At 41.0% G+C, this 60,948-nt stretch overlaps 2 protein-coding genes across 5 annotated transcripts; one reads left to right on the top strand and one right to left on the bottom strand.

The window, feature by feature from the left end:
• Positions 1-996: 996 nt before the first annotated feature.
• On the bottom strand, positions 997-31,766 carry LIPJ (lipase family member J). Of its 4 annotated transcripts, none has more exons than XM_039223338.1 (10): positions 31,706-31,766; positions 18,574-18,685; positions 17,887-18,004; positions 14,360-14,558; positions 13,343-13,452; positions 11,542-11,678; positions 11,029-11,175; positions 6,821-6,892; positions 2,700-2,771; positions 997-1,288 (listed from the first exon to the last, which is right to left on the bottom strand). In XM_039223338.1, exons 1-10 carry the CDS (start codon positions 31,729-31,731, stop codon positions 1,055-1,057), a joined length of 1,227 nt encoding a protein of 408 aa, XP_039079269.1. In that variant the 5' UTR covers positions 31,732-31,766; the 3' UTR covers positions 997-1,054. The 4 variants fall into 4 exon arrangements, with proteins under 4 accessions (XP_039079269.1, XP_039079270.1, XP_039079271.1 ...); XM_039223339.1 differs by lacking the exon at positions 31,706-31,766 and adding an exon at positions 25,954-26,017; XM_039223340.1 differs by lacking the exon at positions 6,821-6,892.
• A 4,146-nt stretch (positions 31,767-35,912) lies between these two features.
• LOC120225112 (renalase-like) lies at positions 35,913-40,922 on the top strand. Its single transcript, XM_039223344.1, has 4 exons — positions 35,913-36,038; positions 36,914-37,019; positions 37,714-37,856; positions 40,686-40,922. The coding sequence occupies exons 1-4, from the start codon at positions 35,921-35,923 to the stop codon at positions 40,910-40,912; spliced, it is 594 nt and encodes a 197-aa protein (XP_039079275.1). The 5' UTR covers positions 35,913-35,920; the 3' UTR covers positions 40,913-40,922.
• The last annotated feature ends 20,026 nt before the right edge of the window (positions 40,923-60,948 follow it).

The raw sequence follows: 60,948 nt of genomic DNA, 5'->3' as shown, positions 1-60,948 counted from the left end.
AGAGAACAGGACTTGACTTGGTATTCAGGCCTCCATTTTGCTTGAGGCAGGAAACTTAATTTTCCAATTCAGGCAATTATAGATTGGGTTCCCCCCCGCCCAGTCTTTATGTGGTAAATTTACTTTCAATTCTAGAACTCCTCCTTTACATCTTGCTCTCTCCAAAGACTAAGGAAAGCCTGTGAAGTTATGCATTATCTGGGAGTTGGAAGGATGAGAGAGTCCAGCCTCCCCTGGGGCATAAGTCCCCATAAGTGATGTGTCCTTCATTGGCTACTGATGTCCATGACTTGCCATTGTCTGTGGCTCCTGTAATATAAGTGACATTTACCGACAGCATCTGTCCATCCCGAACTGTAGGCTCCTTCCCAGCTCTGTTCAACAGATCTACATTTTTCTGGTATGTAGGAAACTCTTGGATCTTTCATGCACAAAGCTGCAGTATGTATTTTGTGAGGCCACCATCCATTTGGCTTACCTAGAAATACACCTCAACCATTGTTATTCTCCACATACACTAGCTGGAAAGTCAGGCTATCCACCCTGGGAAGTGAGGTTACAACCCTCCCCCCGCCCCATGGCTTTTGTGATCTGTCTACTTCTGCAGCTTGGCCAGAAGTGGGGCAGAAGCAACATAGCTCGAAAGTGTTTTTTCTACTCTTCATTCAGCATAGAGAAAACTCAGCTGTTATACCAGCAAACATTCTTAGAAACTTTTTTTATATCATACATGTTCATATTTCTTTGAAGAAAAGCAAGCACCTCTCTCAAAAAGTCATCCATTGCAATTGAAAATGTTTAAGATGATGCTTTTAGTTATTTGCGTTGCATGTAGAAAGTCACCAGACTGCCCTGGGCAGAGTTTGAATCTGCCATTTCCCCTCATATAATAAATGCCACTGATTGAATGAATGGAAGGCCTTGGGCAGTGAAAAAAAATTGGGAAAAATTCCATACTTTATTTAAATAACTGGAAAAACATACACAGGAGGAGAAAATGATTGGATTTTAATAGAAAATATATAGATCCTTCACCACAGAGGACCGTGGCTCTCTATAGAGTGCCTTGGATAATGTCAATGATTTCACGATAAACTTGATGATACACATCTAATCCGAACAAGAAGTCTATATGATTGTAGGAAGAAATGGTTTTATGGTAAATATGGTTTGTGATTTCAGAAAGTAGATTTTTAACATCTTGAGGATCAGCCAACAAATCGTGGGCCCCATTCCATGTTGCAGTTGACACGTTCATGTGCGTCACGTCGTAAAATGGAGAAGTTGTCTAAATATCAATGGGTAGAAGTAAGAGTCATCACAATAATGATATGTAGAAGGTGTTCTTTAATGATTCTTTAAGTGATGAATTAGTACACTGTTGTAACATAAGCTGAATCTAAAATAATGATTGCTATGGAAGCAATGAATACAAAAGAATCGTTACTACAATTTTACTTAGAAGTAGGTCAGATACCAATCAAAACTGGACAGTTAGCTCTAATTCAGAGTATTCAAACATTCCACAGAGGTGTTTGAAGTTTCATTTTATAAATGTGAAAGTATTTTACTTTTTTTAACTGTTTGTTTATTTTCGAGAGATAGAGCGTGAGCAGGGGAGGGGCGGAGAGAGAGGCAGACAGAATCCAAAGCAGGCACCAGGCTCTGAGCTGTTAGCACAGAGCCCCACGCGGGGCTCGAACACACGGGCAACGAGATCATGACCTGAGCCAAAGTTGGACGCTTAACCGATTGAGCCACCCAGGGGCCCCAAACATGAAAGTATTTGAATCAAAACTTTTGGTGGCTTCATAGCTGCCAATATGTAAATGGTAAAAATTGACGGTTGAAGTCAAATCTGATTTTATCAATTCTGACCTTTTTGTTTTACTTCGGAGTTTTACACAACCAAACTGCATCAGACATGGAGTTTAAGCTAAGGTGGAAAAGTATGGTGGAAAAGGGTAAGTTCAAAGGAGACAGACAAGACTTCTGTCTTGCTACTCATACAATTTTTATCACCTTCTCATTAGCTTTCACCTTTTCCTAATTATTATGAGATTGTCTTATCTCCCCAAATACAATAAATAGTTTTAGGGTCAAGAACCTTATTATGCCTTTTATTTCTTATTTAACTAAGCACAAAGCTATGCCTATTATTAACACAATTATACATATAATTGTGTTATATAATTATATATATATATATAAAACATATCGTTCTATAATACAATGAATCATTCTATAGCCTGTCAATTTCTCCAGGCTTATCCAAGATATTTGTTGGAATACATAGAAGACACGGAAGTGCCCCTCTGGCTGAATGTGACAATATGGAGCCAAATCACAGTGGTCTTCACCTGCTCGTCCTTCTCACTCTCTTATTACAGCCTCGGGGTTTACATGAGCCTTCATCTGTAGCAACATTGCCTGAACTGAGCTAAGAGATTTTTTTTTAATGTTTTATTTATTTCTGAGAAAAAGAGAGAGAGACAGCGTGAGCAGGAGAGGGTCAGAGAGAGAGGGAGATACAGAATCTGAAACAGGCTCCAGGCTCTGAACTGTCAGTACAGAGCCCAATGCGGGGCTCGAACCCACGTGCCGTGAGATCATGACCTGAGCCGAAGTCAGACGCTTAACCGACTGAGCCACCCAGGCACCCCAAAGAGATAGTTTTTAGCTTACACATAATTATGTACCTGATTAAAATGCATCCAGTTCAGAACAGGACTTCCCCAATCAAAAGCTCTCAAGCGACTAGAATTAAAAAGCTGAAAGAAAATTTTTAGAAGTAAGATTATGCTCCTTTGTTTATCAGAGTGGCAGCTGATAGCAGGAGGTGTGCACTGGAAGGATTGTCTGTTGGCATTGGCGCTGGTAGACTTTTTGTGTGTCTCCCTTCCTTTGTAAAGGGTAAGAAATGGAAGAAGTAGGAGGTGACTGGCAGTGGATCTACAGAATACGGTCCTATCATTTTCATATAAATGCACATTTCCGCAAGGTCTTTTACCTTATTAATGGCAGCCTGTGTGCTTGGGGCAATGTCAGGCTTCCCAAGAAACCCTGTTTCATCCACAGAGGTCAAAAGTGAGTGTCTAGGACTAAGTGCACTAGGACTAAAACGATACTTTCCTAAGCACCCTTGCTTCAAACAACGGTGCTTGAGAGAATGTGCCAGAAGCCATCCCTTGCTTCACTCCCAGTACTTGTAGCCTCACTACTGCTACCTGCTTTGAACTTATCAGGTCTAATCTGATCATGCCTATTTTTTTCCCCTGATAATGTTTTCAGTGCAAGAAGGTTCAGACGCTCGGGTTACCTATCTTTTCTGACATTCTAAACCTGACAGGTATCCAAACACCACCCCCCCCCATTTTATCTCCTTCTAATTCTCCCCAACTCTAAAACCCAGTGGAATTCGTCATCAGCCTGTATCTTAAAGCCCATTGCTGATGGGCTCCCTTACGTCCTTGGTCTCTGGACAATCTGATTTTTCCTGAGAACACTCCTTCCCCTGTAGCTCTTCCTTCCACAAAAATGGCCAGGGTTATTTATGATCTTAACATTTGTAAAACTTTGGTCAATTCTGAGGAAATTCCTCATGTCATCTATGAGCAGCACTTGACAGTTGTTCATTTCTATCATTCAGAACTTTTTTTTCACTTAGCATCCAGAATACCATCATTTCTCGATCTTCATTTTTCTCTGACAGCTCCTTTTTCATTTCTTTGGCGTATTCATCCAGCCTCTGCTTCCTGACCTCTGAACCTTTCCATGTCTCAGCTCTCCGTCTTGCTTCCCTTCTCTCCATCTGTACCCATTCTGTGTTCTCATCCAGGCTCTTGGCTTTCGATGGCATCCATATTCAAAATGTTTATCGTCTTCGGCAAGTCTTTTCTAAATCCTAGACTCCCATATACAACTGCTTACTCAATCATTTGGATGTCTGACACTTAACATCTCCAAAATAGAACAGCGTATCTTTTCTCCAAACCCGCTCTACCCCCAAATCTCCCTATCTTCTTTAGTGGCAATCGCATCTGTTCGTTGCTTAGGCAAGAACCTCTGGAGTTACCCAAGACTCTCCTCTCCCTCCTCATGTAGAATCTATCATTAAATGTCCTTGGCTGCCATGTTTACAAAACACATGTATATTCAGAATCCAACCCTCTTTACCATCCTTTCTGGGAACACATCAGTGCAGGCCATCATCAATTCTTATTTGGATTGTGGTAGTAATCTACTTACTTTCTCACAGCTTCCACTCTTGCCTGACTTCAGTCTACCAGACATAGCACCCAAAGTATTCCTTTTTTTTTTTTTTTCAAATAAACTCTACCCCCAACGTGGAGCTTGAATTCACGGCCCTGAGATCAAGAGTCGCACATTCTGCCAACTGACCCAGCCAGGCACCCCCCAAAGTATTCCTTTAAAAATGCAAACCATATCATAACCCTTCCCTGCTCAAAACCCTGCAGGGGCTACTCGCTTCAGCTAGAAAGCCAGAGTCCTCACAAGGGCGTTCTTGTTTCTTTCTGGCTCTGTTCCATTTCTGCCCCCTTTTCCTGCTTCTCCCTCCCTAATCACTGACATCAGCCACACTGGCCTTGGAGCTGTGCCTCTCAGAAATGCTCCTGATGGATGGCCTGTGCACTGGCTCTGTCTGGAATGTTCTTCCCTGAGTTGTTCACACTGCTAACTTTCTCAGCTCCTTTAAATATTTTCTCAAATGTCACCATCTCACTGAGGCTGGCCTACATCTTTATTCAAGAACACATTCCACTCCCCTGTATGCCTAATCGCTTTACCTGCTTTTCCCCTTTATTTTTCCATAGCTTCTATCCCCTTCTAAAGTTTTAATGATTTACTTATTTGCTTTCTTATTGGTTACTGTCTGTATATCTACCTCTAGAATGTAAGCTTAAGGAGGACAGGGATACTTAGTTTGTTCACTGGTAATTACCACCAGTGTAGAACAATATAGGTACATAATAGGTGCTTGATATACATGCAAAGGTTGTTTAGATTTCCTGTACTTGTTATCACCAGCAATGAGCTAAATCTAATGGTAAACTGAAGATTTTTAATAATTTACCTCAAAAATCACTTAGATTTAAACATTCAAAAATTTTTAGTGTTTATTTGTTTTTGAGAGACAGAGACAGAGTGCAGGAGAGGGGCAGAGAAAGAGAGAGACACAGAATCTAAAGCAGGCTCCAGGCTCTGAGCTGTCAGCACAGAGCTGGATGTGGGCCTCGAACTCACAAACTGTGAGATCATGACCTGAGCCAAAGTTGGGTGTTCAACTGACTGAGCCATCCAGGTGCCCCTAGATTTAAACATTTTAAAATACCTTAACCAGTATTTCAATGATACTTTCTTTTTTATGTTCATTTATTTTGAGAGAGAGAGTGAGTGAACAAGCTGGGAGTGGCACAGAGAGGAGAGAGAGAGAGAGAGAATCCCAAGCAGTTTCCATGCTACTAGCATGGGGCTCGAACCCACAAACTGAGAGATCATGACCTCAGCCAAAATCAAGAATCAGACACTTAACTGACTAATCCACCTGAGAGCCCCCCACTTTTATATTTATTATTGTTTTCTGAGAGAGAGAGAGAGAAAGCATGTGAACAGGGAAGGGGTGGGGGGCTGGGGGGGATCTGAAGTGGGCTTTGTGCTGATACCAGAGAGCCTGATGTGGGGCTCGAACTCACAAACCCTGAGATCACGACCTGGGCCAAAGCTGGATGCTTAACTGACTGAGCCACCCGGTGCCCCTATCTCAATGATACTTTAAATTCATCGGTGTTTATTCAGTTTAAATAACACTCATAATCATAACCCTGTTTTAACTCTTTTAATATTTTTGTTAGGTCAGAGCATTATTAATAACTCCATTTTTTAAAATAAGGAAATTGAATTCATAGAGATTAAATGAGCTTTCTCAGCATCTCACTGCCAGTAAAATTCAGAGAAAGGATTCAGCGTCTGGTGTTTTGATCTCAAGTACAGTGTTCTTTCTAGGACCTTAACCTGGCTCTCAACATTGACATGATATTCACACTGGACTTTTTTTTTTGTCAATATTCATTAAACAGTCTTAAGTGTGTACTATTTGCCCAGAACTCTCAGCCTCGCAAATACAGAAGTGTATAAAACTGACTCATAGTCCTCACAGAATTCACAGTTTACCAGAGGAGAAAGTGTAGTCGAGTTACCAACTAAGAAGTGGGACACCTGTATGCTCGTCTTAGGTTTTTTTAAGGGACTAGCCTTGGATTTTTGGGCAAGTCAAATGATGGGCATGACCTAGATGATTCCTCATCTACTACTCTGAATTAACATTTTCTCATTTATAAAACAGAGAATAATTCTGTTGCTCTGATCATTGCTTAGTGTTTGAGGACCTAATAGATTATGATTTTAACATATTATAACAGATGAAGAATTATAAAAATAGGTAATAGTTTCATTTTATGCTTCTAAATTTATCATCCTGTGGCAATCGCATGATTCTTAGAATGATGGGGATAAACCATGAATAGTAAAGATGAAAATTGTACTAAAACGCACTTTAAGGGGCACCTGGGTGGCTCAGTCGGTTAAGTGTCCAACTTCAGCTCTGGTCATGATCTCACGGTTTGTGGGTTTGAGCCCTGCGACGGGCTCTGTGCTGACAGCTAGGTCAGAGCCTGGAACCTGTTTCAGATTCTGTGTCTCCTTCTCTCTCTGACCCTCCCCTGCTCATGCTCTCTCTCTCAGAAATAAATAAAAATATTAACAAAATAAAATAAAATAAAATGCACTTTAAACGGTGTACCTGACTCCAGTGTAGCATGTTTTGAACTGATGTCCCTGCTGGGTTATGTGACATGTACACATCCATACGGCTCTGAGGGGTTAAAACATTATTTTTATACTTAGTCCAATCAGAGAGAGCATAGTCTATGATATTTGTTAAAGTAAATAATTGCAAGAAAATGTAAAGTTATTTTTAAATAAATAATATCAGCAGAAAGAGGCAAAATTATATTCCATTAAATACATAAATGTACTTACTAAATGTGTAGTTTTTACATTAATGTAGAAGCTATTATTAGGTTTCTATGTTACATAGTCCGTCATCCCATATGGAAAACATTTAGAACTCTTGGAACTCACACACATGCATCCTTTTTGAAGGCAGAAGAACTGAAAAGATAGAAAGGGGTTGCCATGGGGCACCTGAGTGGCTCGGTCAGTTAAGCAACTGACTCTTGGTTTCAGCTCAGCTTGTGATATCGTGGTTTGTGGATTGAAGCCCCGCATCGGGCTCTGCACTGGGACTGTGGAGCCTGTTTGGGATTCTCTCTCTTGGACTCTCTCTCTGCCCCTTCCCCAGTCACGTGTACTCTCTCCCTCTCTCAAAGTAAATAATTCTAAAAATAAATTAATTAAATTGAATTAAATTAAAATTTCCAGGAAAAATAGAAAAGAAAAAACAAAGACCCCTCAAAAAAGCCAGTTTTTCCTTCAAGTTCTTTGCCAACCCTAGAGGATCCGAAGTTTCATTCTGAGAACTTAGCTATTTGAAGAAAATGAAAATCAGCCCAGGCTCTGCCAAGGGCAGTTGGGAGATTTAATATGAAACTCTTTCTGGGACAAACTGAGGTCCTGAAGTTTCACACCACTCAAAGTGAAACAACCACAAATAGAGCAGCCTTCATGTCAACCTAGGTTTGTGTTGCCTACGGAGTCCCCAGAAACCTTAATCAGTGACCAAGACATATGAAGTCACTGTTATCCTATCAAAGTCTCAACACATTATTTTAAGGATACCAACAGCCTTCAGACAGACTGCTTCTAACGTTCAGATGGAGAAGCAGAATACCCAGAATAGCCAACACAATACTGTGAGGGAAGAACAAGGTTAGAGGACTGACACTAAGTGACTCCAAGACTTCCTACAAAGCTCCTGGGACCAAGACAGTGTGGTATTGGTGAAAGAATGGACAAATCGATCCATAGATGGAACAGAGAGTCCCCAAATAGACCCCTATAAATAGAGTCAGCTAATCTTTGACAAAGGAGAAAAAGCAACCCAGTAGAGAAACGATAATCTCTTCAATAAATAGTGCAGGAACACCTAGATATCCACATGCAAAAAAAAAAAAAAAAAAAAAAAAGACACAGATCTCACACCCTTCACACAGGTTAACTCAAAATGGAACACAGTCCTCAATGTCAAAGGGAACACTCTAAAACTCCTAGGAGATACCANTATAAATAGAGTCAGCTAATCTTTGACAAAGGAGAAAAAGCAACCCAGTAAAGAAACGATAATCTAATAAAAAAATAAAAAAAAAAAAAAAAAAAAAAAAAAAAAAAAAAAAAAAAAAAAAAGAATCTAGACACAGATCTCACACCCTTCACACAGGTTAACTCAAAATGGAACACAGTCCTCAATGTCAAAGGGAACACTCTAAAACTCCTAGGAGATACCATAGCAGAGAAAGTCTAGTTGACTTTTTAGAGGCAGCACCAGAGGCACAATCTATGAAAGAAATAACTGAAAAGCTGGCCTTCATTAAAAGAAAAATTTCCACTTTGCTAAAGACAACATCAAGAGAATTAGAAGACAGGCCAGAGACTAGAAGAAAATATTGGCGAAAGACACATCTATAAAGGATTGTTACTCAAAATATACAAAGAACTCTTCACACTCAGCAACAAGAAAACAAACAACCTGATTTAAAAATAGGCCAAAGACTTTAACAGGTACCGCACCAAACAGATATACAGATAGCAAGTGACCACATAAAGATGCTCTACATCATAGGTCATCAGGGAAACACAATTAAAAAGGACAGTAAGAGACCACTATACACCTACGAAAATGACAAAAGTCCAATACATTGACAGCACCAAATGGTGAGGATGTGGAGAAGCAGGAATTCTCATTGATTGCTGATAGTAATGCAAAATGGCACCACCACTTTGGAAACCACATTGGTGGCTTCTTAAAAAACAAAATGAGTCTTTACTATACAATCTAGCAATCACACTCCTTGGTATTTACCCAGAGGGGTTGAAAACTTACATTCACACGAAGTCTGCACATTGATGTTTATAGCATCCTTATTCATAATTGTCAAAACTTGAACCAAAATGTCCTTAAGGAGGTGAATAGATAAATTATGGTACATCCAGACAATGGAATATTTTTCAGTACTAAAAAAAAATGTGCTACTAATCCATGAAAAGACATGGGAGAACCTTAAATGTATATTAGTAAGTGGAAGAAGATAATCTCAAAGGGTTACAGACTGTGGGATTCCAAGTACATGGCATTCTGGAAAAGACAAAACTATGGGCACTGTAAAAAGATCAGTGATGGCCAGGACCTGAGTAGGCAGGGATGAATAGGTGAAACACAGAGGATTTTTAGGGCAGTGAAACTATTCTATACAATATCATAATGGTAGATACATGTCACTTTACATTTGTTAAAACCCATAGAATGTAGAACGCCAAGAGTGAGCCCTACTGTAAACTATAAATTTGGGGTACTTACGATGTGTCAATGTAGGTTCATCAGTTGCAACAAATGTACCACCTTGGGGGTCATTTTCACACCCAAGTTCATCTAGGTTTTTTCCTATGTTATCTTCTAGGAGTTTTATAGTTTTGAAACTCACACTTAGCTCTATGATCCAAATCTGAGTTAATTTTGTGAAGAGTGTAAAGTTTGTGTCTAGTATTTTTTTGTTGTTGTTGTTGCATACAGACATCCACTTGTTCCAATTCCAACACCGTTTGTTGAAGAGATTGTCATTTCTTTATTGCACAGCCTTTTCTCCTTTGTGAAAGCTCTGTCGGCGACAGTTATGGGACTCCATCTCCGGACACTCTATTCTGTTTCACTGATCTACTTGGTTCTTCTTTCTCTCATTCCACACTGTCTAGGTTACTGTAGCTTGAGGTTGAGTAGTATCAGTCCTCCAACTGTTCTTTCCCTTCACTACCGTGTTGGTAATTCTCAGTTTGGCTTCTCTCTATAAACTTTAGAATATCCTTAAAATAACCTTCTGGGATTTTGATTGCCATTGCACTGAATCTATAGACTAAGTTGGTAAGAATGGACATCTTGACAACTTCTCTTTCCTTGAATGAATAGATTGGTTCTCACTGAGAAATTATTAAATGGGACAAGTGCAGGAACCAACCACTAGTCTAAAGGCTGCAATTGCTTCTGCCAAATCTGGATTTTTAATTTAATGTGCTGAAAAAGTCTTAGAACGAATGCCTACATCTGTAATAGAATGTATAAACAATCAACCCATGGGGCCTTGATGATACGAGCTTGGGCACTGAAGCAGTTTTCCACTGGAGGAATTTTGACAAATGCCAGAAGCATGTAAGGTAAAGCAGGCACTAATGCTAATTACAAAAAGATCAACAATAAGGGAAGGAGTATGAGGAACCAAGATATAAGAGTAGAAGCTGTGGGGCCATCTGGGTGGCTCAGTCAGTTAAATGTCTGGCTCCTGATTTTGGCTGAGGTCATGATCTCATGGTTCGTGGGACTGAGTCTCACGTTGGGCTGTCAGCATGGAGCCTGCTTGGGATTCTCTCTCTCTCCTCTCTCTCTGCCCCTCCCCCTATTCATGCTCTCTCGCTCTCAAAATAAATAAATAAACTTTAAAAAAAAGCATAGGAGTTGTGAAAAACTAGTGATAGAAGACAAATACAAGAAACTTCAGGAAACTAACACCCGGTCAAAGAGCAGTAAAGATACCTATCACAGCAACGGTCCTCTGTTCTTTACAGAGAGCAAGACAAATGTTTAAGTAAAAAAATTACCTCAACACATTAATGCTGATTAGTTTCAGAATGTTGGTACAATCACAAAATCAGAAAGGCTAAGACTCTAACAGTTAGTATATATGGACAAATCATAAAATAACACACAAAGCATAAAGTTAAGTACTGTGAAGAGCTGCTTTCTAAAAATTGACAAAGTACATTTCAAATTCAACTTGTTCTTACCATATTTAAGTTCTCCAGGTCACATCCATACATCAAAAACAAGACCTCACGGCAAATCTTGCCAAAAGTCTTCAGTGGACACAGCTTTGAACCAACAAATCTTTTAAACGAAGTATTAGGTAAGAAGTCTTTGTTGCCAAAAAAAGGCTGTAAAATAAATTTACTTTATTCCAATTTGGAAGACCAAAATAATTAATCAAGAAATGGTGTGATAAGTTCATTATATTCATAATTAAATGCATTACATCACATTAGTTTAAAATGTTTACATTAAGGGCAAAACTTGGAAACACAAGGTACAGATAAGTTGACCACTGGATTTTCCTTCAAAATAACATGTCCAAGGGTATTATAAAAGTGAAACCCTATTCCTTTGTAGAAACAAAAGGTAAGAATCCAATGTAAATAAAACCACAAAATTAAATTCATACATAGCCAATAGTTTTTGTTTTGAAAGGAGAGAATTTTTGTCATTTTGGATTATCAACTACATAGAGGAAAGGCATAACATACCTTTATCATTGACTTCCACTTGTATGCCATTTTAATTAAAGGGCTATCCGAGTATTTAATAGAAAAAACTGGAGCCAAGGCAAAAAATATTTTGACTTTTTCAGCTATCTTTGGTATTGTGGAAAATGTTATGAAGGCTGAAAGAAAATAAGGCAGAAATTATGCAGTCACTAGTATGTAAGAAATGACATTATGGCAAACAAGAGTAAATTCAGGAGCTTCTGGGTGGCTCAGTCAGCTAAGCATCTGACTTTGGCTCAGGTCATGATCTTGTGGTTCATGAGATCCAGCCTCACACCGGGCTTTGTGCTGATGGCTCAGAGCCTGGAGCCTGCTTCGGATTCTGTGTCTCCCTCTCTTTCTCTCTCTGCCCCTCCTCCACTCAATGTCTGTCTCTCTCTCTTTCTCAAAAATAAACATTAAAAAAGATTTTTTAAAAAAGAGTAAATTCAATAAGCTCTGAATAATTAATTGACTCATTCATTTCTTAATTCCCTTATCAAACATTCATCTATCACCCAGTATGAAACACGCATATCGATCACAACGTAATGTAGATTATTAGTATTAAAAATAATATCTAGATAATAAAGGAAAAACCAGTAATAAAACAGTCTTGTTAACATCACAGTTTAAAAATCAGTAACAATACTGAGCATTTGTATAAGTAGCAATGGTGAAAATGTGGCAAGTTGATTTTTCTGGTATTTGAATCTTATGCTTTAGGTGAGAGATTCAATGAATGTCAAATAATTTTAATATTTACTTTTAATATATTTTAAAACCTCCTTGCCTTCTCCTATAGAGGATACCAAGCACTAGTTTATATTTTATTGTTAGATTAGAGTCATGGATATGACAAATATTTGACATCTTATCAAGCTACATGTTTGCATATCTTCAATATTTTTAAAGCTTTTCTGACTTCTAAGAAGGCAACTAACCAAAGAATTCTATATCATAGTATGAGTCAATAAGCTCTAACACATATCCCACTTGCTTCTTATTTAATAATTATCCAGGATTCCTGGTTCCAAATAACTGATGAGTCAAACAAGTGGTTAATAAATGTCAGAGAACAGATCTATAGAAAATGGGATTAGACTTGTTCAACACATTTTTTAAAAGCGGAAAATGGATTATTCTTGTAGGAATATGATAGTTTTCAGCCTAGAAAAGACTCAGTTAATATTGGCTTCTATCATAACATGGCCTTTGTAACTTCCAAAGTGGAGAGAGTGAAGGTAGAAAGGTTCGCCATACCACATACGAGAATTACGTTAGATCTTAGGGAATTTGTTTGTTATCCTGAAAGTGAACTTGTTAGGTATGAGCTAGAAGCATGATTGCTGTGGGCTGTCGAAAGCTCTTTTCTAGTAGTCTTGAAACATATGAAGACTTTCCTCACCTTTGTGCACGTCTTACTTAATTTTCATCCACCCTAAATGCATAAACAGAAGTGGCCCTTTCAAGTCTCTCCCTCCCAAAGTCCTTTGCTACATTTAAACAATAAAGGTAGGTATGAAATTTCTATTTGTGGAACAAGAGGTAGTTATGATCTCAAGATGGATATTCAACTTCTGTTCCCTTGGAAACAAAGAAAACCAAAAACGACCTGTTGTTAACGATTGATTCTTTGTGACTAGAGAAGATAAGGTGGAGGTTGCCAGGGACACTGCTGTGGGATGCTTGCCTTGGGCTCTGCTTTATTTCCCTTGTTGCTTTGGAAGCTTGCCCACATCCTGGAGAAGACTCTAGAAGAGTCATTAAGGAACATTAACGACAATCTCTCTTGCCATACCTATAGTGGTGCCCTGGGAATGGCCAACGTAAAATATTTCCTCTTGTCCAGTGTGCTTCACAATGAAGTCAATGGAGGCGGGGAGGTCGTATTTAGCCATCTCATCAAAACTACAAAAAAGGAAGAAAGAAGGAAAGAAAGAAAGAAGTAAGGAAGAAAGAAAGAAAATCGAAATTCCTTGACACTAACATGATGTTAACACTTAAAGACTTCCATGAGAACACAAAGTCAAGGAAATAAAATAGCCTCAAGATAGTCTTTTTTAAAAAATGTTTTTTTAGGGGCGCCTGGGTGGCTTAGTCGGTTAAGCGTCCGACTTTCGCTTAGGTCATGATCTCTTGTTTCGTGGGTTCGTGCCCCTCGTCGGGCTCTGTGCTGACTGCCAGCTCAGAGCCTGGAGCCTGTTTCAGTCTGTGACTCCCTCTCTCTCTGACCCTCCCCTGCTCACGCTGTCTCTCTCTCTCTCTCTCCTAGAAATAAATTAAAAAAAAAAAACATTAAAAAAATGTTTTTTTAATGTTTATTTATTTTTGAGAGAGACAGAGAGACACAGAGAGAGAGAGGAAGACACAGAATTGAAGAAGGGTCCAGGCTCTGAGCTGTCAGTACAGAGCCCGACATGGGGCTTGAACCCACGAACCGTGAGATCATGACCTGAGCCGAAGTTCGATGCCCAACTGACCGATCCACCCAATAATCCCTCCCCCAAATAGTCTTATAAACAGGAGTTTTGTATATTCTATATACAGGGAGATAGACTAAGTGTAATGGAGCAAAAGAATGGTTATAGGCTGAGTGGGGTAGTCAATGAAGGTCACCACTGAAAAATGATAAATGTGCTTAAAACCAAACCAGCACTCTTTAATTTTCAAGCCAAAATTTACATTAATGTTGATGGTCTGTTAAAAGACCTGACTGAGCAAAGAGACACATTCTATTTTATTTCATCTAAAAACCAAACCAAACGTTCAACACGCTTATCAAATAAAACAAAACATGACTTGATTTTCTTTGTACCTGAAGGCCCAGAATTCTCTGGAGTTTGTTTTTAGGGACAGGTGTCTCCTGGCCCAGGTGTTCCCCCTGCTGTTCCCCAGCCACACGTCATAACCAGCGTCGGCCAAGATGAAGCCCAGGCTGCTGTTGGGCAGGTTGGAAATCCAGCTGCTGGCAGATGTCAACAAACCGTGCTGCAAGTATACCACAAGCTTCTGAGCTAGGACCAAATGCAGAGAGTTTCTTCTTAAATTTTATAATATCTACATAACCATCTAATGGGAAATTTAATTTTTTAATACATGACAGTTTGGAGGTTTAAAAAAATTTTAAATTTCATATGTTATAAATGGGGTAAATTATTAATGTTTACTTCCATTCTGTGTCAGAGATGTTTAAAACATTAGTTTAAACACATTAGTTTAGTAATGAATATTTTTCAAATGACCAAGTGCAAAATTAGGGCATGTCTCACTTAAATATGTAAACTTTTTAAAAGTTTATTTATTTGAGAGAGAGAGAGTCTGCACACAAATGGGGGAGAGAGGTAGAGAGGGAGGGAGAGACAGAAGCCCCAGTAGGTCCCACGCTGTCAGTGCAGAGGCTGACACGGGGCTCGAACTCATGAACAGTGAGATCATGACCTGAGCAGAAATCAGGAGTCAGACACTTAACCAACTGAGCCACCCAGACGCCCCTAAATATATAAACTTTTAAGGACTGGGATATTCAAATATCTAATCGTAATGTGGGCACTCATATACATTTTAAATAGTATATTACCTAAGATATTATATTGTATGTGATTTTCCCACTCTTCCATTTCATAAGACGATTTTATCATCACGTTTTCACAGACATATTCAATATACGTGTCATTTTAGAACCACTGTGCTATTACCTAACAGAGTTTCCAGAATCCTGATTATACTTACAAGGTTTTTGAGAAATAACACCTGTCGCATAATGTGAGTGTGCTCGCGAGTAACCTTGTTTTAAGCCTTCGTTGTGATTTACGCATAGCCCACATCATTATTGTCTACTGCCCTGATCCCGTGGGCACCTGGCACAGACCCACTGACTAGGCTGATGCTTGTACCTTCTAGCTATTTTGTTACCAAGCTGTACCCAACTGCCCCTTCTTGGGAGAGGATGAGAGTATCAGTATTGGCTAAATGGGAGCTCCCACACCAGAGGAAGAAGCAACCTTCCTGACCAACTGACACAAAGGTATGGAGAGCTGACTCCCTGACATCAGGGTTGGACCGACTCTGATGTGCTTCATGTCTGCCTCTCCCCAAGGGACCAGGGGGAGGCTACCTGGGCACTTTGGGCTCCTCATGCTGGAAGACTTGGGGGACAGAGAAAGGAATTACTCTATAGGCAGGAATAATTGATCCTGATCATCAGGAGGAGGTAAGGCTTCTGATACAGAACGAGGATGGAAAAATATATTTGGTATTCACACGATTCACTGGGACATCTTTTGTTGTTACTCCCAAACCTTGTTTTACCTGTAAATGTGTAAATACAGCAACTATGACCTGTTACGGACACAGTAGCCCTTAGGGATGAAGGCCTGGGTGGCCATGACAGGGAAGACAGCTCAGAGGGAGGGGAATCTACCATGGGTAATAGAGTTGGGACTTTATGAGTACAGTCACGGTCGTGGGGTCTCCTACAAGAGCAGATGTCATCATTTCTTCCACTCACCTTCCTCTTGTAAGTTGTCCTAGAAATTTGGACCTACCAAAATCCTGGAAAACCTGTACCTGGATGAAATGAACTTAACGTGACAAACAAATGGATGTAGTAACACAAGAGGTGCATTCTGTTATTCTGATGCCCCATCTAGATTTCCTTTACCAAGCAGGTGGACTACTCTTCTAGCTGTTGTGGGGTTTAGTTTCTCAGTGTTCATTATTGCCCCTTTTGCTGTAGGATTGACCTGGGCAGGTGGCAATTGCCTCACCCAGGAGGTTATACCTGTTTCTATGAGTAGTCTTTAGGCAATGATGTGGCAACATCAGGAGTTAGGCTAACTTCCTAACGTCAAGGCGGGACCACTTTGTAGCGCAGTTCATGGATCTATGAGCTCCTCTGAGATCACATCGCATCTGGACTTAGCTGTGTCCCATCCTTCCTTAGCTACTTCCCTTGCCCTACCCCGATTTTCGCAGTACCTTCCCCTGACAGTAGACCAGCAATAAATCACATGCTCCTGAATTCCTGTCTCTGGCCCTGCTTTTACACAACTCTAAAGCACTCGCTGTATTTTTAGATTACCTTTAAATATTTTATTCCAGTATTCGTGAAATTAGATCAGACCCTGAAAAATGATCACTATGATTATGTTAAATCTATGTGAACATTTTGTGTCTAGTAGCTGTGACCTTTATAAGGATCCGAAATTACATTGATCGAGGTGGTTTCAAATTAATATCTTCTCTGAAATGTACTTTAATGTTCAAAATGAGAACTTGAGGGGGTATCCTATATATGAGAAACATTCTTTTCAGTGAGAACATCTAAAGAGGAAAGAAAAAAAAGGCTGGTTGTTTTTTAAAACATGTTTTAAATGTTTATTTTATTTTTTGAGAGAGATAGCACAAGAGGGTAAGGAGCAGAGAGAGAGAGAGACACAGATTCTTAAGCAGGCTCCAGGCTCTGAGCTGTTAGCACAGAGCCCCACGTAGGCCAAACCCACCAAGTGTGAGATCATGACTGGAGCTGAAATCAAGAGTCTGATGCTTAACCCACTAAGCCACCCAGGCACCCCCCAATATGTTGTTTTTTATTTGAGCAATTCAATGAATAAGCAAAAGTAATCTGTTACATATTCTGCTCGTAAGTGGCTGATAGAGAATTACAATCCTAGTGACAAAATCTAGGGCTTTGTTTTTTTTTTTACCTCACTCGCTGATGATAGTGATGTACCTTATTGTTGGAGTGAAGAACCATGAGGTGGCCACCAACCTGATCTCTTTGCTATTCATAGAGGAGGGAGCCTTTTTTCAAACCTACAGAATAATATTACCATGTTACATTTCTAACTCCTCATGAAACCAAGAACTTGTAGGGAATGAACATAAATGAGGAAAGGGAACCACAAAGAAAACTTGGAACAATTTGTGTTCTACCACATTTTAAAACTACTCTGGGAGCACCTGGGTGGCTCAGTCGGTTAAGCATTGGATTTTGGATCAGGTTATGATCTCACATTTCACGAGTTGGAGCACTGTGTTGGGCTCTGTGCTGACAGCTCAGAGCCTGGAGCCTGCTTCTGATTCTGTGTCTCTGTCTCTCTCTGCCCATCCTCTGCTCTCTCTCAACAATAAATAAACATTAAAAAAACAAAAAAAGAATCTCTGAACAGGAAGCCAATGGAGAATCACATTCTCTTTTTGAGGCATGTAGAGACTTGTATGCGAAGTTACTGGTGCACTTAATCTTTAAATAATTTTCTTGTCCTAATCTTGCTAAAAAGAAGTGGAAAGTGAAGAAACCTCAGGTCCCAGAAAGCCAACTTGTTCTCAGTTGAGTATTACCTGAATCGTCATTGTTTGTCTTCCCATAAGGAATTCTGTAAAGGCCAAGGATATAACCATCTTCAGTCACAATGTCATACACTTCACCCGGGTAGCCCCAATAGGAAATAATTTGGCTCTAGATAAAGAAAAAGGAAACCTTTTAGTGTGTTGGTCTGTTAATGTAAGCTGATAACAATCTAACCTGTTAATGTAATAATGGACCTTCATGCTGTCTCAACATTAGGACTATTTTTTTTCCACTAGCTCAATGATTCATTCAGTAATAGATATTTATAGAACACCTACCGAGCATCAGTCTTTATTCTAACTACAAATCATTCATACTTCTACCTATTCAACCATATGCAATTTAAAAATATATGTTTATTCACAGAGGTTTGTATGTCTATGCTAATAGCTAAGCTTAGATCTGAAATTTGTAAGTCTATGCGTGTACACAAAAGAATTTGTAAGTCCTCCATAAAGCTATTTAAATATATTTGTATATATATTTTTTCATCCAGGGACAAAATAAGGCTGAAGCTACAGAACAGTAAATGGAGACTATTGCTTGACTCGTATCAAAATATATGAATGCAAGGATATAAATTGACTACAGATCTATTAAAATAAGAGGACCTCAAAATTAAAGAGTAGCATTTCCTGTTATTTTGGTGGCTTAGCATTTATTTCCTAGCAGCTTACAATATTCATATTTGCTTCAGGGTTCACAGATCTTCGATATCGAATGGCACCATGAGTAGTCCCGAGAATTAAAATGAAAGACATCACTTTGAAAAAGTACCACATTTGGGATCTACATACGAAAGGAGACATTAATACTATTAAAATTGCAGGAATTCATATCGTTTGACTGTTTAAATAATTCTGTGATTTAAGGAATATTACCATTTTCAGATAAGAAAGCTGAAGCTCTGAAAAATTAAGTAACTTGTCTAAAGATACACAGTGTACAATTTACAGTCAAGATTCAGATTTCTTCCTGCTTCATCCCCAAACCCATGCTTTTCTAATCACCCTATTTTGTAGTGCAAACCCCCTCTTTGAAATCTCCACCATAGAACTGTTTAGCCCAGTTCCAAAAGCTTTATCATATACTATAAGTTAACTGATAGCTGAATTAAGGATGTAACAATATTCTTACCAGGCTAAAGCTTATTTAAAGTATGTTTAAGGTTGTTGGGTTTTGGGGAGGGAAGGAGGATGGGTGAGGAGATTAGGAAGCTTGGATAACTCAACTTCCATCTAGCCTCTCAGCATCTAGATTTTATTGCATATAGAAATGCTTGTCTTGAGTATCCTAAATTCTGGGAAGCCATGACTCTTATGTTCTTTCTAGAATAAGAATCCAGGGAGCCACTGAGCTCACTGCCCACATTCTTTCCTAAAAGCATGACTTATGGATCTCACGAACCTTCTATAATAAGCCAGGCACTGTTCCTGGAAGGACATTGTGCAGAGTTTATAGGTCTGGCTTTGCCACTCACAAGCTATGTGACTTAAAGGAGGTTACTTAACCTCTCTGAGCAACAGTTTCTCTACCTATAAAATGTGAATAATACCTACTTCTCAGGATTATTATATAACTTAAATTAATAAATGGGATATTATGCTTTGTTAGTATAATACCAGTCACATAGCTAACATTTAATGTGTGTTAGACTTCCTCACTTAAGAGAACAAACTATTACCAGCAATTTAGGAAAATAATTTATGTGCAAATAATTGTTATGTCTTTCTTATATGTTTGTTAAGCTGGTTCCAGTGCAATAATTTAACAACTTGCTACAAATTATCTAGATTTGAAAGTTTTAAACTACATTTTTAAAGATGTATTTTCTTTTTTTGTTAGCATTACAATGTTTTTTAAAAATAATTTGTCAAGTTAGCTACCATACTACGTTTCATCCATATTGTAGCATGTGCCAGAACGTCCTTTATTTTTAAGGCAGAGTATTATTTCAGTATATGTGAATACCAAATTTTGTTTATCTGATTCTCTGTCAATGGACATATGGGTTACCTCCATCTTTAGGGGCAATTGAGCATAATGCTGCTATGAACTTAGATGTATAAATACCTGTTTGAGTCCCTGCTTTCACTTCTTTTATATATATGCCTGGAAGCGGAATTGCTGGATCATATGGTAATTCCATTTTTAACATTTTGAGGCAGCACTTGGAGCACTTACCGGTTTCCGTAGTGGCTGCACCGTAGGGCATTCCCACCAACAGTGCTCGGGGGTTTTTTCCACATCCTTGCCAACGCTTGTTATTTTGTTCTGTTGTTGTTTTATTGTGATAAGATACACATAACATCAAATTTATTGTTTTGACCATTTTTAAGTGTACAGTACTGTGGCATTAAGCACATTCCCATTGGTGTATACCCCTCCCTACCATCAATCTCAAGACCTTTTTCATTTTCTCTGAATGAAACTGTATCCATTAGATGTTAACTCTCCACCCTCCCCTCTCTCAGGCCTCTGGTCACCATCATTTTATTTTCTGTTTCTGTAAACTTGACTACTCTAGGAACCTCACATAAATGAAATCATTTATACTTTCCCTTTTGTGATTGGCTTATTTCAATCAGGATAGTGTTTTCAGGATTCATCCATGTTGTACCATAAGTAAGATTTCCATCCTTTTTAAGACTGGAATAGTCTATTGTATGTATATACATACATACAAAATGTTTATTGTTGATCTATTCTTATGTTGATGAACAGTTGGGTTGCTTCCATCTTTTGACTATTGTGAATAATGCTGCTATGATAATGGGTGTGGACATATCTGTTTGAATCTCTGTTTTCACGTCTTTTGAGTATATACCCAGAAGTGGGATTGGATCATACATTAGTCACCTTGAGCTGCCATAACAAAGTACCATAGACTGGGTGGTTTAAACATTGAACATTTCCTTCCTTCCTCCCTCCCTCTATCCCTCCGTCCCTCCATCCCTTCTGTCTTTCCTTCCTTCCTCCTTTCCTTCTTCCTTCCTTCCTTCTTTCCTTCCTCCCTCCCTTCCTTCTTTCTTTCTTCTTTCTTTCTTTCTTTCTTTCTTTCTTTCTTTCTTTCTTTCTCTTTCTTTCTTTCTTTCTTTCTTTCTTTCTTTCTTTCTTTCTTTCTTTCTCTCTCTCTCTTTCCTTCCTTCCTTCCTTCCTTCCTTCCTTCCTTCCTTCCTTCCTTCCTATTTTCTTTCTTTATTTCTTTTCTTCACATAAGAATTTACTAAAACTTTAAAGCTCAGTTAATCCTAATAGTATTTAAACTATTCCAGAGCATGGTTTAAAAAATAAATCTTCCAAATACTACACAGTAAATTGATCTCAAAATCAAAATTGGCACCAAAAAACTCCCACTACCAGGCAGTCTCATTATGACCACCAAATTAAAGTATTTTAAATAAAATAATGGGAACTTACTAGTCCAGTAATAAAAATATTATAACCAAATGAAGTTGTCTTCCTGCAATGTAAAGGCTCAAGGTTAGAAAAAATCAGCTAATATAATCTACCATGTCAATAAGAATTGGGAGAAATATATGATCATCTCCATAGTTGTAGAAAAATAATTTTAAAAATTATTTGAGTATAGTTGACACACAATGTTACATTAGTTTCTGGTATATAATACAGTGATTCAACATCTCTGTATGTTATGTTAGTTTCACCACAAGTGTAGCTACCATTATCCCCAGACGACCCTATTACAACAGCATTGACTATATTCCTAATGGTGTGCATTTTACCCCTGGGATTTATTCATCCAGCAAGTGGAAGCTGGTGTCTCCCACACCTTTTCACCCATTTTGCCCTTCCCTGCTCCTCTTCCCTCTGGCAACCAATCAGTTTGTTGTCTGTATTTATAGGTCTGATTCTGCTTTTTGTTTCTTTGTTTTTCATTTGTTTTGCTTTTTAGATTCTACATATGAGCGAAATAATATTGTTTTAATCTTTCTTAGTCTGACTTATCTCACTTAGCATAATACCTTCTAGGTCCATCCATGTTGTTGCAAATGGCAAGATCTCATCCTTCTTTATGTATGTATGTATATATGTATATATCAATCACATCTTCATCCATTCATTTATCAGTGAACTCTTAGGCTGCTGCCTTATCTTGGCTACTTTAAATAATGCTGCCGTAAACATAAGGGTGCATATATCTTTTCGAATTAGTGTTTCCATTTTCTTTGGGTAAATACCCAGTAGTGGAATTACTGGATCAGACAGCATTTCTATTTTTAATTTTTTGAGGAACCTCCGTATTGTTTTCCATGGTGACTGCATCAATTCAGCTTCCCACCAATGGTGCATGAGGGTTACTTTTTCTCCATATCTTTACCAACACTCGTTACTTCATGTGGTTTTTACTTTAGCCATCCCAACAGGTATAAGGTGATATGTTGTGTTTTTGATTTGTCTTTCCCTGACGATTAGTGACGTTGAGCATCTTTTCATGTGCCTGTAGCCATATGTATGTCTTCTCTGGAAAAATTTCTATTTAGATCCTCGGCCCATTTTTAAATCATATTGTTTGGTGTTTTTTTCAGTGTTGAGTTGTGTAAGTTCTTTATATATTTTGGATATTAACCTCTTATCAGCTGTATCATTTGCAAACATCTTCTCCCACTCTGTAGGTTGCTTTTTGGTCAAACATTGATTTTCTCACAGCTCTGGAGGCTGGAAGTCCAAGGTCAGGCTAGCAGCATGGTAAGTTTCTGGTGACAGCTCTCTTCCTGACTTCCTGCTCTCACCTCCTCACTATGTCCTCATGCAGCAGAGAGAGATTGCTCTCTTCTTCTTGTAAGGCCACTGATCCTATACAGAGGACCTCACCTTCATGACCTAATCTAAAGACTCTAATTATTCCCCCAAAGACCCCGTTTCCAAATACTATCACTGTAGGGGGTAAGGCTCTAATGTCTGAATTTGGGGGGTCACAAACATTCAATCCATAACATATTGTTATTCTATGTTTAAATTTTTGAAGAATTGCCATAGCCTTTTCCATAGTGCCAGACCCTTTTACATAAACACAGCAAGGCACGGGGTTCAAATTTCTCCACCCCCACAATACTGTGTAAGTGTGTGGGTTTATAATGGCCACTTTCATAGGTGAAAAGTGGTATCCTGTGGTTCTGACTGGCATTTCTTTAATAACTTAGTGATGTTGAATACAATTTTTCATGTGTTTATTGGCCACATGCATATCTTCTTTGGATAAATATCTTTTGATTCCTTTGCCCATTTTGTACTCAGGTTGTTTGGTTTTATCTTTTGTTGTGAATTTTAAGAATTCTTTACATATTTTAGAGATCAATCTGTTTTCAGATAGGTGATTGGCAAAGACGTCTTCCCATTCCATCGGTTTGCCTTTTCACTGTGTTGATGGTATTCTTTGATGCAGAAATGTTTTAAAATTTGATGAAATCCAACTTATCTATTTTTTTCGTTTGTTGTCTATGCTTTTGGTGTCACTTACAGGAAAGCATTGCTAAATCCAATGTAATGACTTTTTCCCCTTGTGCTTTCATTTAAGAGTTTTATAATTTTAGTTCTTATGTCTCAGTCTTTGATACAACCTGAATTAATTTGTGTACACGGTATAATGTAAGGGTCCAACTTCATCTCTTTTGCACATGGATATCCAGTTCTCTCAGCACTTTTTTGTTGCAAGGCTGTCCTCCTCCCAGAGAATGGTCTTGGCATTCTTCCTGCGAATCATTTCCCGATATATGCAGTGTCTGTGTCTGGCTCTCTAGTCTACTCCATGGTATATTATGTCAGTATTTATGCCAGTAGCATGCTGTTAACATTATTAACGCTTTGTAGTAAGTTCTGAAATCAGTAAGTGTGAAACCTTCAACTTGGTTTCTTTCATCGGAATTTGTAACTCAAGAGACTAACATTTCGCTTATTGTTTCATTCCACCGTGTAATACATATTGAAAAATATTGGGTCAAGGACTCATTTGTCAAAATCACTCAATATGTATATGCAAATGCTAAGGATGATGGTCAGCTTATGGAAGTCTTGAGAGAAATAGAAGACAGAGTCTTGTGTTCTTGGCCAGAGCTTGTTCATTGAGTCATGGAAGATTTTTTTAAACTGTTTTTTCAAAAATATGTATTCATTTTTGAGAGACTGAGTGTGAGCAGGGGAGGGGCAGAGAAGAGAGGGAGACACAGAACCTGAAGCAGGCTCCAGGCTCTGAGCTAGCTGTCAGCACAGAGCCCGACCTGGGACTCGAACTCACGGAACATGAGATCATGACCTGAGCCCGAAGTCACACGCTTAACCAACTAAGCCATCCAGGGTTCCTGTCATGGAAGATTTTTAAAAGAATAAATGTATCATCAACTCTAATTCAAGACTGTCCTGAAACAAAAGGAATACTTGCCCAATATAAAAAAAAAAAAACTGATGGAGGTGCGACTTAACTTTTTTTCATCAATATCATTCTGAAAAAAAGCTCATTTATAACCTTATTAAGGTGCTATAAATTATGTTTACGTGGAAGCTTTCCATAATGCATATCAATAAGAATGATTTCACATTTTCCTAACATGAATCAATATGTGAATTTTATTTCTAACTAATAGCAGTATATAAATTAGCCACAAAAAAAAAAAAAAACTGATGGAGGTGCGACTTAACTTTTTTTCATCAATATCATTCTGAAAAAAAGCTCATTTATAACCTTATTAAGGTGCTATAAATTATGTTTACGTGGAAGCTTTCCATAATGCATATCAATAAGAATGATTTCACATTTTCCTAACATGAATCAATATGTGAATTTTATTTCTAACTAATAGCAGTATATAAATTAGCCACAAAAATCACAAAAATTTGAAAGAAAACTTTGTGTGATACTGACAAATTTAGAGTTGCTTTTAAACTCTAATTTGAATTTGATATTAATAATACTAATTAACATGGGCTTTCAAATTAACTTAACTTGGGACAGATGTAGTTTTCAAGCTGATAAAAGTACTCCAAGGTCAAATTAATTCTTCTAAAAACTTTTTAAAAATTGTCAAAGGAGATACAATTGTGCAAGAAAAAGGATCTATTGGTAGTCAATTCAGTTACCAAACAACTTTGAAATATTTTTGGAACACCCTGGATATGTGAAACTACTCTTTTAAGAATAAATTTTATAAAATCGAAACACAGACCAAGTGCGTCTGATAAGAAATTTAGCTTCCAAGTTGACATGCCTTTATAGGAGTAAATTACACATTGGATTTTAAAGACTTAATACAAAACAAGTAAAATATCTGAATAATTTTGTAATACTTGCCTATTGAAATGATAATATGAATATAAAGGATCACTCTCTTTTGAGTATTTATTTATTTTGGAGAGGGAGAGAGACAGAGCATGAGTGGGGGAGGGGAAGAGAAAGAGTGAGACACAGAATCTGAAACAGGTTCCAGGCTCTGGGCTGTCAGCACAGAGGCTGATGCGGGGCTCAAACTCAGACTGAGAGATCAGGACCTGAGCCAAAGGTGGACCCTTAACTGACTGAGCCATGCAGGTGCCCCTGAATATAATGGATCACTATTAAAGTCACACAGATACTATAAAATTAGCCATTTCTACTAAAATAAAAAGGTTTTCCTGTAAGCCTTGTACCTAACACAGCTGATTATGTTAATTTCAGTCACTCAACATAACTGTCCTTCCATTGTCGCTGCCTGAAGTACTATTCCACGGACCAATCATTGGTGCTTTGCTCTGCTTAGGAGCAAACTTTTATAAGATATTAAAGATGAAAGTAGAATGGAAAATTGAGTTTTGTACAAGAACACCAAAATTCAAAGCAACCAAGATTTTAAATAATAATTTTTTAAAGATGATCACCCAGTTAGCCAAGGTACTTGAACAAAATATGAAGACACAAAAATCTGCATTATGAATAACACTCATCTATGACTAAATATAATATCCTAAAAGCTGACTGGAGGGTTATTCTTCTTCAGCGCCTGGTATTGTGATGATTGGTTTGGCTCTAGATATACAACCCAACAATGAAAACCATTATGCCATACCTGTCTCTCTTGCTGATTTTAGGTGTCCAATGTCTGCGTCTTCAAAGTAGTCAGTCCTAAATTGTGTTCCTTTTAACAAAAGTTGCTACACAGAGTCATGCAGGTGCCAAAAAAGGTGTACTGTTCTAGAAGAAAAACTAACAGGAAAACATTTAACTTCAGTGCAACCTCATTTTTCAAGCTGCTTTTCCACATTTATGCATTTATGCTACTCTAAGTACATTCACAAAAATGAGGCTACATCTACAGTGGTTGTTTAGTGGTAAAGTGTAGCTTCAGTTTAAAAAAATTAATACTATTAAAACATGATTCTAATTTTTGTAAAAGCCTGAAATAGACTTCTGTTCTTCTGTCTGACAGTTACTGCAGTAACAGCAATGAGTTGTAAATAGATAGTCTATGAATGGTGTAAAGCAGTTCAGACATAGAAGCAACAGTCTTCAAAGTATTGCTAGCTTTCAAAGATGTATCCCTATGGAAAACATGAGCAAGTTGTCAATTTTTTACTCAAGCCCTATGATAGAAAGTATAACATTGTTTGAAGATGGGCTAAGATTATTTCAACAAGTATATTGTAAACCCTAGGGAACTTACCAAAAATGTTTCAAATACAAATAATAAACCAATAAAGGAGATAACATGGACTAATAATAAATGCTCAGTTAAACCCAGAGAAGTTAAAAAAAAAGAGAGAGAGAGAGATAAAATACAAATAAATATGGTAGCAACATGGTAGATTTTAACCACTAATCACTTTAGATGCAGATGGTCTAGGTATACTGGCTAAAGACACAGACTGTCAAATTAAATTTTAAAAAAGCAAAACTAAACTGTGTATTCTCTACAAAATATTTATGTTAAATTCAGATGCTTAGGTTAAAAAAAAGTATAGAGCAAAATACACCAAAAGAAACCTGGTGTATGAAGTTGAGTTAGGAGAGCCTGAATGGCTCAGTTGGTTAAGCGTCTGACTTCGGCTCAGGTCATGATCTCATGGTTAGTGGGTTCAAGCTGCGCACTGGGCTCCGTGCTGACAGCTCAGAGCCTAGAGCCTGCTTCCAATTCTGTGTCCCCCTGTCTCTCTGCTTGTACCCTGGTTGCACTTTGACCCTCTCTCTCTCGCTGAAAAATAAATAAACATTTAAAAAAATTACAAAATAAAGTTGGCTCAGAATAAGGAATATCATTATGGATAAAAAGGGAGGTTACATAACGATACGGAGTCAATTCTCCAAGAAGATATAACAATCTTAAATGTCTACATACCTAACAACACAACCTTTAATATATAAGGCAAAAATCTGATAGACCTGAAAGTAGAAGTAAACAATTTTGCAATTATATTTGCAGAATTCAACTGTCCTCTTTTAGTAATTAGTAAAATGAGTAGACGAAAATTAGTAAGGATACAGATAACCTGAAAAATACTGTAACTAACTTGACTTAACTGACATGTATAAAGCATTCTACACAACAATAGCAGAATACATATTTTTCTCCACCATACAAGAAACAATCACCAGGATTCTGGCCCATAGACAAGACCTAAGCCTAAAGGAATAGAATTAATATAAAGTTCTTGAGCCATAACATAACTGAACTAACATCAATAATAAGAACATATGCTAGAAAGTATTATTACCCAAATACTTGGAAATTAAATAACACATTTCTAAATAACCTGCAGGTCAAAGAAGAGCAAAATTTAAAAATATTTTGAACGAACTTAAAAATGAAAATACAACACAGCAAAATTTGTGAGATACACCTAAACAGTATTTAGAAGAAAATTTTTAGCAATGACTGCTCATGTGAGAAAATAAGAAAGGTAAGAATAATCAGTTTAACTGAAGTTTTACCTTAAAGGAAATGGGGGGGGGGGAAGCAAATTAAACTTAAAATCAGCAGAAAGAAATCAATAAATAAAATAGAAATCAATGAAAAAAAAGAAAGAAAAATAGAGAAAAGGCAATGAAACCAAAAGCTGGTCATTTATATCATTTCTAAATGTGTGGAATGTAATTAAAACAGCATGTGGGAAAACTTATAACTGCTTAAATACTCACTAATAGGTAGATATGAATGGAAGGACTTTTGTTAAACAATGTCACTTAATTTCGTGAAATCTCGAGCTACATATCCGTAATGACTTGGGAAATCTTTAAAAATGACAACACAGGAGGCTCCTAAGTGCCGCATCTCCCATGAACACCCTGAATGAACAGTTACACAGGGAACATTTCTTGCTGAAAGAAAGCCAGACACTAGCTGAGCAATAACTATACACTGGGCAAATGAGACTGTGGTACCACATCAAAACCAGTGGGAAAGGCTGAGACACACTCTTGTACAACATCATACAATTGGGAGGGATCCTCAAACTCCCAGCTTCTCCCTAAGGATTACAGGATTTGGACACCACATCTAGGGCCCCAACTTTTAAGTCCTACATTCAAAGGAGGTGCACCCCCAACACCTAAGTGTGAAAGCCAGTAAGGCTTGCATCCTTGAGACCTACAGGACCATAGCAAATAAGGGAGCAGTATGAGTAGGTGTGAGCATTTGCCACATCAATTACCCTGTTGCTCAACACAGAGGCAGTAGGCAAAAAATGCCCATCTCTCAGTCTTTCCCTAACAAAGATCGATTTGTGTATTTCAAGAGCTGCTGCCTGAGGGTCAAGCTTCTAATGTAGCACACATTTAGGGGCTGACTACCATCATCCCCAGAGATCATGGAAGCCGATGGACACTTCCTCTACCCTCTCTCTCTAGCCCACTCCAAGCTGTCAGTGTCTCCCTGGAGGGAACTAGCACACACACCTAGCACCCCAGATTTTGTGGCTGCCTCTTGAGTGACAGGCCCCTGGATTGCTTGGCTCTGATAGCAAATGGGGCTCCATTAAAAAATCCCACAGGACTGTAGCAAGCAAAGAAGTTCTTAACGGGGTCAAGAGAAATCCTCTCTTCCCCTACACAGACAGGCTGAGTGCAGAGGAAGCAAAAATGCCACCTACCGGATTCTCCCTGGAAGGGGCTTAAATACATACTTTCCCAGCTACTGCCTGATGGTCTGGCTTGCATCTGGGCACTGACTGTTCTTTCTCTTTGGGACACTGATGGAGTGGGCATGGTTTCAACGACTGGGAGCCACTAAGAACAAATTAGGTGGTTGGGTAATCACAAAAGATAGTCATGAGTATAGGCTAGGATAATTGATAACTTTCATCTCCTATAATGAGACCACTCTGTCAAGACTAGGAGAGGTAGCTATTATATCTAATGCACAGAAACCAATAGAGAGAGTCAAGGAAAATGCAGAAACACAGGAATATGTTCTAAATCAAAGAATGAGATAAAACTCCAGAAATAGATCTTAATGAAATGGGGCTAAGTACTTAGCCTGATAGAGCATTCAAATTAACAATCATAAAGTTGCTCCCCATGATCAGGAGAACAATGCAGGAACAAAGCGAGCATTTCAATGAAGAGATAGAAAATATTAAAAAGTATCAAGCAGAAATCACAGAACAGAAGAATAAAATAACTGAACTCTGACTTCAGTAGAGATTTCAATAGCAGGCTAGATCAAGTGGAATAAAAGATTCGTCTTCACTAATCTCAGGGCAGTAGGATTCATCTACTCAGAGGAGCAAAAACAGAAAAAAAGAATGAAAAAGATTGAAGATTGTTTAAGGATTTATGGGACTCTAACAAGTAGACCAATATACACATTATACAGGTCCCAGGAGAAGAAAGAGAGAAATAGGTAGAAAACTTATGAAAATAATAATGATAATAATAGTAATAATAACAGCTATAAATTTACCTAATTTAGGGAAAGAAACAGGCATTTAGATCCAGAAGCCAATAACGTTCCAAAAGAGATGAATTCCAAAAGACCCACACCAAAGCACATTATAATCAAACTGGCAGGAGTTGAAGACAAGGAGAGACTCTTAAAACAGTAAGAAAAAATGTCTTGTTATCCACAATGGAACCTTTATAAGACTATCAGCAAATTTTCAGCAGAGACTTTGCATGTCAGAGGGAGTGGCATGACTTATATATTCAAAGAGCAGAAAGAAAGAAAGAAAGAAAGGAAGGAAGAAAGAAAGAAAGGAAGGAAGAAAGCAAGCCCACCAACCAAGAATATTCAATGCAGCAAAGTTGCCTTTCAAGATTGAAGGGAAGAGGGGCACCTGGGTGGCTTAGTCGGTTAAGCGTCCGACTTTCGCTTAGGTCATGATCTCGCGGTTCGTGGGTTCGAGCCCCGCGTCGGGCTCTGTGCTGTCTGCCAGCTCAGAGCCTGGAGCCTGTTTCAGTCTGTGACTCCCTCTCTCTCTGACCCTCCCCTGCTCACGCTGTCTCTCTCTCCTAGAAATAAATAAAACATTTAAAAAAAAAAAAAAAAGATTGAAGGGAAGATAGTTTTCCAGACAAACGAAAGCTGAAGGAGTTTATCACCGCCAAATGGGTCTTGTAATAAACATTAAAGGGGCTTCTTCACAGTGAGATGAAATGATGACAATAAGTAACAGGAAATCATATGAAACTATAAAACCGACTGATAAAGCAAATATGTAGTTAAATGCAGAATTCTTTAATGTTTCGTGGTCATGGGCAAATCTTGAGATTTCTTCATAAAGTTAGTAAAGAGCAATTATGAAATGTAAGGTAGGACAGGAGAATCAGTTTGACCGCAAAGGCGTTTACACATATATTAGTGAAAAGTGCTTTCAGCAGCTGAGAATGTGGAAAACAGCTTCCTTAAAATTATAACTACCACTTAGAAAACCTGTGTTTACTTACACGTGCCCAGTTTGACAACTGCTTTCCTACCCAGTGCTTCAACTCCTTTTGCAATAACCCCCCCCCCCATCGTGCTCATCCAAGTTTAGCAGGCTTCCTCAGTTGAGAGAGCTACTTCCTGACGATATGTGTTCCATTTGTAGATGTATTCACTTAAAATCGTTCCTTAAATATATTTTCTGAGTTAAGCCAGAATCTATTTTCTCATAGTTTCATCAATTGATTTTGGTATACTGATATATCCAACTATGTGTCTCTCTTAAGGTCTTTCCCATATTTGAAGATAGCTTTCATGTTTTTCTGCAGTTTTCTCCAGGTTAGAAATCTCTATCCCTCTTACCTATTAAAATAAGTTAATTTGAAGTTTGTTTACCATCGTGGAAACCTTTCTTTGGAATGATAGCAGTTTCTGAATGATTCTCTTAAAATCTGGGATCCAGCACTGAACACGGTTTTCTAAATGTGATCTGGCTAGTCTAAATTTTGTGGGACTATCATGTGCCTTGCTCTGCACGCTATAATTCACTTATATTTATGTTTTGCCTTGACAGCTTTATTATAGTAACTCATCATGAGCCTAAAGCCAAGTAAAATTCTAAGCCCTCTTTCCTTGATTCTGTAAAATTAGTTTCTAGATACTTTGAATAACCTTGTCCAATTTTTTTTTTTTGGCATTGAAATCTCTTAAATTCCTGGTCTTAAATAACCCTATGAGTTTATCTTGATTTTAGGCCATCTAAACACTGTTAGATATGCTATTAATGATTACCCAAGTTATCAATAACACAGTTAAGAGAGAGCAGATGGAGGTGTGCATCACACCAGTAGATGTCCTTTTCTGACTGGAATGATATTTTTATATTATTACAGTCATATTATACCATAAAAAAACACTCTCTGAGAAAGTATCTTCAACACTGAAACTGCCCCCACAGAATTACCGTTCAGACTGTCTTAGTTTAAGCATTATCCTTGAAAGACTTGTATACCTTCCAGGCAAACAGTTAGTGACCTCTGTTTCTGAGAATTCTACCTATGATTATAGTTGCCAAGGATACTGTATTGACTATGACAACATTTCTCTTGGTGCTTAAATTCTAATAAGTAAGCAATAAATACGTGAGTAAACAAGCCAGATAATTTCTAAAAGTGTTAAGTGATGTGAAGAAAATTAAAGTTCAGTGAAATAGTCACAAGGAGGTTGTTTTAAGTCAAATGGGTAGAGAAGGCCTCTTTTAGGTGACCTTTAAGTGGGATTTATTTATTTAATTGTTTACTTTTGAGAGAGAGAGAGGCAGAGCACAGGCAGAGAAGGGGCAGAGAGAGAGAGGGAGACACAGAATCCGAAGCAGGCTGCGGGCTCCGAGCTGTCAGCACAGAGCCAGCTGTGGTGCTTGAACCCACGAACTGTGAGATCATGACCTGAGTCAAAGTCAGACGCTTCACTGACTGAGCCACCCTGATGCCCCTTAAGCGGGATTTAAGTAAGCATAAGGAAATATCGGGAATAGGAAGAAGATAAAAGGTCAAGTTGACCAGGAAGACTAAATGTAAACACATCTTTTCTACCTATTTTGCAATCCTATTTTCTTTAGTCATTCCCAAATTTCCCAGAAAGATGTCCTAGTAACAATAGCCAACCATGGACCCACAACCCTACAGTTATAGCTCTGGGCTGATATAACCCATTCTGGAGGGTACGAGTGGGGGCTAAGGCTAGTCCCCTCCCTGAAGACAAAGGTAATGAGAAATCACAAACCATCATGGCTACCTCTGTTCAATGGTCATAACAATCCCCAATTCTCTATAACTTTCTAAACAACATATTGTTGATCATAGCACAAAAGAAAAAGAGAATGAAGTGATGCAAATTCACAACTCCTGGAAACACAAGTCAAAAAAGTATGCTCTGTACTCAAGAATTCCATAAGCAAAGGTCTACCACTTTCACAGATATGTGGAAAATCTGAGGATGTATTCAGGGAACAGAAAATAATTCAATTTAGCTATAGCACAGGATATATGAAGATTACAAAGATAAGATATAAATACAGGTTGGGGAAATATCACCGAACACTATGCCAAGCAGTTGACCTTAGTTCTGTATGAAACTGAGAGCTATGGAGAGTTGTTTGAAGATGGTAGTGATGGATCTAGAAGCTTAGTGCAGAACACAGGTTAGGCACATGGAGACCGCTTAATAATCCAGTTAAGAAGTAATGGTTGCTTGGGGCACCTGGGTCATTCAGTGGGTTAGGTGTCTGATTCTTGGTTTCAGCTCAAGTCATGATCTTGCAGCTTCATGAGTTTGAGCCTCGCATCGGGCTCTGTGCTGGCAGTGCAGAGCCTGCTTTGAATTCTCTTTCTCCCTCTTTCTCTGCCCCTCCCCCACTCACACTGTTTCTGTCTCAAAATAAATAAACTTTAAAAAAAGAAAAAGAAATTCTTTAAAAAAAAAAAAAGAACTAACGGTTGCTTGAATTTAAGTAATGCATTAACCTGTTGGTGATTTCTTTCTTTCTCTTTCTTTCCTTCTTTTTTAAATTTATTTTTACTTTTTTTTATTTTAGAGAGATAGAGTTCAAGCAGGGGAAAGAGAGGGAGAGAGAATGAATCTAAGCCGGCGCCACACCCAGTGCGGAGCCCAATGCGGGGCTCGATCCCATGACCCTGGGATCATGACCTGAGCTGAAATCGAGAGTCAGATGCTCAAATGATTGAGACAGCCAGGTGCCCCAGCGATTACTTTTCAAAGTGCTAAATGGCCACAGATAACAAGAATGCAGTAAAACAGGCAATTTAATCCATTTCTGGTATTTCTGGTGGAAGTTGGATTTTTCTGGTGCGCAATGGTATGGGGTTGGATTTAAGAGACCAAGGGGAAGAGGTCAAAAAGACCAGAGGACTAATAGTTAACAAGAGTGAGAGAAGAGAAGCTACTGAAGATAATCAGGAGGTCGTAGGCCCGATCATGCAAGAAATGAGGAGTTCAGGAGGAGATGGCGGGAATGGGGGCAGCAGACTCAAAAAAGCCACAACAAACTGCCCTCGCCTCATCCACGAGGCACCGTGGAACCGCGGACAAACTCATTTTAACTCGGTGTGTATATTTACATTACGCCAGTGGGGGAGAGCCCTTGTCATAGTTTATTTCAAATATCCTTTCCAGACAATTCTGAGATTTTAGAATGGAGTTGCAAAAATCTCAGACTGTAAACAACTTTAAGTTAGGATTGATGAATTTATTGTCTACCATATCAGCTTTACTTGGTTTCTAGCAAATACATACATATATGCATCTATAAACAAGTATATGGCTTTTATAAAACATTTGAAATTAATAGAAAAATATAAGCACAACGGCCTCCTCTCCTATTTCTCTAATAATTGCCTATGCACTTGCCTTTGTGTATGTTTACCATACTCTGAGATTCTACTAGTTTTGTAGCAGTTTTTCATCATTATGAGTAATTTTCCATATATCCGTAAACATTTAAAGCCGTATTTCCTGAGTAGCTTTATTAATGTTTCTAATAACATTGAGGTAAACACAGATCTACATAAATCTTAATATATATCTATACACTACTTTCTTAACATAAATGTCTAGACCTGGTATGTCTCATTTAAAGGGCACAGTTTTAGTGCTGACAGCTCAGAGCCTGGAGCGTGCTTCAGATTCGGCGTCTCCCTCTCGCTGTCTCTCCCCAACTCAGGTCTCTGTCTCTCCCTTTCTCTCTCAAAAGTAAATAAACATTAAGAAAAATTAAAGGACACAGTTTTAGGGCTTTTGACATATTATCAAACTATACTCCGGTAAACTTGGCCATTGCACTTCCATCAGTAATGCATTAAAGTGCGTTTTGCTACACTCCTGCCAAATGTAGACATTTGCATTTTAAAAGCAATTCTCAAAAAATGAAAAATAATATTGCATTTTTGGGGTTTTATTTTTGGTATTGCATTTTAAGTTTTATTTGAATATAGGAAAGTTAAACTTTCTTACCGGCTTATTGGACTTCTGTGATTTCTTTCTATTCAAGAATTGAATCTGTGAACATTTTCCTTCTGGACTTTGTCACTTAATTGTGTCTTTAAGATTTTATATAAGGATATTTAGCTTTCCTTTTTTATACCTGCCCCCAAATTTGCTTATTTGTATTTTGTCTTGTGCATTTTGAACATACAAGTTGTAAATAATTCTATATTAATGTTTTCCTGTTCAGCTGCATCTTTTATTTTTATGTATATCTTCTTACAAACTGTGTACGTTCATCTATATTTTCATCTAGCTCGTTTTTTATCAGATGTATGTATTGATCTATCACCAATATGATGTACGGTAATTTTTATGACGTGGACATACAGTAAAACTTTAAAATTTTCAATGTTTTCATTGCAGTTGACCACCATCGTCAACTTTCTTATCGCTTCTCATAGCTAGTCAGTTTCTTTAGTTTTCAGGTGATAATTTATCCACAATCTAGTGTACCTTAATTCTTTTTTTCTTTAATAGTTGATAGTTCTCGTTGCTTTTTGTTGTTTCATTGAGAATTTCCAGGACAATGTTGGGGGGAAACAGATCAGAGACAAAGGCATGAACCCTCGCCTAGTTCATCTTCTTGTATCCCTCAGAGTATTTGGAATGTGTTCCGACATAAAATCACTTACTGAAGAGCTGAGTCATCTTAACGGTTTCTGGTGAATCACACATCTGTAATCGTCACAGATCTGACCCGAAGACACTAGGGTCCCCATTTCCCTGATGGAGAAACTGAGGCTCCAGCTGCAGGTAACAGAGCCCCGGGGCCATTCTTACAAGAACCGCCCCTGGATTCCGACATCCCTCGGGACACCGCTGGTGCAGTCGCCCCTCCGCAGCGCCGGACCGCACGCAGCGTCACGCCGGCAGGGCGCGCACGGGCGCGGGGGGCTCGGCTGCGGCTCCAGCCAGGGGCAGGTGGGGCCCCACGCGCCGTCCCGCATCACCGACCCCCCCCCTCCCCGCTGCGCTAGGCCGGGGGCGGCCGGGGTCCCCGGAGCGCCGGCTCCCGCCCCCTCCCGGCTCGCCTCGCGTCTGCCCCCTGCAGGCCGGCCGCGGGGCTGCTCGCGGGCGGGGCGGGCCCGGAGCGCGAGCCCCACAGCGGGGTGCGGCCATGGCGCGGGTGCTCATCGTGGGCGCCGGGCTGACGGGCAGCCTGTGCGCGGCGCTGCTGAGGAAGGAGACGCCCCGGCCTGTGCACCTCGCGGTGTGGGACGAGGCCGGGGACTCAGGTGGGTTGTCCGGCGGCCGAAACCGGGGCAAGGAAGCCGCCGCCGGCCGGGGCTCCCGAGGCGGCGAGCGGCCCCCTGGGGAAGTCCGTGAGAAAATCCAGTCACTCTCGCGGCCGGCAAGTCCCGGCAGCGGCATGCGCAGTGCGCGCCCGGTCACGTGACTGGGACCTCCGAGCACCCCACCCCCACCCCGCCCCCAGCCCAGGGCCCGACGGAGGTGGGGGGGGGCGGGGAGCTGCGATCCTGGTGTGCGGGGCGAGGAGCGAGGGGCGAAGCGGGAGGATGGGGAGGAGGGAAGGGGGCGCGAGGAGTGAGAGGAGCGGGAGGAGCCCCGGGCGGGAGAAAGGGAGGAGCCTGGAGGAGCTCTGGCAGTTTGCAAAGCTTGGGCCTCTGGCAGGCGCCAGTACCCTGCCTGTGCCTTCGCGACCTTCTCCGCGTTTCCAGGATCCCAAAGTGCCCGTTGACCAGGACTTGACGAAGATCTGGTTTACAGAATCCTTGTTTTCTCATGCAACCTGAGCGCAGGAGAGCATTCCCAGCCTGATTCATTCTGACATGTCATTCCTTGTGTCGTTTTACTTTCTCCATTCATCCATTCCTTTTATTTAAATACAGGCGCCGAACTGAACAACGCCTGCTGCACTGTTCTTGTGCCCTCTTTGAAAAAAGACCTCACGGTGACCATATTGCCTCTGTGAACTGTTTCCTGACCATGGGAGAGTGCAGAGCCCCAAACTAAAACTATAACAAAAACAAACACAAAAAAGGGCTTTTAAAAATACAGCCATAATCTCTTCGGCCTAACCTGAGGTGAACAGCATGCATTGCAGGAGGTTCATTCTGATACACTGACGTGTCCTGTGGGTTCATTCAAGGGGGAAGAATGGCTACAGCCAGGAGTCCTTGCGATCCGCAGAGCACCCTTGACTTGGGAGCGCAGTACATCACCCGCACTCCCCATTATGCTAAAAAACACCAGAGGTGAGTTCGTTGAAAGGAGTGGAATCATTCTTACTGACTGTATGATGTCAAATTTTTGAAATCCTCCATTTTTAACTCTGCGTCTTGTAATACAGTGAGGGCGTTACAATATGATTGCTGTCGGTGGTGGTAGCCCTAAGAGGTGAACCTGAGTGAAGTGGGCAAGGGGATACAGGCCACCTGGGGTTGTTGAGATCAGATGACAGCTGACACTGCGGGGGTGGTGGCGGGGGAGGCTCAGGAAACAGCGTGGCCCAGTCAGTGTTGAGGAAGAGGCCGGCTAGCTGTGATGGAAGACAGTCTTCACCAAATTCAAAATTGGTGCCCTGCTTGCCTTTCTGTTTATCTTTTTCACTGACTTTAATTTTGAAATATGCACAAAATGGGCCTTCTGCTAATGTCAGCAAAAGATTTATGGGTTGTCAAAACGTTTCTGTTATTCGCTTGAATTATATTTTATTAATTTTTTTCGTAAGCTCTGTGCCCAGCATGAGGCTTGAACTCACAACGACTGAGCCAGCCAGGTGCGCCCTGAACTACGTTTTAGTAACAGAAAACATATGTTGAGTTGTTCATATCAAGATTTCCAATTATTATTTAGAATGTTGATCTCTAAGAATTCTTGGATGAGAATGTATAGTATTTTTAAGCTAACTAATTATGGTATGTAATTATATATATTGATTTATTTCAGTTTTTATGATGAGCTGTTAGCTCATGGCATTTTGAAGCCTCTGACCTCTCCAATTGAAGGGATGGTGATGAAAGAAGGAGACTGTAACTTTGTGGCACCTCAAGGACTTTCTTCAATTATTAAGCATTACCTGAAAGAATCAGGTGCGGATAAGGTTTTCTCTGCCTTCTTTTAAAGTTAGCGTTTACAAATAAAAGTTGAATATATAATTAAATATTAATACTATACAGAAAGTTATAAAATAGATGTTCTCCTATTTACCAATCAATGGCTAATTTTCTTTTCCTAAAGTAATCCTTAATAATAGTTTTCAATGTATGCTTCCAGAAAAATGTTAACGCACCTGTTGATTTTACATGACTATCTTTATATATTTATTCATGTGTGTTTATATTTATTCTTTTTAAGATCTGCACACAGGATTATTTACAGAAACCATTCTACATGTTGTTTGGTCTGTTTATAATAAATCAACCACCTCCCCACCCGCAAGATATTCCAGAGCTACTCTACAGTCTGGAATCAGTTAAGTTTACAAGCCCAGAGTCTGTTGGGTGAATCAGTAGTCTCTTAGGTTGGGCCAGACTTCCAGGGAAGTTATCTGCATGGGATTCGTCTAATCATGAATGCTTCAGGGTGGACTGAAACCTCTAAAGCCAGTATTGAACTAGAACAATTTCCCAGAACACTGGCCCGAGTGACGGAGATTCTGATTCAGTAGATCTGGGTTAGGTCTCAGAATGTACATTTCTAACAAGTTCCGAGTTGGTGCTGGTGTGGGTCCAGGGTCCACACATACAGAACCACCGACACACACCCTGCAGAACAGTTTGGGACCACTGGAACACACATCCGGGACATCTGGCTGGGTCTGGAGAATTTCTGGGTCAGTGGATGTCAGTTCCCTCAAACACGCACACCTACTCACCACCACCAGTAAGCACGCGATGCTCTTTTCAAAGGGAATATCACGTGAAAACACAACAGAGTAAAACATAAAATTACTTGACTCACTTGAGTTCCACATCGGGGCCAGGAACAGAGTGAGGCAAGGCAGGTGACCTGGTGGGGGCGAGACGTCCTAAATAAACAGAAGCAAGCTAAGTGGAGCCCCTCAGGCAGGAGTGGGGATGTGTGTCTGAGTGGAAAGCTCCAGTCGCCTGCACCTTCCCCAGGCGGGGGGCTTAGAGAAACCCTGAGGCAGGCTGGAGGCAGTCTACAAGCTCCTGCTCTTATCTGTGAAGGAATGATGCTAATTGCCTCGAAGAGATTGACCCCTGGGCCTAGTTAGCCCTTGTTCCCTGTGACATATTTGCATTTGATTGAAAAACTGGGAGTGCCTGCAATGTTGCAGCAATGCTCAGGGGACCGTGGAGGGCGTGAGCCCTGACCTGAAAGAGAGGGTATATTTGGATAGATCAGACATGCTTAAAACACTTAGGTATTTTGAATTAGCGACAGAGTGAATGGTGAAGGCACTGATGGTGGAGGGACCTCACACATGGAGGGGGGGGTCACACTGAGCTGGAGCAGCCACAGGAGGGACCCTCAGGGCCCAGGTTGGACGCAAGCTGGTATTTGAGCGGCTGGGAAGGTGAGGGGTCGCAGGTGACGATGGGCAGGATCTTTGGGTGCGCTTTTCTGTCTTGTTCTTTCTCCATTTCTTTTCTGTTCCTGAGGCTGCATTAAAAGTGGATTTGTTTTGGGGGAGCCTGGGTGGCTCAGTCTGTTAAACATCCTGCTTTCAGTTCCAACTCAAGTCATGATCTCACGGTTCATGAAATTGAGCCCCTCAGCCTCTTAGTACAGAGCCTGCTTGAGATTCTCTCCGTCTCTGTACCTCTCCCACACTCGTGCTCTGCCTGTATCTCTCAAGATAAATAAATAATAATAAAGAAAAGTAGGGGCGCCTGGATGGCTCAGTCGGTCAAGTGTCCAGCTTTGGCTCATTATCTCGCTTGTGGGTTTGAGCCCCACATTGGGCTCTGTGCTGTGTGGAATCTGTTTGGGATTCTCTCCCTTTGCCCCTCCCTCGCATATACACTCTCTCTACTTAGATAAATAAGCTTAAAGAAATTTTAAAAAAAGATGGAGTTGTTTTGAAATCAAAGTTTTCTGAAAATTGAAATGTAAGGTCCCAAGGAGGCTTATTGATCCAATAATATTTTCTTATGTTTTGGTTTGTAGGTCATGTTTCATTCTCTTCAACAGGTGGTGATTAGAGAGTATGTGCTGAGCACTATACTGTATATGCGATGTGGTATTCCTGGAAACGAAACAGGCATAATTCGTTGCTCATGGGCTCACAGATTAATAGGGAAGAAAATAATAATCAAATAAGTACTCAAATAATTATTAAAATACCTTGGTGATAAATGCAAAGAAGGAAAATGTGATGACTGGCCATCCTAGACTGTATTTCTCTTAGTTCCGATTCTTCTTCCTTTTTTTTAATGTTTTATTTATTTCTGAGAGAGAGAGAGGGAGAGAGAGAGAGAGAGAGCGTGAGCAGGGGAGGGTCAGAGAGAGAGGGAGATACAGAATCTGAAACAGGCTCCAGGCTCTGAGCTGGCTGTCAGCACAGAGCCCGATGCGGGCTCGAACCCACAAACCGTGAGATCATGACCTGAGCCGAAGTTGGACGGTTAACCGACTGAGCCACCCAGGTGCTTCCCGATTCTTCTTAATAAGGGTAATCGATCCACCAATTAATAAAAGACAGCAGTGATTATTTTTATTGATTGTAGCAGAAGTTGCCCCCTCCCCAGAGCAGCTATTGATCTGGAGGTCCCAGAGTGCCAGAAGGAGAGGAAGTTCTACTGAATGAGAAAGACAGTGAACCCCTGGGGCTGTGGACGACAGACTGCACTGTGTCCTTCACCTGAATGGAGTCAGTTCCTGACTCTTCTTCTCTGTGTCCCCGTTCATATGGAAATCCTGATCCTGCGGACTTGACTTCGCTTTCGGAACAGGTGCTGACGTCCACTTCCAACGCTGTGTGACCCAGATCGACCTGAGAAATGACAAGTGGGAGGTCTCCAGGGAAACGGGTCCCCCCGAGCAGTTTGACGTTGTTGTCCTCACGATGCCCGTCCCGCAGATTCTGCAGCTTCGAGGGGACATCGCGAACTGTGAGTCCCAGCCTGCGCCGTTGGCCTCCGGGAATGGGGTTTCCCTCACGGGGCGTGAATTCAGCTAAACTGGCTTAGCAAAGGGTATGTTATGGATTCTGTTGCTTTGCACATTTTACAAACTGATACCATGGCCTTGCTCGTGACATTGGTCTAGGTCAAACTGACACCAGGAGAATTTTGGGCTGAACATTTTTCTTACTGCCTGTGCCTTGAAGAAGTAAGTATTTTTGACGGACAGGCATGCAATTTGGCCTAAATGAAGAGCAGTCTCTTTGTGGCCATCCTGGGGGAAAGGACGGTTCTGATGAGTCAGGAATTGATGGTGTCAGCCCTCTGGCCAGCCTCATCTTGGATGGCTCCTGGGTGTGCTCGGAACTTGTCCCTTCACCTTGTACTTACCTGGCTTCTCCCTCCTTTTTTTAAAAACAGCTTTTTAAAGGTGTTTTTCACATACCATGTGAGGTGTAATTCACACGCAATACAGTTCATCGATTTAAAGTGTACGGTTCAGTAGTGTTTGGTATGCTCCCCAGTATATGCGACCGTGACCCCATTTTCATACCCTTGGAAAGAAACCCCACCTCCTAAAGCAGTCACCCCTTTCACTCTGTCTCCATCTCCGTCCCAGCCCCAAGCAAATAATCTACTTTGAGTCTCTGGAGAGTTCTCTGTTACCTGGATTCTTTTGCTTTGCTTCCGTGTGTGCCAGTTTTCCCTGATTGTCCCCCTGTCTTTCGTCATGTCTGACTAGACCTGACTCATCAGAGCTATTGACTTCTAGAAGTTCCCTCATCTTGCCTTGCAGCCTGAGGGTTATAGTGGTGGTGGGTAGGGCTTCAGGGCCATGGGATCGTGGTGGATATGGTCACACCTGGAGCTTTTGGCTTTCTCGTAGGACCAAAGTTGACATTGGATTTAATGGCAGAATTGCCTTTTATATCCCCATTAGAATGAAAACTGGTAACAAATAGGATTTATAGATCTTAGATGTAGAGCTGTAATGGGCATTGTTCTCTGAGGAAGAACATAGCTACTTGTTACACGTTGAAAGCCATGTGTTTTTCCTTGAGTATCAGGTCCACAACGTGGGAACACTGTAGCTCCTTTTCTAGCACAGTCTGGATGACAGCATAGAAGGGACTGGAATGTTTACCAGATAGCTAAGGACGCAAAACTAATTTCGAGGATCTCCTTTATGAAGTCTACTTCTGCTCTGTTGTTCTGCTGTCACTTTAAAGTAGATGACTTATTGCCATGGAGTCTGGCAGGTGGGTTGATTTGGAGACTGGTAAATGACATACTGTAACGCTTAACCTGAAACAGCCATTTGTCATTGTGTTTGGTTGTGCCGTAAACTGCATCTTCCAGTTTTTAAAAGTCACCTATTTTTGTGTATGAGGCGAGATCCTTCAACGTTGCATTTTGAAAGTACTTCTCCGTATTTGTGTACTTGGTGACATATAAACATAATGTCATGGCGTGGACTAACTCGTTAGGTAGATATTTGAGCGTCTGCTAATTAGTCATTTTATTTAGATCTCCTGTATCCTTATTTTTTTGAATATTTGAACTGTGTGGGGTTGAGAGATACCTTAAATCTACTATTATTTTATTACTTTCTGTCTCTCCTGGGGCAATTGCTCTTAATTCTTTTCTTGCAATTTTTGCTTTGTGATCTTTTGATACTGTATTATTTGATTCATAATGTGTCTTTATTACAATGATACTGTCTAACTTAAAAAGGTCTCTTTAGTCTCATTTTAATTTTAGTTTGCTTTCACATCAACCTTGATTGATAAATGAGATGCTCATTCTTTTATTTTTGTGATGATTCAACATTTTTACTTCTAACCTTTCAAAGATACTTTACTTCAGATCCACCTCTTTTGTATTTGTTCATCCAGTCCAGTAATTTCAGAAGGATAATACTTCTTGTTCATTATTTATGGGGTGTGTTGTCCATTTTTGACTTGAAGACAGCTTTTTTCTTATTTTCATCTGTTTCCTCCTGATACTATACTTACTTTGAGATTTTTTTTCTGTTCCTTTGATGAGGATCTCACAGTGCCTCAAAAACTACAATGTGCCTCCTTTCCATATCTGCCATTTTGTCTCAACTCACTTCAACTTTGGTCTTGGCACTTCTTCCTACTTCCTTTTGCTGGCCCTCTCTCCTCATCACCCATGTGATTTTTCAAAGAGGTCATATATTCTTCACTGTTTTCATGTCATTGCCTCATTCCAGCCAAATTTTCCTGAGATGTAGTTTTCATCAGCTCATTTGTTAGGTTCTGTTATGTTCTATCATCTTCCTTAGTTTTTCTGCATGAGTCCCTGTCTAATGATTACCCATTTTTCCATGATGCCATGTCTCTCGACTTTGTGAAGCATAGTGTTGTCAAGAGCGGCCAGGCATTTCAGTAAAAGTATGTTGCTGCTGATTATAAAGATTGGGTGCTAGTGATCATTAATATAATAAGATTTTTATTAACATGGAAAGATTTCACAATATTTTTAAATTAGAAAAGGTATATAGATGCATCTATATTTCTTTTCCTTCCACAAAAAATGGTTTGGCAGAAGCATATTAACATTGTATTGCTTGAAGATGATTTTCATTTCCTTTCTTACAATTTTGTGAATAGTCATAACTTTAAAAATAAAGACAGTTTACTTTTACTATAAAAATGATAACAGCACCATTTAAAAAAGTTTTTTTAAACGTTTATTTTATTTGGAGAGAGACAGAGCACAGGTCGGGAAGGGGTAGAGAGAGAGAGCGAAACACAGAATCCAAAGCAGGCTCCAGGCTTTGAGCTGTCAGCACCAGAGCCCGATGGAGGGCTCAAACTCATGAGCTGTGAGATCATGACCTGAGCCAAAGTTGGGCGCTCAACAGACTGAGCCACCCAGGCACCCCAATAACGACACCATTTTACAAAATGTTATCAAGCTGCAAAGGGAATAGAACTTTTTTCCTTTTCCTTTTTATTGGAGGCGTACCGTATGGTATGTGGGCTCTTTGTGATGAAAACATTTATGAATGAATGACCTGGTACACTTGACTGAGGGTGAGGGTCTTTGGGTTATGGTTTGGCTCAGTTCAGAGTTGGACCCCATGCAAATAATTCTGTGTTCAGGTCACTGTTAAGAAGTAAACCATCCCAGCAGAATGTGCTAACACTGACCCATTGCTACCTATGGATCTAAAACAAAAAGAGATAAAAAAAATCTGCTTTCTCTTCAAGTTATAAATCTCAACAATGAGCTCAGTATGAGGATCATTAATGTCTTCTCCGTGTTTTCTGGAGAACCTTATGCCCCTGTTTGATGAGCCATCTTCCCTTCTTGTGAGAAAGACCTTCATCTACAAAGCCACGTGTTGCCATCTAGTGGGCCCTGTGTGCATTGCCGCTCACCTCAAGAATTTTTAAACTACAGGGGCGCCTGGGTGGCTTAGTCGGTTAAGCGTCTGACTTTCGCTTAGGTCATGATCTCGCGGTTTGTGGGTTTGAGCCCCGTGTCGGGCTCTGTGCTGACTGCCAGCTCAGAGCCTGGAGCCTGTTTCAGTCTGTGACTCCCTCTCTCTCTGACCCTCCCCTGCTCACGCTGTCTCTCTCTCTCTCTCTCCCAGAAATAAATAAAACGCTAAAAAAAAAAAAAAAAGAATTTTTAAACTACAGAGGACCCTGAGGACCATGGCAATATGGAATATACGTAAACCTGTAACTACAACGTAATTCACGAAACCCCACAGTCGTCACAGGGAAATAAACTTAGGTGTGTGATAACTGATGGACTTTCCCAGATGTGCATAGCTAGTCAGTCACCCAGCTGGGCGCCATCCTCCGGGCCTAGCGTTCTTGCAAACTGTGAGCAGCCTCCGCCTTTGCTGTCTTCACCTTTTCTCCTCATCCCTGCGTCCTCTTTCTAAATCACATCTGCCCTTTTGGGTCAGTACAAATACCACGTCTTACGTGACAGACTTCCCTGTTGATTTCACATGACTCGATTCTCCCCTAACCACTGCTCCCTTTCCCTATGTTGCTTTTTACAGAAGACACAGAACTACATTTTTAGGGGGCGATCACTTCTTAGATTTGTTACATTAGCCCAGGTGGGAGAACAGGGAATCTCCATGGCCCATGTAGAGAGCCTCTTACCACCCTGTGGTCCTGTGACTGTGCTACTGTCTAAGTGTTAATATTACAGGACTACCTCACTTAACTCACTACGATCCAAAGACATCGTTACTATTATTATTTCCATTCTTGGTGGCGATGCTCAGATGCTCTCAGCCCCTTAGGCACAGCTCTCTGGTACATACTTCGCCTTCGGCTGCCTGCGGTGATAGTCGTACACTTGGCCTCCTTTCTTCAAGGATCCTGGTCTACTCCGGCTTCCTGGGATAAACCACATATTCCCCATGCACGTGCTCATAGAGTCCCCCCTCCCGCCTGGGATACTTTGACACCCGGCCTCTCTTCTCCCTCCTTCGGGACCCAGCCTCAGGCCTGTGAGTTCCCGGCCTTCCCGGCCTTCTCCGACAGCTCAGGAGAAACACCTCAGACGCTGCTCCAGTGCTGCGACTTTCTAGGACCTACCCAGCCCCTGGCAAGGGCTGCCCCGCAGAGGCCCCCTGGGGGCACTGATGGAGGGAGCAGGGCGCGTAACCCCGCCGTGCCCTCATGGTGTGGGCGATTTGGGGCCAGTGCCTCATCCTCTCTGAGCTCTGGCATCCACACCGAGGATAAATAACATTACGTGCACGTGGGATTGCAGTGAGGTGAGGCACTCGGAGTACAGAACTTGTATGCAGAGTAAGCACGTGGCTGTTATTAGTACTGCCCGTGACTTTGTGATGTCTGTGGCTTCTTTACCACCAGGGAGGAGGTCTGAGGCGTTCATGTAAGGGTGAGTATGCTTATTGTTGGGGAGTAAGCAAAGGTACATTTTATTTCCAGGGTTTTATACAAAGGGTACGTTACAGACATACTCGTTTTATGCAAGGACATGACCATCTCCTTGAAAACTCTACATTAACTACTTTTTAAGTAACGAGCTGATCATTTTTGTAAGAGGCCTTCATCATTATCTAAGCTTTTTTTATAAGTCTGCAGTGACATTTTTAGGAAAGCCACCCAGGAAGGTACAACCTCACTCTTCCCTGCTTCCTTTTACCCCACACCCCCAAACATTGCCAGAGGGGAGGCAGTAAGTGCCCCATCGTAGCAACTGCCCTGGATGGCTCCTTTGGTTAAATGTCCAACTTGGCTTAGGTCATGATCTCATGGCTTGTGAGTTCCAGACCCGCCTCTGGCTCTGCTGACAGCTCGGAGCCTGGAGCCTGCTTCGGATTCTGTCTCCCTCGCTATCAGCCCCTTCGCCTGCTCATGCTCTGTCTCTCAAAAATGAATAAACGTTAAAAAAAATTAAAAAAAAGAAAGACAATGCTAAACCTCTCTCTCCTAGATTGCAGCGTGGGGAAAGGAGAGTTGGTTTTCCCTAAGTAACTCGTCCTGGTAAATTCTTTAGTTTCTGGTTGCTGTCTGATAGCAGAGATGTGATAAAGCGATGCAAGATCTCAGGAAGGCAGACTGTAGTCACTGAAGGATTGTGTGTACATACGAACATAGGCTGAAAGAAACGCAAGGTCTGCAGTGGAGATTTGTGTACACATCTCATTATAAATTAGGAGAATGTGGAATTGTTTTTTCAAATTCTAGAATACAACCACCAAAGAAGGAAAAGCAACCTTGAGGCTTTAAAGCAGATACTCTTAGAGTGAGGATACATGCGCTTTAATTCACTGTGCAGAAGTTTGCCATCTGACGTAATGTTATTTGTTTGAGTCTAAAAGAAATACTTCCTTTGTTTATATTTTTTAAATTATAAGACCTGTTCACACAAAACGGAATAGTTTAAAATTTCAGTAAATTCACAGATGGTAGGTTTTTGATGAACTATTGAAGATCTTGGGGGCACATTTCTAACTCTCTGAAGGTGTCGCTTTCTCAGGACTTATCTGCATAGCACCCCTCCCCTCTCCTCACTCCCGTGCCCCAGCGAGCAAGCACTGGCCCACACCGTCTTCTGGCCCACACCCTCTCCAGCCACACAGCCTGGCTTCCGACACCCTTCATGTGTGCCTAAGAATTGCCCAAGATATATTTTAATATTGTCTGTTCTTCCCATTTTAATTAATTAATTAATTTTTTAAAGTCTATTTTGAGGTGAGAGAGAAAAAGAGCGAGCATGAGCGGGGTAAGGGCAGAGAGAGAGAGAGAAAAAGAGTGAGAGAGAGAGAGCAGGGGAAGGGCAGAGGGAGAGGGGGAGAGAGAGAATCTCAAGCAAGCTCTTCGTTCAGCATGGAGCCTGACACAGGGTTCGATCCCACGAACCTGAGATCACGACCTGAGCCGAAATCAAGAGTCAGACACTTAACCGACTGAGCCACCCAGACACCCTCCTCCAACTTTTTTTGGTGGTGTTTTTTTTCCTCCTATAGTGATACCGATTGCATCAGCATCATGAGATTTATTTTTCGCAGTGAATTGAAATTCCTTATTTGCCTATGTTAAGTTCTGTATATACTTACATTTGTTCCTGGATATCCGTTTTGTTCCGTTTATTTATTGTGCTGCCAATGTCATCACTATTTTCTTTATAATAAGTTTGTGGTTGTGAGTCATTTTTAGGGAGTCTGAGCTGTATGTTTGGGATGTAAGCATGAGATAGTTTTCTTCTTCCCTGGAATGGACCTCGAACTTTTCTGTGTGAACTCCATGTCTTTCCACAGAGTAAGGGCCTTAATGGTCATTTGCCACAACTTTCTGGTCCCTTTTGCCTGTTGGACAAGTCTTGCGTTGGTGTTTAAGGCTCAGTCATAGTTATTTTGGCGTCAGTTCAGAGCTCATTCGCTCCAGGCCCAATGTCAGGTAGGCTGACAGGCAGGTCCCAAGGCTGGTGGCTGGGTGGGTTTGGGGGTCTGTTTTTGAATGTCCCCCCGCTCCTCCCTTCAGACTCTGTATTCTGTGGGGGCAGTGCTCCCGCGACTGGCTGCTCGTCGGTGGTGGGGAGGCGGCCTTGGCCTCCCTGGAGTTCATCCTGTGGTCTGATGCTCAGAGGGCAGATTTCAGCTTCGCGCCGGACCTTCCCAGGGCTGTGTCCCCTGGGTTGGAGGCAGGGTAGCTCTCCCAGGCACCCCCTGGGCAGGGCTGCTCTGCCTCGGCCCTCGGGGGCTCTGCGGTCCAGCAAGTACCTGTTTAGAAAACAAAGCCGCTCCTTCTTGGAGCTCCCTCTCCAAGGACTTTTTCTGAACCACCCTGGGGGGCTCCTAGGGAAGGCACCGCCTCCTCCCCGCTCACAGGAGTTGGATGGAAAAAGCTTCTCTCTGGGAACATTGGCAGTCCCACAAAGCCGAGCTTTTGCACTCCACATCCCTCTGACTTTTCTCTTCATGTTGACCCGGGGGGGGGGGGGGGGGGGGGGGCGGGGCTCAGGGTGGTACGGCCAGTTGTTCCTCGGCGGTGTCTCAGAACCCTCTGACAGCAGTGGGCTCAGTCATTTTCCTGGTGGTCTCTTGCCCTTCAAGTATCACATCATCAGTGTTTCTTGTTCCCAGCTTCACAGAGAGCCAGGGGGACAGTTCCGAGGCCTGGAAGACAAGAGTGTCCTTACAGCACCCCTGTCTAGTAATAACCACGTGCCCATTGGCAGAGCTGACTCGTTGGTGTCCTTCTACCCAGAGTTAGCCCCCCGTTTGGGCTTCAGATGCAAAGTACAACGACTTTCTCAAGAATGTCTTCCTGACCCCCACGCCAGGCCGTTTCTCCTACGTGTTATCCCCGTTTCCTACGCCTCGTGTTTTTAACACTTAATCACAACCGTAAGTAATTAGTGGCTCCATCTGTCAGGGGATGTGTGTCTTCCCTGGCAGAGTGTAAAGTACACAAAGACAGGAACTAGTTCCGACTTAACGATTCCCGATTTCCCAGGATGCCCTGTGAGGGCCTCACCTATGCTCAGTCCTCAGTCTCTGTTTACTGAATGAAGGAATGAACGAATGAATGACACAATCTGAAATACGTCTTGAAGGACAGGCTGAGGGAGACGAAGGACATGCTTTGGAGAGGAAAAACGGCCTTAACAAAAAGCTGGAAATAGAGATGGTTATTTTATATTTGGGGGACTGAAAATAGACTGGGTTGGGGGGAGCAAAGGCTTTGCGGTGGGGAATTTGGGGAGATAAAGCTGGGAATGCAGATTCCGGGCAAAATGTGGGGAGCCTGCATGTGAACAGTGTTGAACAAACAGAGGTCCTCTTTCCCCAGAAATACTGAATCCACCTTTTAAAACCTGACTGAGTACCTTGAGCTGGCAAATAAACTTACGTCATTGGATTGGGAAGAAGACAAGACTTGCAGGACTCGGAGGAATGTTGTTCCAAAGGCTTCCAATCGTAACAGATGCGCTCTCCTTGAATACACGCTTAGAACTTCAGTAAACAGAACCGTAAAAATGCATAATCTCGGAATTACGTACTGCGGAATAAAATGATAAGCTCTGCTCCATGAACACCTTCAACCTCCTCCCTACGACTTCCAGGATCTCCCATTATCTTTGATGGAAAAATGGGAACCGATTCATTTTTGCTAAAAGAAGTTTAAATTCTTCATTTTTCTTTGACATTTGGGTGAAATGACTTTGACTAAAAGCACAAGAAACAAAGGTCCTTTATTCATCAGGGAACATGCTTCGTTGCTTTTTTTCAGCAGACCATCCACAGGACGGGAAATAATTGAGTTTCTGGACTTCCTCCGATAGTGGCTGCCTGCATGCTTATGAACTGAGACTTCAATTTTAGAGAAACCAGTTGCTGCTGTTACATTCCTTTTATTTGTTATGGTTTGGTCCTCACTTTTTATATCTACCTCATTGGCTTGTCTGTCTCTCTGTCTTTATTATTATTTGCAAAGTATCGGAGACTGGAGTTGGTTCTGGTTAATCTTTCCTTCTCTTTCTTCGCGGCCAAGAGGCAACCTTGGCTAATCTCTGCTGCCCTTCAGAAACCCATCCGTCTGCAGAAATGGCAGAGACCTGCATCTGTGTTAGAGTCTAGCAGGATCTGACACCACTTTTCCTTGTCCCGGCTGCCCGTTCCATTCCTGGCTGGACGAGGCGGGTTTCCCTGCTGACTTAGTTCGTGTCCCTCTGAGGGATGGATAAGGAGTGACTGGAAGATGACAGTAACCAGTAGCAAAAGCAGTTTGTGAGTATTTGTTATGTCAGACACTTCGCCTTCTCTGTATCATTTACTCTTCACAATTGCCTTGTGAGTTTTTTTATAATATATATTTTAAAAGTTTTTATTTATTTATTTTGAGAGAGCAAGAGAGAGGGTGAGGGGCAGAGAGAGAGACAGAGAGACAGAGAATCCCAAGCAGGCCCCTCACTGTTTGCACAGAACCCAATGCGGGGCTCAAGATCCAGATCATGACCTGAGTTGAAATCAAGAGTTGGACACTTAATTAACTGAGCCACCAGGCACCCCTGCCTCGAGAGTATTTTACCTCCACTTTATGGAAGAAGAAAGAGAGACTTCGAGATACTAAGTGAGCCTGTCTGAGGTCACACAGCTCTTGGGTGGCCGATCTGGAATCCAGTCTTCTCCAGGCCCTGGTGACTCAGGCTGTGCACCTTCTTGTCCCTTTTCCCAGCACCGGTCTGTGTGATCTCCCCACGCTTGATGAAAACATGCAATGATGTTAATATTGTGGCCTTTGTGCTCTTGTACACATGCTGTCAGTAACAGTGTGATGGTGGAAATGAGGCCACCAGGCTGCTACTCTGACAGAAGAGATCTCTAGCTAATGCTCTTCCTTCAGGATTCGGAACTCTGTTTTCCATTGAGAATTCTTCGAAAACAGAAAGGCTTTAAAAAGAAATGTCAGGGGCGCCTGGGTGGCTTAGTCGGTTAAGCGTCCGACTTTTGCTTGGGTCATGATCTCGCGGTTCGTGGGTTCGAACCTCGCGTCGGGCTCTGTGCTCTGTGCGACAGCCAGTTCAGAGCCTGGAGCCTGTTTCAGAGTCTGTGACTCCCTCTCTCTCTGACCCTCCCCTTCTCAAAGCTGTCTCTCTCTCTCCTAGAAATTAAAAAAAAAAATCTTTATTAAAAAAAAAAAGAAATGTCAAAACTAGATGTGGGGTGAGATGAAAGAGGAAAGAACCATAATTTATTGAATTGTGTCATTATCACCCACTCGGTCACCAAGTGGACAGAACTAAACTTTTTCCCTTGTGGGCTGGGAAAGGTATTTGAAAGAGAAGAAATTTGAGGACAGATTTTTAGCTTTCTAGCAGAAATCTCTGAAGATTGGGATAAAATGTGCTAAACACAAAGAAGAAAGTATTACCACCTTCAACTACTAATTTTGAAGTAAGGAATTGTAAACATTAAGATCAAAAGAGAAGAAGGGAGGGATAAAGAATACCAGCATTCTGCAGTGGCTACACTTTCTCCCAAACTTGTTTTTCTTTGTCACAAATGGATCTCATTTCAAAAGTCTCTTATTCCATTGTATCAGAATTGTAATACCTGGGTCTGTGCTGACCAGATAGGTGGATCCTCCATTATTCTTCCCAAGCGCTGTTACTAGACTCTGACGTTTTCTCATTCTGACTTGAATGTTTGCTTCTAGCGAAGAATGAGAGAGATAATCTAAAAGAGCATTTTGTGTTTACCAGTGTAGAAGTTTTTGTTGGTTTGAGGAAGCTATTTAAGTGTTGGCCTCTCCTAAAATTTCTTCCATGAAATAATAGCCAAAGAAAACCACTCTAGCCAAAGCAGAGTTTGCTTTCCATTTCTGTGAGTTGTTAGTCATTTTCTTACTGTATTTTATAGTTTTATTTGCTACAGGCCTATGAGATGATAAGATTTTTTTTCAAGAACGAAAGTTAAATAAGAGACTCTTAAATCTGGAGAACAAACAGAGGATTACTGGAGAGGGTTGGGAAGGGGGGTGGGCTAAATGGGTGAGGGGCATTAAGGAATCTATTCATGAAGTCACTGTTGCACTATATGCTAACTAACGTGGATGTAAATTTAAAAAATAAGTTAAATTTTTAAAAAAAGAAAAAAAGAAAGAAAGTTGAAATCCAATTTTATTTTTAAAAAATGGTAGCCGTAGTCTTTTATTCAGATGCTGAAATTGGGTTTTTCATTATACAAGTATTTACTAAACGTGCTAGAAACTGGTCTGGAAACTTTAGGTACAGCAATGAGCCAAACAACAAAGGCCCCAAGGAACCCTTATTCCTGGAGAAGGAGACATAATATCCTATAATATCTATTCCTGGGAGAGAAGGAGAAAGAAGGCAATATCTAGGCGAGGTGAGAGTAAGTGCTGGGAAAGAAAATGGAGCAGGATAGGGAGACAGAAAGCGATAAGGAGTACTTTTGCGTTCAGTGTGAACAGCTCCGTGACAACGTGAGTTTGAGCAGCAGAGACTGAAGGTGGTGAAAGTGTGAGCCATGAGAATATCTGGAGGGATATCCGCGCAGAAGTAGCGGTTTGTCAGGGAGGCCAGCGTCGCTGCTGTACGGTCACAAGGAGGGGCAGCGGTGGAGGATGAGGGCAGAGAGGAAGCAAGGCCTAGCGGTGTCCGGTTTTGTGCTGTGATAAAGACATGGCTTTTACTCCATAAGAGATGGAAAGCCACTGAAGGAATGACACGATCTGACTTAGATTAAGGAGGTGTTCTGCTGCTGTGTGGAAGTTAGACTGTCAGAGGACTGAACTGCCAGACAGGCTGATACTATAGGCATATAGGACAGAGTGCAGGTGGCTTGGACTGTAGCAGTATTGGTGATGCGTCGGAGAGTGGCTGCAATCCAAGTGTAGAAGAATCCCTAATTTTTGCATCTGTTCTCTTCCTGATACCAGATCTCAAGGGTTCAGATAGTCAGGGAGAAAATGTCAAGAAAGTGTTGGAAGGAAGAGCAAGTGGTCAGCTGTGCCATATGCTGCCTGTAGTTTCATATAAGAATTGGTCACTGGAGTTAGGAATATGGCAGGCTAGGTGACACTGATGGTAGTTTACATGGGGTACTGGCAGTGAAAACCAGATTGAAGAAGGCTTGAGGAAAAAAAAAACAGGGGGAGAAGACATTGAGATTGTGGGTTTGGACCAGTGTCTGTCAATCTTTTTTTTTTTTTTTTTAATGTTTTTATTTATTTTTGAGAGCTAGAGCGAGAGAGAGCATGAGCAGGGGAGGAGCAGAGAGAGATGGAGACACAGAATCTGAAGCAGGCTCCAGGCTCTGAGCTGTCAGCACAGAGCCCGACGCAGGGCTCGAACCCATGAACCGTGAGATCATGACTCATGACCTGAGCCGAGGTCAGACACTTAACCGACTGAGCCACCCAGGCTCCCCTGTCAATCTTTTTTTGATGATCACTTTCCCAAGGAGCTTTTTCAGACATTTTTTTCTAATTGTTCTTCCCTCACCCCCAATGAAATTCTGATGTCACTGTTATGGTTTATATTTGTTACATATTATATGTATAAAATAATATATATGTATGTATGTGTGTATATATACGCATCTACATAAAAAGAGTAAGAATTTTTCACCCCACAAGAGTCAGTTTTTTCCCATTAAGGGTGATATCACCCCTATTGAGGATGGCCTTTTTTTGTATTTTTAAGAGGGGATATGTTATAACGTGTGTGTGTGCTGATGGAGCGAGTCTCGTAGGAAGAGGGGCTTGCTGGTGGGGCAGTTCTACAACCCAGGGTCTTGAGTAGCAGGTAGAGGAGGGGGCCTTCGATGGCGGCCAGAAGTCCCCCTGATTGGACAGGAGAGGAGACGAGGCAGTGGGGCACAGGGGGAGCGAGGACACGTCTTCGGACGTGAGAGCCTGTGGAAATCCTTTTCTGGCTGATTTGTTTTCTCAGTGAAACAAGATCATCAGTTGAGATGAAAGAGGGGTGGGATTTTGAAGGATTAAAGGGAGATGACAGGTGTAATATAGTCCTTTGAGGAGAGCGAACTGAGTAAAGCATAGTAGGCTATCCAAGCAGCACTGAGAGCCACCTGAAGTCAGTGGTTATGAGTTAAAAATGAAACCAGTCACAGGCACCTGGGTGGCTCAGTTGGTTGAGGGTCTGACTGTTGGTGTTATCTCAGGTCGTGATCTCACAGGGTCAAGCCCTATGCTGGGTTCTGTGCTGACAGTGCAGAGCCTGCTTGGGATTCTCTCTCTCTGCCCCTCTCCTGCTTATGCTCTCTCTCTCTCTTTCTCTCTCTCCCTCACTCTCTCTCCATCTCTAAATAAACAAATGAATAAATAAACTTAAAAGAATTTTCAAGTGAGATCGGTCAATATGTTTTTCTTGTTCTCCCCTAACCACATTAGAGATTTACGTGAGCTAATAAATGAATAAATGAGTGAGTTAATACTGAGTTTATGCTGCATGCTACCTAAGATTTTTCTCACTTTATCACTTACATGTTTTTAATTAGGATGTTTTATACTTGATTTTGTTAAGATTAAGGACTTCAGATAAGAACATAGAATTGCACACCCTTAGTTCAGCTCTTCTGATCAAAGTAAAATAACTAAAATGAACAAGGACTTGGTGCCTCTCCTTTCGTTGCTGCTGCTCCTGGATATGGGAAGGGCATGGAAAACTTACCACTCCTTTTGGGTCTTTTTCCAGATACGTTATTTTCTTTAAAAAGGAAACTAGAGGTATATGGTAGTTTCTTTGAGGGTGTGGTCATAATTCTCCAGAAACATCTGAAATTCTGAACTGTGCTTATTCATTCATTCACGTGTTCATCGCACAAGGGTCTTCTCAGCCTCTTCTCTGTTATCAGCCCCGAAAGTAAAAAAAACTCCCTATAACACGACTCCTGTCCTGAAGTACATTACTGGCATCTGGGTATTGCACTGCCTTTCACATCCTTTTCTTTAGAGCATGTGAAGATATACTTACACCAATACATTTTGGGGAGCATGGTACATGGGGTACCACATAGAATCTGCATCGATCAAGAGACAATGTTATGAAATTTAGAAATTAAATTCAAACACATTAGTAAATTCAATACATGATATACCAGATCTTAGTTGATTCTCTGCCCTTCTAACAGGTAAACAGGGTGCTCTGAGAGACCACTTTGTCATGAATGCAGTGGTATGTTTCACAGAATCTTTTTTTAAATTTTTAACATTTTTTAAAATCTAAATTCAAGTTAGTTAACATATAGTGTAATACAGATTCTGGGGAGAGAATTTAGTGATTCATCATTTACATAGGATACCCAGTGCTCATCCCAACAAGTGCCCTCCTTAATGCCTGTCACCCAGCTAGCCCCTCCCCCAGCACCCCTCAGTTCGTTCTCTGTACTTGGAATCTCTTATATTTTGTCTTCTCTGTTTTTATCTGATTTTTCCTTCCCTCCCCCTATGTTTATCTGTTGTGTCTCCTAAGTTCCACATATGATGTTTCACAGAATCTTAATTAGAAATTATTAATTCTTAAAGAATTACTAATTCTTGGGGCCCCCGGGTGGCTCAGTTGGTTGAACATCCGACTTCAGCTCAGGTCGTGATCTCTCAGTTTTCGAGTTCGAGCCCCGCATTGGGCTCTCTGCTGTCAAAACAGAGCCTGCTTCAGATCCCTTAGCCCCTTCTCTCTGCCCCTGCCCCCATTTGCGCCCTCTCTCTCTCTCTCAAATAAATAAACTAATAATAAATTTTTATTATTTAAAATAATATTATTTTTATTATACAAAAAATAATAAAATTTTTTAATAAATTAAAAAAAGAATTACTAATTGTTAAGGTTGTTACACTTTGCCTTTCCAAGACCAGTTGGTGCTTCGAAGAGTTAACAGCTTCCTAAGTACGGAATGTGATTCTTCCTTGTATTGAGGCCACGCCACGCGTGGGGCCCATGGACTGCAGGACCCACAGATGAACAGCATGTGGCAGTGTTTAAATGTGGTTCAGGAAGCTGGTGCCACAGGCCTAAGGCCATTCAGAACACTTCCCTGCAGTGATTGCAAACGCACCCCGGGATTATATTTTTCTTTTATATTGCTGCGTGTCATGCTTTGTTTGCCAAACAGAATATAGAAGATGAATAGGCGGTATTTTGGCACAATCCTTCATGGATAAATTGTCAGAATGAACTCGATTGCTTCAGAAAAGCATAAACACAATTCAGTTCCTGGATGTGGCGGTGTATATGTCGGCCGTTGCTGTGGGGAATTTGGGTTTGGCCACAGTGATATTTTCTTTGAAAATTCTGTTAGACCAAGATTCTCTTTGTTTTCGTAATTTTTCCACTCCGCCCCCCAAAAGAACCAGCCATCAAATTACTGCAGATCCACTTGCACAAATGTGGCTGTGCATATCTAACAAGATTGCGAATGCATTCTGCCACGACTTTAGTCCATAGTTATCATTTGAATAAAAGAAAATCTTTTGGCTGTCTCATTTGGCGGAGGATACGACTCTTGATCTCAAGGTTTTGGGTTCGAGCCACATGTTGGACATGGAGCCTACTTAATAAAAACAAACAAAAAAGAAAATTGAGCTTTCGATTCACCTTTACAAGTTTTAGGTAGATATTTTCCATGTAGCATATACAATAGAGTGTTTTTAAGCCATCCCAAAATACAGATATGTGTGTGTATGTGTGTGCGCGCACGCATGCGTATCCTCTACGTTGTCCTTCACATTTTAAGGGAATGCCAAGACTCGGTGATTGGAATATTTATATTATAATATATGGGTGGAAAAGGGCTATGAACGTAGTCATTATTAGACAAGAGATGCATAAAGATGTTTTTAGTCTGTAACTGATGCCCTTCTTCATGAATGTGCTCACTAGTTCCCCACCTTTTCTGTTTACTATCATCCCAAAGACCTTGCTTTGGGAGAATGTGATTCCTTATTACCCACACCGCCAGTTGCGTTCCATTAATTATAACCCACATGCATCTGCTGAGTGCTCACTGTATTCCAGGAACTGGGTTCACATAGGCTAAGGAGCTCTCACCCCTGTTCTTCAGGCGCTCGTAACAGGAAGATCTGTCTTCATTATACTTCTCTTCCAGTCCTTCTGAAATGTGGTTGGGTTTAGAGCAACGTCTGGCCATTCCTTCTGCCTTTCTTCCTAGTCCTGGCTCTGTTGCTTGTGGCCTGTGTGACCTCAGGTACACGATAGAACCTCTCTGACTCCCTGATCTCTCTTCTGAACAGCTGAAGATGATACTTCCTACCCCATTAGGGCATTCATTTGGGAAAAGTAAATAAGATAATGTATTGAAGCTCCTGGCACACTGCTGGCACATGATCAGGGGTCAATGACAGAGGCTGCTGCTGTTTCCATTTAACTTGTGTTTGTCACGTGTCAGAAGGGTATGGTTCCCTTTGATTCCTTTGCTGTTTACCAATTCTTCAAGCTCACGGCTAGCTGGGAACTTAAAACTAGAGCAAATAGTTTTCATTGTATAGAGGAGACTAGGGAGATAAAAGTCACCTTCAATGGCCGCTACCTATTAGAAGAGCCAAACTGCTGACACTAAAGCTTGTCATCTTTCTCCTGCCACACATTCTTTCCAAGATCCCTTCTAATTCTAAGCGCTTTAATTTTTTTTTTTTTTTTAAATGAGTGTATGTTATGATCACAAGCGGTAGAATTTCATTTGGGCACAGGCTCAAACACTCAAGATCCGGATGCCCGACAATGTCATCCACAAACTAGGATGTAGAGATCTGCGTTTTTATAAATAAGTGGGACCCACGGCCAGACTAGAGTTCCTCAAATAGTTCCCAGTCCTCACCATCCGCATCAGTTGATTTTTCTGTATCAACTGACAGTAGAATTATTTTTAAAGGGGGTGGGGGAAGGGAATGCTTTTCTTCTGTAGACTTTTGGAAATATTTAAAAATTTGTAATAAATGTTTATCACTTTGATTTTTCACAAAAGGGCTGTTTTGACACGTTGACTTTTTTTCATCTAAGTGATAAGGTTTGAAAATCTGTTGTTGTTTTGCAGAGTAGTTCTCCGTCTTCGCCTTGTACTTCTGGGTCCCTGGTAGCCAAAGGACATCAGTCATTAAGAGGTGACACAGTCAAGGAGACAGGCTGCTGACCCACGTGGCTCAATGGCTCAGGCATTGCCTTTTGAGCACAATGGGGCGAAAGTAACCGATTTGAGAAAAAGGAGCTTCTGGGTGTATATTTTCTGCAGAGAAACTGGACAAACCATTGAATTAAAATAATTAGAATTCTATGTAGAATTCTCTGTATCAACTTGTAAATGGTTACATTGGACAGATGCCAGTCTATCTGGACTTCATTTTCCTCCTCTGTAAAATGAGACCATTGACGTCTAGGTCTCCAAAGAGCCTTCTAGGTCTAAAATTTAGTCTACAGTCTAATCTGAAACGATTCTGCAAAAAGGCAGTTGTGTGTGTAACCGCTGTTTGAAATGTGAGTTTCTTGAACGTGCCTTCACAGGGCAAAGATGTCAGAAAGCGTGTTTATGAGATGTTAAAGAGGGGGAGTGAGAGAGAAATATTTTTTTGTTGTTTACAAACAGCTTGGTTAACAAGTTTGCACCTTTCTTGAATACATTACATTTGGGGGGAGGAAAGAACAAAGCTCACATTCAAACCAAGGCTCAAAACCTTCTTTTAAATAATGATTAGTTTATCTCTTTGATCCACTACATTTGAGTTCCCTAAGTCTTATTCTAGCCCCACCACCTTCCACCAACCAAGGAACATTTCTTGAATGAGTAGATTATTAATTGAATGATGAAATCACCAGTGTACTTGATTACACCTCATGGACGACTACGAGAAAGTAAGACTTCTTCAATTTGTATTCTTTCTAGCCTCAACTATCCCATCACCTACTATCCACATATGGTATACCGAAGGAAGAAAAAAAATCAGTTCCCCAAAAAAGAAAAAATTCTTCCTCTTAGTCTGTTCCTTTACTGAACTCCCATGAAAAGAAAAGCAAACAACTGTATTTTAATTGAATGATTTCTTGAACATTTACAAACATAAATAATCTTTATTTTTTATTTTTTAAATTTTTATTTATTTTTATTAAAAAAAATTTTATTTATTTTTGAGAGAGAGACAGAGAGTGAGAGGGGCAGGGGGAGAGAATCCCAAGCAGGCTCCATATCATCAGCACGGAGCCGGACATGGGGCTTGAACTCATAAACTGTGAGATCGTGACCTGAGCCAAAACCAAAGTCAGATGCTTAACCGACTGAGCCGCCCAGGTGCCGCAGTCTTTATTTTTCAAATATTTTTAAAGTTCATTTTGAGAGAGAGAGAAAGAGAGAGAGAGTGTGTGTGTGTGTACACAGGTGGTAGAGGGGCAGAGAGAGAGGAGAGAGAGAAGGGAGAGGAGAGAGAGCTGTCAGCACAGAGCCCGGCACAGGGGAACTATGAGGTCATGACCTAAGCTGAAGTTTGATTCTAAACCGACTGAGTCACCCAGATGCCCCAGTAAGCTGGTTCTTGAAACAACCTGAAGAAATAGGTCCAGTTATGATTCCTGCTTTAAAGATGAGAAGATTGTCCAAGGTGACACAGTTAATGAGCGAGCTGGTGTTGGAACCCAGTTAGGCTGAATCCAGGGGCCCGGGCTGACCCACGCCACCACACTCCTCCTTACTGTTTATATGCTTCTCGTGCCCGATAAATGACCCACGGGTGTGCAAGTCTAGCAGAACCGCGGTAGCGGGGCAAGCAGATGAGATGTGCTGGAGAGGGCAGAGATCAGACAGATGCGCATTCTGGCTCTGAAGGTGGAAGCGGCTAGCAGCCAAGGGCCGCGGGCAGCCTTCGGCAGCTGGGAGGGGCAGGAGACGGGTCCTCCCCTCGACCTCTGGAGGCTCGAACACAGCCTCATGGACACAGTGTTGTTCGCTCCATACGACCCATTTCAGACTTCCGGGAGATCATATATTTGTGTTATTTTAAGCCACTGTGTTTGTGGTAACTTGTGACAGCAGCGTGACAAAACTGCCGTTCCCAGGAATGCTTCTCACTTGTAATAATGTTTTTAATGAAGCTCGCTTGTTCTCATCTGAGAGTGATCACAATAGTGAGCGTTATGATCATTACTGAATACTCAGTGTAGGAAGGGTGAAGAATTGACCTCTCTTCACTCTTATAAATAATTCCAGCTGACTGCTTTCTCTGTGAGTTTGAAAGAGTCTTTACATCCTTACAGTTTTGCTAACTAGTTCTAAGAAACTCAGGGCAATTTACTTGGAAATGATTGAGGACTTATTTAGGCCCTTTAAGGAGACAGTTTTTAGCTTTTTTGTTTTATTTTACAGAGAAAAGGGTTGGTCCCTTCATAGAGGATTACTTACATCCTACCCATTATTGGGAAAGCCAAAGTTGCTTTGAAGTTTCAAAATGCTGATATTTTGGAAATGTATTTACTTTAACCCAGATAAAATCTTTTTCATCCACAATAGTTTCACTTCGCCTGTTGCAAGGATGTGTCTGTTAGTAAGTTTTGTAAGATGCCACTAATTCTTTGAAGAGGAGCGTGCTCTCCAAATCATAAAGTTCTAGCGAGTGAACCAGGACGAACACGCAGATGTCAGGACAGGCACGTGAACGCACTTTCCCATCTACTTCCACTTGGGGCTTGGTGACCTTGGAATGGGCAGGAGTCTGTTCTTTAAGTTAGTGCTATTGCAAATCAATGTGAGAAGAGAATATGATTTAAAAGTAAATAGGAGAAGGAAGTCTTGAAATAAGGGTGTAAAAGCTCTGAAGATGATCTCCTGGAGTTGATATCCCCTTTAGGGTCACGGCTCCAGAATAACGATGGAAAAGTTCACGTGTCCCCCACTTCACCCCTGCACACCAGTGCTCACAGACACATGCCATCGATTTAGCCCAGTGGGCGTTGGATGTCTGTCGCTGGCACACGAGAATCCACCCATAATTCTTCCCTGGTCATTCCCATGGGGCCATCTGTTGTCAGCCATCATTTTGGTTTCTTGGTAAGAGATCACTTTAGGATTTGAAAG

Source organism: Hyaena hyaena, unplaced genomic scaffold (genome assembly GCF_003009895.1).
Source record: "Hyaena hyaena isolate Hyena2069 unplaced genomic scaffold, ASM300989v1 scaffold_1329, whole genome shotgun sequence".
Taxonomy (NCBI): Eukaryota; Metazoa; Chordata; class Mammalia; order Carnivora; family Hyaenidae; genus Hyaena; species Hyaena hyaena.
This window is presented reverse-complemented; position numbering and strand designations above follow the sequence as displayed.

Bases quoted from the DNA above. Each gene is read 5' to 3' on its own strand.
- LOC120225112 (XM_039223344.1), top strand. From the start codon at position 35,921: ATGGCGCGGGTGCTCATCGTGGGCGCCGGGCTGACGGGCAGCCTGTGC. The intron at 37,020-37,713 runs GTGAGTTCGTTG...GATTTATTTCAG, and splicing joins TATGCTAAAAAACACCAGAG to TTTTTATGATGAGCTGTTAG. The intron at 37,857-40,685 runs GTGCGGATAAGG...CTTTCGGAACAG, and splicing joins GCATTACCTGAAAGAATCAG to GTGCTGACGTCCACTTCCAA.
- LIPJ (XM_039223338.1), bottom strand. From the start codon at position 31,731: ATGCTTAAACTAAGACAGTCTGAACG. The intron at 18,005-18,573 runs GTAAGCTGCTAG...TTCTTTATCTAG, and splicing joins CTGAAGCAAATATGAATATT to AGCCAAATTATTTCCTATTG. The intron at 13,453-14,359 runs GTACAAAGAAAA...CCTTTTTTGTAG, and splicing joins AGAGAATTCTGGGCCTTCAG to TTTTGATGAGATGGCTAAAT.